The sequence below is a fragment of the Cibotium barometz genome, chromosome 39, assembly GCF_041138505.1.
Source record: "Cibotium barometz isolate CiBa-2024 chromosome 39, ASM4113850v1, whole genome shotgun sequence".
NCBI classification, from domain to species: domain Eukaryota; kingdom Viridiplantae; phylum Streptophyta; class Polypodiopsida; order Cyatheales; family Cibotiaceae; genus Cibotium; species Cibotium barometz.
Window position 1 is genome coordinate 22,131,700 of NC_141084.1, and position 72,089 is coordinate 22,203,788.

The 72,089-nt window shown below is 39.7% G+C and overlaps 1 protein-coding gene across 1 annotated transcript; it reads left to right on the forward strand.

Moving 5' to 3' along the window:
• Window positions 1-31,844: 31,844 nt before the first annotated feature.
• On the forward strand, window positions 31,845-34,587 carry LOC147615873 (metacaspase-6-like). Its single transcript, XM_086777992.1, has 2 exons — window positions 31,845-32,470; window positions 33,617-34,587. The coding sequence occupies exons 1-2, from the start codon at window positions 32,107-32,109 to the stop codon at window positions 34,450-34,452; spliced, it is 1,200 nt and encodes a 399-aa protein (XP_086634118.1). The 5' UTR covers window positions 31,845-32,106; the 3' UTR covers window positions 34,453-34,587.
• The last annotated feature ends 37,502 nt before the right edge of the window (window positions 34,588-72,089 follow it).

Genomic DNA, 72,089 nt, shown 5'->3' on the forward strand with positions numbered 1-72,089 from the left:
TATATGTACACACACCCTCCATAGTGCACAATAGCACATACTCAACCACTCATATGCACGCACCTGAGAGCACACATGGATAGAGAATACCATGCAAGGACTCGTGTCAAGTAGCATGCTCATGCGTGAACCATGTATGTTGGAACATGAAAGACATGTGTAAGCCATATCACATACTCCATAATGGTATATGCACTTTATGAAGCTTCCATGCATTACACATCCAAAAGCAAAAGCTATAGGATTGTTCAAACAATGATTTTCAAAAGTTTAAGTAACCCATAATCACCTTTTTTATGCACCAATTGACTCTTGAGAGGTAGCCGAAGGATAACCATCAAAAGCTTTGACCTCTCGGATCAAAAGGCAAACCAAGAGACCAGTGATCAAACCTCCTCAAGCACAAGTAGCCACCTGGATCAAAAGGATAGCTACTATAATCTTTAACCCATACAATGTGACTACCACATATTCTAGGGTCGAAAGGAAAGCATACCGGTACATCCATCAATCCAAAACATAAATCCAATACCCCATGTGTAGAAGGATCTCCATCATCCGCCGAGAGCAATACACCAAAGCCACGGCGTGTTGCATAGTCATGCACCATGCATCTCACATGACAATTGACACATCCAAAAGTGAATGCCCAATCTCATAAACCATAGAATCACTTTGGCATCCACAAAATCTAAAAGTGCACATGTCAAAATCCACTTGAAGATCTCCATTACAAATCATAGAACATGCATCTTGATAATGAATATCTTTGTCATCAAGGCTACCATCATATGCATCTTCATAGATATCCTTGTCCTTGTGATAAACGGTAGCACCATAATCATCAGCATCATTAACCACCAACATATTGTCCACATGAGTTACTAATGCACCATATGGAACATCCTCGCAAACATCACAATCATAAATTTTCCAATCCTTTGTGAACGGTTGCTCAAACAATGCATTGCAAATCTTCCATGTGCATGGGTCAGCATCTAAGATTGCATCCTTCACACATGACACCTCAATCAATGTGTCATCCAACACTTTATCATGTTAGTATATGTTCATTGCCCACCTCTCAGCATGTATCTCACATTGATGTATGGTGCACATTTGTACGATGTCATCCAACACTATATCATGTTAGTATATGTTCAATGCCCACCTCTCAGCATGTATCTCACATTGATGTATGGTGCACATTTGTACGGCCCCCATTATGAGGAGAAGCCATTGGTGCACATATTATTAGTGGAAACCGTTGCTTAGGTGGTGGAAGGGGTCGTACTTGTTGTGACCATTGATGGTTAGGAGATGATGAGCGGTACAAGCGGGGTCTAGGGATATAGGGAACATTCCATGAAATATTCCCTCAGATACAAATTTCATGAAATATTCCCTCAGATACAAATTTCATTAGTGGGCGATGGTCAGTTGGGATGCGTTATGGATACACGAGCAGTGAGCTGTGTCAATGTAGGGTAGCTGCCCACATCTTAGACGCGTGCACCACATTACCTATGCAGCACTATAAATGGACATAGTTGGCATAAGCTAAGGTATCCAATGCTTGTGAGTATATATACCCTATACTCTCAGTACGCCCTCCATCCAGAGTATGTCTAGATCACCATCTAAGCTCTACACTAGAGTGCACGGGTGAGCTGTGTCAATGTAGGGTAGCTGCCCACATCTTAGACGCGTGCACCACATTACCTATGCAGCACTATAAATGGACATAGTTGGCATAAGCTAAGGTATCCAATGCTTGTGAGTATATATACCCTATACTCTCAGTACGCCCTCCATCCAGAGTATGTCTAGATCACCATCTAAGCTCTACACTAGAGTGCACGGGTGGACAACACCATCATATTGTACCTATCTCTTGTTTGGTATAATCAAAAATTTAAAATTCTCTCCATTCTCTCTAAATTGTATTCTTCATAGCTTGAAATGTGTTTGGTGTATATGTATGTAAAATTGCTTCACCATAAGTTTTGTTGCCTTTTCCAAGTTCTTGACCAAGTCATTAGACTTATCCACCATGCATTGGAAATTTTGGTCCATTCTATCAAACATGTTTTACATGAATAACATTCATGGTATTTATGTTCATGTCCCCGTCAACCTTAGGAATTTGTAAAGCATTAGGTACATGTGGTACATTAGTCTCTTAATGCATCCCTTCATTGATATTGCCATTGATCTCTTCTTCATAGCTCCTTGGGTATCTTGCCTTATGTCTTGCCTTACATCCAATATGCCCACCTTGTGCTCAAGGGCTTCCTTGTAATTTCCTTTGGGTTTGGCCTTCAGCATTATCTTGAAATGTGAATTGACCTTTGATTTTAAGCTCCGTAACTCCAATTTGAGTGATCTTTAGCTCTATGGAGAGGTAACAGAGTCTACGATCCATGTATATGATCACCTTTGACTTGGTCAAAGTTGTAGTACTCTCAATTTTTGACTTTTCTATAGAAAGTCAATCAGTAGTAGATTGGCCTTTTGTCCCCCTTGAAGGATGTCCAATTTTGGAGTTTTTCGGCTCCATAGGATGGTCTAAGAGTGTACTATCCAACTACGAAGTCAATTTTTGTTCAGTCTAAGTGGATCTGTGAAAAATAGGGCAACCAGTTACCCATGTTTCTGAATGGGTATAAAATGAAATGAACGGAGAGAAGAAATAATACTTACGAAACGAGCAAGAAAGGAGGATTTCCCGCTGCTGGAGCCGAAGTGTGAAGCCCCTCACTTCCGTAGTCGGGAAGCACTCGCTCCGCCGTTTGTTGTTGAAAAACACTTGGGTACATTCTCACAAAACTACTGAGTGCCTCCACTCATCGGCAGTACACACGCTAGGCTTCTTCAAATTATTTTTCGCTGCTCTCTTGATATTTGCTCTCCTATTAGAGAGCAAAAGCTTTGTGCGCCGCTGCATCCACTCCTCGGAGAAGCACAAACCCACATGTGGCACGCGGAACTTCGACTTAAGCACATCGATAACATATTGCTTAGAAAATTCATCTTGTGCTTTCCACTTTTTGAAGGAGTTCACAAACTCCAAGTTCGCAAGTACATGCATACGATTCATGACTTGCTTTCCTCGTGCATCCATCTCATGAGGGCACCATCCGTATCCACGGTGCATGGTAGGAGGTGTGGATCGAATGGTGGAATGGGTGTCCTGGGGGTTGGCTCATAATGTGTAGATGATGAGCCTCCCTATTGGGAGGACACATCGGGAGACCTAGTGTTGTTTTGCCAAAGCAAAAGCAACCGGCTCTCCCCCCGTGTCACTAGCACGTCGACTACCCCCATACTCCCTACTATGTCGTGGTGGTGGTGGTGGTGAAGACGGGCGTGAGGAAGCAGGGGTGGACCTAGTAGAGGAAGGTGGTGTAGGCTCATCACAACCATATTGTGATGGGCCTACACCACTCGGCCCCATGCCTATCAAAGGCGTGGTTTGCCCTGACTGAGCAAGTGGGGTAGATTGCCCCCACGACGTCGACTGGCCAAGTGGGGTAGTCTGCCCCCATGGCGTCGACTGGCACACCTGCCTATAAGATTAAAATATAAGACAAATAGAATGCATAAAAATCAACTTTGTGTATGTGAAAAGGTTTGATGGAACCACCCGTGTCTGTGTAAACTGCGACCAAGCTTGCTGTCCATATCGTTCATTTATAATGGACAACAGATTAGCCACATCGGGATCTTGTGAGATGGGTCGATCGACATTGCTGCTACATACATGCATAGGCAACAAAACATGATTGCTCTAACCCAAGCCATACGTAAAGCTTAGACGAAGAATACAATATGTGATATTAGAACATTGTTAAGACCTCCTACAATACTGCTTAAGTAAGTAGGGTGGACAGTGCCCCTTTCAGATGATGAGGACTTTCCACACACTCCATACTATTAAAGCCAAAGCAACTCCTCTTTTGCAAGAGAAGGATAGTGAGAAGATCGAGGGCTCCCCCTCCACTATAACCACCTACTATTAAAGCCAAAGCAACTCCTCTTTTGCAAGAGAAGGATAGTGAGAAGATCGAGGGCTCCCCCTCCACTATAACCACCTACTCGTGGATAACCACTCCTAACCAGATATAAGCAGTATTCTAGATGGCATATAAAAATGCCCCATATCTCTATGTATAAGTCCATTTCCTAAACCCGGCACCCAAGGGTGCAATAAACACGAGGTTGAATGAATAAGACCACTTACCACGTATATGTCAAGCCAACCAAGAGAAAACAACAACACAATCTTAGACAAAAAAAATACAACCTGTGATATTAGGACATTGTTGACCTCCTACAATACTGCTTAGACAAGCAGGCTGGACAGTGCCCCTGTCAGATTATAGCTTCTGAGGACCTTCCACATGCTCCCCACTATTAAAGCCAAAGGCAACTCCTCTTTTGCAAGAGAAGGATAGTAAGAAGATCGAGGGCTCCCCCTCTATTATAACCACCTACTCGCGGATAACCACTCCTAGCCTAAAATAAACAGCATTCTAGATGGCATATAACAATGCCCCATATATCTATGCATAGGCCATATGCATAAGCCATATGTATAGGCCGTATGCATATATGGTCTATGCATAAGCTGTATGCATACGACATACGGCCTATGCATAAGCCGTATGTCATACGCATACGCATAGGCCGTATGTATACGGCCTATGCGTGTATGTACGGCCTATGCGTGTATGTACGGTCTATGCATAGACCGTATGCATAAGTCATATGCATAGGCCGTATGCCATATACATAGGCCGTATGCCATATGCATAGGTCGTATGTATAGGCTGTATGCATAAATCGTATGCATAGGTCTTATGCATACGCCGTATGTTGTATGCATAGGCCGTATACATAGACTGTATGCATAGGCCGTATACATAAGCCTTATGCATAGGCCATATGCATAAGCTGTATGTATACGACCTATGCATATGGCTTATGCATAAACTGTATGCATAGGCCGTATGCATAAGCTGTATGTATACGACCTATGCATATGGCTTATGCATAAACTGTATGCATAGGCCTTATGCTTAGGCCATAGCCGTATGCATAGTGAAAGATCCCTGCCCCCTCCGCGCAACGAATTCGGGGGTGCTAGCAGTGGAAGTAGCAGTTCTTGCACAGGGCAGAGCCTCTCACTCGAGGCCTCGCCCATGGATATCCAGACAAGAGACTAATCCCTCGGTTCTTCCAAAACCGAACCCGAAAAATCTTCCCTCGCCTAGAAAGCACGGGCGATTCCTCTAGCATATTTTTATTCTAACGTAGTCAAGAGCCTTAACTAACCAAACTGGTCCAACCACCGACGAACCCGTAAGTCACATGGTCAGATTAAGGAAGAAACTTGCACTTGGATCATAGAGACCAACGCTTTTTTCCTTATCGAGAGGCACAACCGTTGATTCTTTTCCATAGAACAAGACTCTAGGATTTGCTTCATCTATTGTACCATAATAGAATTGAGTCTCATTTTAGGGATCCATCAGTCCAGCCTCAGTCCCATAGCCAACCGCCCAACCACTGTAGTGATAGGATCCATTTAGGAATTTGGTTATGTTTGGTCTCGGGTACCAGGGAAAAGAGTTCCCAGGCCGCTTAGCCGACGCTTCATGCAAACTTCAAGATAGTCACACCACTTCACACCCGATATGAAATTGCTTGTTTCACAGATTCGGCTATCTTTAAAACAATCTTTTAATGAAACCATAGTATCACTGATCATAATCCTCCAAAATATCCGGTTGAATTCTAATTTCCGATCATTCTTTCATCGGTGTACCTATGGCATCGTTGGCAACCAGAACGCTCACCACTGGTCCACTCAGGGGCCTTTTCAATAGTTCCTAGCTCATAGTACCCGAAAATATATTCACTTATAAAAATCCATATGGACTCTCCGTTGAAGATCAGCAAGATCAACCAACAGATCCATATAAAAGAGCCATGGACTCATCCGTTGAGGACCAGCAAGGTCAATCAACCAGATCCATGCCCGAGTTCAGAAAACAACTCTAACACCTTGTTCCATTTTCTTCTTCGACGCACGTGTGGGTATCTTCGGCGACCCTGAGCCCGAGCACCATATGGTCAGTAACCTCTAGGATACTAACCTCTAGGATACTTTGCAGGTCACCTAGCGCTTCACTCATGGTCATAAATATAGTTTCTAATGAACTCTCATCTTTTCACATTGTTTCACATCATTTCTCGTTATTCCACATTCTTCTACATCAATTCACATTGCTTAATCCACATTCAATCATATTTATTCTCATCGTCCTTCATCCATTCTCATATTACATCCCATCACATCTATCCACATTCTTCTACATCAATTCACATTGCTTAATCCACATTCAATCATATGTATTCTCATCGTCCTTCATCCATTCTCATCCAATCACATTATATTACATCCCATCACATCTATCCACATCCATTTTCATCACATCTCATCCATTCTCATCTACTCATATCCACATCACATTACATCACCTCCATTCACATCACATCTCATCTATTCGCATCTATCCCGATTCACATCTCATTCATTTACATCTATCTCGATTCACATCACACCACATCACATCCATCTCACATCACATCACATCTATTTCACATCACATCATATCCATTCACATCACATCTCATCTATTCACATCTATTTACATCACATCCACATCTATCCACATCATATCTCATTCATTCCATCCACATTACATCACATCCACATCCATCCATATCTCTTCACATCCATTCACATTCCATCTCATTCATCCACATCCATCTAGTCATTCACATACACGTCTATCCACATCCATCCATACATTCACATTCACATCCATATATATTCACATCACATCACATTTCATCCACATCTCATTACATTCACATCCACATCCACATCTATCTACATCACATCACATCTTACACATCCACATTCATTTGCATCACACCACATCTTATCACATCCATATCCACATTCATTTACATCACACCACATCCATATCCACATTCATTTGCATCATACCACATCTTATCACATCCATATCCACATTCATTTACATCACATCACATCTTATCACATCCATATCCACATTCTTTTACATCACATCACATCCTATCACCTATCCTCACATCTCATTCTCATCTCTTCATTCACATCCACATCCACATCCATTTACATCACATCCATCTCACATATCCTCACATCTCATTCTCATCTCTTCATTCACATCTATTCACATTTAGTTAACATTTTTTATTTTTGATCTCGATGGAACTTTTTTAAATTTCTACCAATTGTTTGTCCTGGGTTGAAGGTATTTTTTCTCAACAGGTATTTTCATATTCTTTCTCAAATTCCTCAAGTGAAATATATCCAATATTCTTCTTTTGAGTAAAATATTCATGGGATTTACAAAAATCAATTCTACCCATATTTCCCAATAATGCTCCCTCATTAAGAATTGTCAGAGGGCCAAGTGTGCTAGTGTATGCATTGGGTACTCTTGAAAAAGCTGAGACCCAAACAGAGGATGAAAGTGAATGGGAATATGAAATAGAAAGAGGATCTGAATTGGTTCCTTTGGAAGATTCTATCATGGTATGGTTGGATTTCCCTACAAGCAATGATGCTCAACGTAAACGCGCATTGATTAGCCCTCTTGAGCAAGTCATAATATCATGACAATAGACACTTGGGTGTCATTGGACAACCTAAACTCATCCCTACAAGCAATAGTCTTGCAAGAGGAGCCAATGGAAAAAACATTGAAGTTCCAGGTTCCTTTAGATATACTACTCAAACAATTGATAGCGATATGGAATTTACATTCCATGTTACCCTAGAATCCCTTGAGTATGATGTTGTCTTTGGTGGACCTTGGATAAGTGAATCGTTGTATTCACTAGATGAATCCATGCAAATAGTCACCTTGAACACTCCTGTAGGCAATGTACAATTGCTATTGATGGTGGCAGAGGAAGAAACCTTGCAGGAGCTGGAACTTCCAACATACTGAAAAGATCCCTAGGATTTTGGTTGGATTGGAAATTGCAAATAAAATCACCACAGCTCAAGCACAGCTTTATCCAACACAAGAACACAATCTCATGACCCTCGAGCTATGGGATTTCTTAGGTGAACCAACACTCATGGCACATCCTGAAAGGATTACCTTTACACAAGACTTGAACATGCCATGTCTGGGGTACTTTGAACATACAATGTATATTGAAACTAATCCCCTCACTTGCAAGTTTTTTGTGGTTATGTGTTGGAAGCAGATTTGACCTTGGGGCATAAATGGACTGTTGCTGTCCACGCACCACTATGCTTTGCTAGCGATAGAATCATCATGATGGTCAACGACGACAAAAAATTGACAATACCATACTGCCAGGAAGAGGGTCCAACTTTAATGGATATCTATGATGCTGAACGCAAAAGGATACAAGCCTCTTCCACAAAAGCCCCTCTACACAATGACCTACCATCTGCGTCAACGTGACCAACTCCGATAAAGCATCTACTCCTTCAACCCCATCCTCACCTATGAAGTTTGATGCCTAAACCTCGCAATTAGTTGCTATTCTTGAAGTTCCCAGAGCCTAGCCATCTATCTCTAACAAAGGAACTCAAAGGAAAGACCCCAAAGCCTATGCATCTTCATCGACAAACCTCAACAAAAGAGATAACCATATGCTCAAAGGCCCCAAAGCCTATGCATCTTCATCGACAAACCTCAACAAAAGAGATAACCATATGCTCAAAGGCCTCGACATTGACAACCACTCCACGAAATACTCTAACCTCATCATTATCAATAATGCCCATGAGTCTCAAACCTGCAGCCTCAACCAAAGTCAAGGAGGGCCCCAAACCTTCCACATCAACCCTAAAGAAAACCCCACCAGCAAGACTCCCACAATCACGATATCTTAATAGTATCAAAATGTGGGTGGAAAAGCAGGTACTTGTAGCTCAAGGCTACTATGAAGGTGCCAATCAAATTTGGGTTCCTTGACAGTCAAAACCTCTTCTACAACGCAGCACTCGAAGGCCAAGGAAGAAGAATACTCCACAACACCGTCCACAAAATCATATACGAGTTCCTCAAATAAATCCACTAATGCAACAAGTGTGGGTACCAACTATTGCAAGCACAAGGGTACTATCAAAGAAATACCAAAGCTTGGGTTCCCAAGTGCATCACAAAGCCCCCTAAGCTTGCACAAACAAGAAAGCCTCAACACTAAGCACAACGGCCACCAAATTACAGTGTTCATCAAAGATGAGTGCCCGTGCATGTACTTCAATAACAAGGATACTATGATAGTAATTCCATCATATGGTTGCCAAAATCGAACAATGTGAAGAAAATCTCACCATCGACTTCAACCCCAACAACTTCACCTTCGACAAGAATGGAGGCCCAAGCAACAGCAAGCAAATCCCTCAACCACTCTCGTGCATCCAACACCAACACAAGAGCTTGTCTGTTTAAGTAAACAATCAATAGTCTTCCCTACTATCTCGACATCGTTTCAGCAACAAATTCAAGAAGTAATATGGAGACTTAGGAACACATCAAGAACAGAATAACAATGCTCTTGTCACCCCTCTGGAAGTAAGAAATGAATGCATAAGAAGCTATTGCTTTTGCAAATCATGACCTAGATGACCCATTTAAAAAAAAGGGATCAAAATCTATAAATTCACGGAATTCCATCTCCCAGAATTACAATTCAAGGAGTTCCATCTCACGGCTTAAGAATCTGCACTTTCACGATTTAAGCCTCATCTCACGGAATATGCCATATCACACAATAGCCACTATATATTTGTTAAGCTTATTGCTTACTATTCTTTTTGGCTAAATTAATATAGCAACTGCTCCATGAGTACATATCCATACTCATGTACTGGAGAACATTTGCATTAAAGCCTCACCATCAACAACTTCTAGGTATATCTCTGGATGGGGGGGCCATGGTGGGCGAAAGCCTGGTCAATGGTACAACCCATTGCCTGAAATTTTCCTTCAAATTACAAACCTCTCCAAACAATGTCACAATCTTCACAACTCAATGATTTTCAATCCCAAGTGAAGATCTCTATATTAGCCTCGCAAGCCGACGTAATTCTTTCGATTCTCACCAACAAGTGGCTGCTTCAACACACAGAGCAGTTCAATAAGAGTCTAAGTGACTCAATTCATGTTCTTCATGTAAATTTGCTTCTAAGAGCACTTAAATATGTATAAAACCATAAAAAGCACATGGGCAGAAGAAGACAGGATCAGATCCTACTCAACAACATTTGATAAGAATCCTGCCACACAAAGGGACATCATCACAAGCCAATTACTTCAAATGATGAATGTCACTTCAATGAATCAAATGAGGAACTGAGAATCACCATCTCGTTTTGATGATTAAGTCTATGTTCCTCCGGATCCTTCTCTCTCTTCTCTCCCATTATTAACATCTCTTAGTGTCCCCACTAATAAAAATAACATGTAACCTTGCCGATGATTGCCAAAAACAAAGTGAGCAAAAAAAAAGGGCTCACACAAAAACCTCCCACCCCGTTAGGAATTCCCAATACACAACTAACCTCTTCATTCATTAACTAGCTTTTCTTATTTCCTCTAGAGGAACAAAGAACATCATTCAACATCAAAGCCAACGACAAAAGCTTGTTCATTCTCCCCACACAAAGGTCTTCAATGCGATCACGCGGACGCGATTGTCATTAAGGAAGGGGGGAATGTTAATCCAATTCTAGGATTAACAAGAGCTACCGCCATTATCTTACATCAAGGAGTCACGGTAGATACACCAAAGGGTCATACATTCAAGATATGAAGTAATAGTGTCCAAAGCTACAACTTGGACGTGCGCCTGTAATGGTGTGACGGAGTATTTATGGCGATTCCCACTTCAAGAGCATGTGGTAGCAAGTTAGGATGAAGTCCTAAGTGATGTACTTCATGGATATATTATGAGAGTAGTCATTGTAATAGTATTAGGCCTCTTATGAGCCTAAAGTGCTCGGTCGGCCATAGTTTAAGTGAGTATGAACACTTATAGCCATGTATATAAGCTAATTTCTCTCATAAAACAACATACTCTCCCATTGTGCAAGCGAGTCTTGCTCTTGCTAATCTCTCTCCCTAATGCATGCTAGTGAGTGTGTGTGAGTGAAGTGAAGTGAGGAGGGACGAGAACTTGTAGTGCAACGCGAATGTATGACAACGCTCGCGGGAGGACGCGGTGGAATTTATTCTCAAGGAGTTGTAGAGCTTGGAGACCTCAAGGGTTATGAGCTCGGCCATTGGAAAGATCCTCATCACATGACAGTTGCGCGGTTCACCAGGTAATCTCTTTTTGGATGTGTTTCAAGGAGGGTTAGGGTAAGCCATAACAGAGAGGCTTAGGGTAAGCCATAACAGAGAGGGAAAAGGAGAGAAGCTCACATATAACTATTTCCAAGCTTTCCATGAAAGCTTGGAAAAAGACATAAAAGGATGAAAGAGGGAAGAACGCAAGAAGTGCTTATCTTGGAGAGGGAGACTTGATTGATTCAACACTCTTAAGGGATGAGTTGAGGTGGGAGGAAAACTCGAGCTATAAGCATAACTGTGCATATGCAACAATGGGGAAGTAGATAGGTATTGACACCCGTCGGCAGCGATTTAGGTAGGAGTCACAGTTTCGCAGGTCACTGCTAGTTTCATTTTGGTGAGCAATGGAATTTCACTACTGGGCAACGTATTTTCGCTGCTTGCGAGCAGCAAAAACCTGGGTAAATTTCTATTTAGAGTACTGGATGTTGTTGTGTGTTTTGTATGAACCCTAAATCAGTTTTGGCCATGTTAAAGATGTCTAACAATGATCATCAAACAAGGGCTGGAAGTTGGATCCAAGGCATGGTTGAGAGAAAAAATTTGATATGTGTGATCGATGCAAGGGCCAGTATATACGACAACGTCGTATAACAATTGAGCATGTCTGAACATATGGTCTTCATGAGGCAGTGGCACGACCAAGTGTGGATGATGACATAGAGGAGAACCATAGGAGAGTTCTAGGTAATATGCCACACCATTCGGTGACATCGGGTAGAGTGCAGAAGGTGGCAAAGCTTCATATGGAAAGCATGGCTGAGACTCATCTTCCCTAACCAATGAATGAGGTGCCTCCACCATGTGTCACAAGTCTTCTTCGGTAAGACTGCCTCATTCTATTGAAAACATTTCATGTTCTATATACGCTCCTTGCTAATATTTTGACATATGATTTCTTACCCTATGTTGTAGGCTTCTCAAGAAGATTCTTCCTCCCTCAAAATCTATTACCGAACTCACGAGATGGGTGTCGTAAAATGGTCTCTATGCTAGGTATGGATTACACAAAAATACATGCATGACCCAATGATTGCATGCTATTTAGAGGGGTTAATAAAGATGCAACATAATGTCTACAATGTGGGGAGAGCCGCTATAGGGATGATTTGCAAGGTGATAAAGTTCCCCGAAAGGTTTTGAGACACTCTCCTATCATTCCTCGCTTTCAACACATGTTTAAATGTAAGGGGATTGCAGAACTTATGATGTGGCATGCTACTCATCGCTTGACCGATGGCATCATGAGGATCGTGCTGATTCACCGGCATGGCAACATGTGGAGCATCAATGGCCAGAGTTTAAAGATGAGCCTTGTCACTTACATCTTGGCTTGGGCATGCATATGGTATTAACCCATCTGGCTTCAAGTCCACATTATGGTCTACTTGGCCTATTGTATTAGTGAACTACAACCTCCCTCCATGGGCGGCAATCAAGAAAGGTCATATCATGCTTGGCAAACATGGATGTGTACCTCATGCCTTTGATTGAGGAGCTTCAGACACTATGGCGAGGTATCAAAGTACATGACGTTTCAAGGCCAATAAATAGGCGTGAGGTGGAGGTGAAATGAGTTTTGCTTTGGACGATACATGACTATCCCGAGTTCTCAGAGTGCTCAGGTATCTACTTGAACCTTATATGTAGAAGAGTTTAGTCTTTAAACTTTAAGTTTATATCTCTATCTCAATCATCTCAATTAAAATAGGTTTGGCAACCTCCGGACATCATGCATGTCTGATTTGCCGACCATCACTTGTTTCGAAAAGCCCCTCTACACTTAAGAAGGTGGTGTATGACAAACATCATTGATTTCTCCCTCCACATCCCAAGTATTTGCCACATGATGTCTCACCACTTGTGAGATGAGAGGTAGAGATTGGTTTGAGGCATGGAGAAGCACTCCCAATCCACCACCAAATGGGATGTCTAGACACTCAATCTTCTTTCGACTTCCATATTGGTGTGACATGAAGATCAATCATCTCTTAGATCCCATGCATATCTTCAAGAATGTGGCAACAAATATTTGGGACCATTTAATTGGTAAAAGAGATACAAAGGGTACAAGGGATGACTTATAAAACATTGGACTCCTTCAAAGTGCATGGCCAATTGAAAGTGAGAGCGGCAAAATAGTCCTACCAAAGGCACCATGGGTATTAACCAAGAGGGAGCACAATAATGTGAAATAAGAGTAAATAGACGCTTGCCATTCTCACTCACCCTATCATATGTCTTCTCCAAATCTAGTTGCAGAAGAATACATTTCTGTTTAGTCTTCAAGGCCACATCTCTACCCAACATAGTAGCATAAATGTTGTCATAGATGGATCTCCCCTTGATAAAGCCATGCTTTTTCTCATAAATCATCTCTTGAAGAGCAAGGGTTATTCTAATAGCAATGACTTTGGCTAAGATTTTGTATATGACAGTCAATAAAGTGATAGGCCTCCAATGATTAAACTTGTCACAAGCATTCTGCTTAGGGATCAGTTTCACTAGCCCTTCCTTTAAATCTCTATCCAGACTGCCTGATTTAAAGGCTTCATTGCACATTCTCCACACAAACTCCTTAAGAGAGGGCTAGAAGGCAATGAAAAACTCCATAAACAACCCATCACAACCAGGAGAATTTTCTCTCCCCAGTCTTAGAAGAGCCTCCTAGCATTCCCCCATTTCAATATTTGGCTCTATCAGAATCCAGACTCCTATTAACCTATTCCAGAATCTTGGATTCAGCTTGGGCCCTTCTAGCTGACTAATCCTCCTTGAGACTAAGAGTGGCACATAGATACTCCACCCATTTCCTAGCTATTAGACTCATCCCTTTCAGTTCCTGCCCATTGTCATCCAATATCCTACCTATAACCTCTTTGCCTCTTAACTTTTTAGTTAGTTTAAACAGATACCCATCAAGTTTCCTTTTATTGGTAAAGGTTTTCCATTTGTACTTGGCCTCTTCCTTCTTAGAACACTTCTCATCAGGTCACTGTGCCTGGCACTTAAAATACCAATTAGTCTCTTCGGCAGTTAATTTTCCCACCTGCCTCTGCTTCTAAAGAGATTCCAAGAGATCACCCCATCTCTTTCTTTCCTATCTACCCTCCTCAGCCCTTAATTTCCCAACTCCCCTGATTATGCCTTGCATTTCATTAGCAAACAATCTCCAAGACCCTTGCACATATCCTCTTCCTTTGAGTCTCTCTATGGCTTCTTGAGTTTGATGGGGACAAACAACTCATCTTTTAAAAGCAGATTATTAACCCTTAGTTTCCTACAGGGAAACTTATTCAATTCAACTTCTTCTCCACCAAGCCCATGCCATCCCCACTTAAGGGGAATATGGTCAGAAAGAGCAGTGCTAGAGTTGATGCACATTTTAAGAGTGAGGAATCCAAGTGCCTTGTTGGTTGAAGAAAACCCTATCAATTCTAGAGTAAGAACCAAAGTATTGCAAACTAAAATAGGTATGTCCCGGGTCAGAGCTCTAATGTCCCATCTCCCAACCATCTCTTAGACCTAACTTACCTCTTAAACCTTCCCATTTTACCTCTCATGTCCCATCATCACAGTACTCCCCCGACACCTATCCCTTTGTTTCTGTACCATATTAAAGTCTCCCATGAGGATGTAGTGCCCCTGGCAATTCAAGCTGACTATCCATTCCCACATCCCACTCCTTACTTTATGGTTGTGAGCTCCATATAAATTAACTATCTAGATATTCTCTCCTTCCAAATCAAGTTCTACTACCAAAATCCTCCCATTAGGGTGATTAGCTATTATGATAATAGGGTATAAGCTATTTTTTACAATAGTCATGACACCACTAAGCCCACCTTTCACACCCCCATACAAAATAGTCCAGTCCCCAATATTTTTCCATTCAAACCACAACACATTTATTTGCCTTAGGGGTGTTTTGCACGCAGCCTATTCCATTGGGATTTTGTACACACTCGAGCACATTTTGGGAAATTTTTGTGAGTTCATACACACACCTTAGACTTATTCACATGCAATGTGAATTATGTGCTTTGTAGAATGTTCACGCTGTGGAGAGCTTTCACATGCTTCATGCTTTTACGAGCTTATGAGCTTGTTTCACACACTTGGGGATTTTCTAGCCCTTGTTCACATGCTTTTGTGCATTGTGGGTCTTATACACATGCCTTGAGCTTCCTTGGTGATTTCTCATGTGTGTGAGGTGTGATACACATGTTGATGCATTATTTGGGCTTTTTCACACACGGTATGAGTTTTATGCATTACTAGCTACATGCCTAGTGTATTGTGGGCACATTTGGGAATTTGGTGAGTTTTTTCACACGCGCCTCACACTTTGAGCATTTGGATGTTCATATGGCACCAAGGTGTAACATTGTGTATGTATGCCATGCAAGCGAGCTATATGCATATCATGATTATCAGATGTCTAGTTTGGATGAGCAAGCATCATTATCATGCTATTTTGATGAGTGCAGGGTTATGTACATTCATGCATCCTTATATTCCTTTGCAAACGATGTACATTTTGATGAGCGCAAGGCTATGTACATCGTTATCATGCTATGTACATGCATGCATCCTTATATCCCTTTGCATAGGATCAGACGAGGAGCTATGGTGTCTACTTAGATTTCATTGGTCGATTTGGGACCCTTTGCACATACCAGCACTTTTGGGAGGAGTATGGGTTTGATCCATATCATTCCACCGAGGATGATGATGATGTTTGTGATGCAACTATGGATGATGATGATATTGATAGTCATTCATGGGGAGCATTCATGGAGTCTTGTCTCATGACAGTATCAGATCCTTGTTTCTAGTTTTCTTACACTTTCGTCACTATCACAGTGGTGTTTTCATGGGCCTTGATAGCTTCTACAACTCACCCATGACATTGACTAACCATCATCTCATTGATTCTCATTACTTATACCAACTCATTCATTGTATTATCATGGAGATGATGATGTATTGTACACGCACACACACGATGATATTGATGTATTGCACACACATGCACACGATGATATTGATGTATTGCACACATGCACATGATCATAGTGATATACGTGCACATGATGCCACTAATACATATGCACATGATGATGATGTATGTGATAGTGATGTGTGTGAGCCAGATCATGTGGGCATGATCTTGAGGGCAGAGATGGTAGTGAGTATACTGAGAATTAACACTTCTATGCCTATCATCTTTCCTACGGATCATGAGGATACTCTAGAGTTGATTGTGGTGACATTCTTGAGGATAGTGATACTCTGCATATGAGTGACAGATACACCTATGCATAGACTTGAGTTCCTAGTGTTAGATGCATCATGCTATTCTTCTAGGATTTCTATTTGTGGAGATATCGCTGATACGACCACTACTCCTAGTATTCATAGCATTCCTGTGGATAGAGTTCATGTATTTGAGCAGTCAAGGATAGTGCATGTGAGTAGTGATGATTTTTTTCAGGTTAGACCTTGTAGGAAAGGTAGGATTATGCGTATGGGTCTAGAGAGCTTTGTATTTGATTTGGGCATTTTCCTAGATCCAGTGATTAGAGAGGTTGACCTATCTTGGGATATAGGTTATACATGGATTGCATTGATGGGGACACATACCATGATCATGATGATGATTGTAGAGATTGTGAGGATGACACAATCAGTGATTTGATGGATGATGATCATATCCATAGTAGATCGTATGGCATAGATCTTGATAGATTTGTGTCACATAGGCTGTAACGCCTGTGAGACTGACGGGCAGACCGGATGGCCAGACGGGGCTTTAGCGTCAACGCCTTGGCCGGAGCGCCGAGGACGTGGCCATCCCGGGGTTCAGTGGGAGAGGACGCCCATGTGGAGTCATGGGCGGCCAGGCTAGTGTGGACGGCAGGCCACACACTATATCGTCTGGGGGATGAGGCGCAATCCTCATTCTTCCTCTGTGGAGTGGCTAGGTGGTGAGCCAGTCCCCTCCTGTGGTAGCCCCCGTAGTGGTGCTATGGTGATCTAACATTGGTATCAGAGCGTTAGTTCCATTTGGTCAGGGTCTGTGCGTGACACTGGGGACCAGAGCCCACTCAATGGTTTTCAACCATTCAATAAAAATCTTATCATTATCTCTCTACAGAGCACAATTGACTGTGTGGAGGGAGGCGGCCATAGATGAGCAAAGAAAATCATTTGTAGGCATAGCAAGTTTTTGCTCTCTTGCTCTCCCTGGTATATCTCTCAACAGCATAGAGTGGGGAAGCCACTATCTTCATCCGCAGAGTCTGTGTGTGGGTGTGGGGAGAAGAAGACGAGAGCTGCCTCTCTCTCTCTCTCTCTCTCTCTCTCTCTCTCTCTCTCTCTCTCTCTCTCTCTCTCTCTCTCTCTCTCTCGACGGCTGCTGCAGCGAACACTAACTAGCAGACGGGTGCACAGGCGAGGAGAGGAAAACTAAGCACAGCTCTCTTGCGTTGACAGCAGTAACATCATACGCTCGCGCTGGTCGACTGGGTAATAGCCCACTGTGTGTGGGGGGGAATACGACCAGCCAGGGGGAGCTCTCTAGCTGGAGAATAGTCGCACCCAGCCGCGCAGCCAGTTGCCCAGTGTGACAGGCGGTCTACCTGGTGCAGCCGCGCCGATGGCCAGCCCACAGGCGGCCAGCCAGGCCAGCGCCGGTGGCCAGCATAGCCGACGGCAAGCCCATAGGTGGCCAGCCAGGCTAGTGCCGGCGGCCCAGCTCATAAGCGGGGCCAGCCCACAGGCAGCCAGCCTCTCTCGGCAGTGGAGGGATAATCCAGGGTGGTTCAGGCATAGGTTCCCGCGGGGAATATTTTTTTTAATGAGTTGCAGGCACCTTTCTCTCGGATTTGAGCATCCTGGATAGCGACGCTTGTAGAGGCTCACAGCGCAACACAAATTGGCAGTCGACGATAGTCGCAGGTGACCGTAAGGGGGGTGACTATTCTCTCTCCCCACTACTCATTTTATTAGTGTTTTTTTTAATAATTTTCGAGTTCTCGCATTTTTATTTGTGCAAGAATTAAAATATGTCTACTAGGCGTAGTGTGTCTCCACCGCTTTCTACTTCTCTAGGGTTTTCAGGTCTCTTATCCTCGGTCGGTCGTAGGTTTTTGACCCCGATCGAATTGTCAGGCTGTATTCGCCTGACCATTGTCCGGTCCGGAGGAGTGCGGTTGTCGATCACGCGTGATCCACCCCAGTGCCCTCCTCGTCTCTGTTGACCCCGCCTTAGAACCCTGTGAGCCCGCAGTGGTCGCAGTAGCAGATGACCCCTTTCTGGTCGATGAGCCAGATGACATGAAAACCGACGTCACCGAGGGGACCGAGGACGAGACCTCTTGGAATATGACGACGACAATTATGACCTATTGGACCCTGTCGAGGTCCTGATAGAGACGGAGCTCTCTAGTGGACTTTTTAAATATCTTAATGCAAAACTGAACAATATGGGTAAAGTCCAAGCTGACTTAGTCACGATGCTACAGAGCATCTCCACACACGGTTAGACGCACTGACAGCCGCCTCGGCTAGTACTTCGACTCCTCGTGGTACACGAGCTCCTGCGGCATGGGTGAGCGTAGCCTCGCCCAGTGGTTGCAGGAGTACAGGCCGATTTGCCCGCAAGGCCATTCGTAGAGACAGCTTCGTCTCGTTATTGAAAGACTTGAAGCCACCTAGTTTTGGTGGCGAGGAGAAGGAGAGAAACAAGGACTCGGTCAACATGTTTCTAGCGAAGTGGTCAGACTTGCACGCACTGCGAAGCAGCCTAACCAGGTGCAACCCGTAGAGGCTAGCCTCTCATTAACCGACAAAGCGTACAAGTGGTGGATGAGTTTGACAACTCGTCCTACCACTTGGACGGAGTTTGAAATGATTTTTCGAAAAGAGTTTTTTCCTGTTAATGAGGTGGAGAGAAGCTGGGAGTTATGGGACAAGTGCTCGATGGAGAACAAATCCCTGACTCAGTACATCTCAGACTATAGGGAGATAGTACTCAAGCTAAAGGGGATCGATGCATTCCAGACATTGCGAGGCTTTAAAAGAGACCTCAAAGATGATTACCTTGAGTACGAGCATGGAGGTAGAGTCATTACCCTACAGGGCGACCGTACAGTCCCCACCACACCACTTATTTCCTCCATGGAGCTGTGCACAGCGGTTTGCAGAGGCCAGATAGCAGAGGTATATGCTTGTTACCCTCTTTTAAATTTTGTTTTTGTAGATGAAACTATAGATGATGTTTGCGTAGACAAATAAGGAAAACAAAATAGCATTGGATGAGACCCACTGTTTGAAAACCTTGTTTGGCATGCATGCGATTCAAACAAGAAAAAATCCAAGGCGAAAGAGACATTAAAGAAAAAGTACATAGATACTTTAATGAATTTATTAGAGGAATTTTAGGATGTTTTTCCCGATGATTTGCCAGATGGCTTACCACCATCTAAAGAAGTAGACCATGGCATCGAAGTTATGCCAGGATTAAAACCTATAAGCAAACCTGCTTATAGATTAAGCCACTCCGAGGCACAGGAGGTGGAAAAACAATTGATGGAATATTTGAACAAAGGCTTCATTCGGCCTAGTTCAAGTCCGTGGGAATCGCCTATTCTTCTAGTAAAGAAGAAAGACGGATCTATGCGGATGTGCATAGACTATAGGGCTCTTAATTAGATAACGATTAAGAACAAGTATCCGATGCCACGCATGGATGAGTTGTTTGATCAACTCTATGGATCGAGATACTTTACAAAAGTAGACCTGAGATCAGGGTATCATCAGGTTAGAATTAAAGCAGAAGATGTTGCGAAGACATCATTTAGGACTCGTTTCGGGCATTTTGAATTTTTGGTTATGCCATTTGGGCTAACCAATGCTCCAGCGACGTTTATGACGCTGATGGACAGCATTTTACGTCCATATCTGGGAAAATTCATAGTAGTTTTCCTAGATGATATTCTTGTGTACAGTAAGACACAGAAAGAATACATAGAGCATTTGCATCTAGTGTTCGAGTTGTTGTCGCGAGAGCACAAAATATTTGCAAAGAAGAGCAAATGTGAATTTTTTGAAATAGAAATTCACTACCTTGGCCACATTATATCCGCCGATGGTACGCGGATGGAGTCAGAAAAAGTAGAGGCTATTCTTAAATGGCCAGTGCCAAAGAATCTTAAGGAACTGTAGATTTTTCTTGGCATGTCGGGGTTCTACCGACAATATGTGGACTACGCGAAGATCGTAGTCCCGTTGACTAACCAGTTACGGTCAAAAACAAAAAACATTAGTTGGGGGGAAGCCCAACAAAAGAGCTTTGATAAGCTCAAGGTGACCATAGCAGCTGCACCTGTTTTGACTATTGTCGATCCAAACGAGCCATTTGTCTACAGAGGCTAGTAATGAGGCCATTGGGGCCGTACTTATGCAAAGGGGACGCCCAATTGTATTTGAGAGTAAAAAGTTAAATCGTGCGCAGCGTAACTATCCGGCTTACGAGCGAGAGTTACTAGCGATAGTTCATGCACTGAAAAAGTGGAGACACTATTTATATGGTGCTCCTTTTGAGGTCCGGACGGACCATGAAAGTCTGAAATGGCTTTCAAGTCAAAGTGAACTGAAGGGTAGAAAAGCTCGGTGGGCGGAGATTCTACAGGAGTTTGACCTTCAGATACATTACCAGAAAGATGCACTTAGTCGCATGCCACAGATTAATGAACTTAGTTTCATAGTCTTCAAGAATGATTTCTTGGAGTCACTACGTGGTTTATGTGAGCACGATCCATCTTTTACAGAGGTCTGGCACGCTGTATGCGTACGCACTTCTTCTTCACATACGCGACCACCTCCCTCATTGTTGGCACGGATTGCTAGTTCGGAGAGACTGGCCGAAGATGCAACGGGAAGGGAAGCAAGAGTTAGTTCGGAGAGACTAGCCGTGTCTTCTGGGTATAGTTTGGAGCCGGAGAGCTCTGACGTAGGCCCTTCATCACCTTTGACTACCACGGCTTCAAAGGGGGGTGATAAACTTTGTCGCTCGGGGGGAGAAATATGCTAATTACTCCATTGATGACGGGTACTTACTCTACAAGGGCAGAGTATGTGTACCAACTATTGGTGACTTTCGGGCCCAAATTCTTAAAGAAAGTCATGATAGTCCAAGTGCCGATCGTCCTGGGATTCAGAAGACCTATGCACTAGTAAAAAGATAGTTTTATTAGCCTAGTTTGTTTAAGGACGTCCAGACTTATGTGCTGAAATGCAATAAGTGCCAGGTCAATAAACACGAACGTCTTAAGGTTGGAGGACTACTCCATCCGCTGGAGATTCCTCAGGAGAAATGGGAAAGCATTTCCATGGATTTCATTATCGGTTTACCCAAGACGAGTCGAGGGAATGACTCGGTGTGGATGGTAGTGGACAAGTTAACTAAAATGGCAAAGTTTATCACCACGAAGAAAACTGTTAAAACACCAAAGTTGGCAAAACTCTTTATTGAACATCTCTACAAGTTATATGGCCTACCTGCAGATATAGTGTCGGATAGAGATAGAAAGTTCAACAGTCATTTTTGGAGGAAAGTCTTCAAAAAGTTGGATACTACTCTGAGTATGAGTACGGCAGATCATCCGGAGTCTGATGGTCAAACTGAAAGAGTTAACCAAATTCTAGAGGATACGTTGTGTTCTTATGTTAGTAAGAAGCAATCTAATTGGGAAGAGTACTTGCCCTTATTGGAGTTTGCCTATAACAGCTCCAAACACTCAGCGAGACTGGATTTACACCATTCATGTTAATGTATGGATTCCAGTCGAGATCTCCGATGGCTGTAGGCCTAGAAAAGGAGAAGATTCAATCTGTCAAGGATTTCCTTGAAGATATGAATGGTATGCTCAGAGCCGCACGTGAGAGCATTCGTAGCACTCAGATCGCGCTAAAACTTATGCGGATAAAGGACGTAGAAAGGTGACCTTTGCAGAAGGTGACTTTGTATTCCTCAAGGTTCCTGCGAGGTCAGAAACCATGAAAACGGGAAAGTGTGATAAACTTTCTTCGAGATATTGTAGTCCTTTTAAAATCCTTAAGAAGATTGGGGACGTAGCATATAAACTTGAGTTACCGGAGAGTTCTCAAGTCCATCCTATCTTCCATGTCAGTAAACTGAAGAAATCAGTTCACGGGTTAGAGAGAACGCAGTTTCTCCAGAGATTTTGGTGGACTTGATCGAGCCACCAAAGATACCACATGAACCTGAAAAGATTCTAGGGTATCGTGACAAACAAACCCGACATAAAGTGTACCAGGAAGTACATGTTAAATGGACAGACAGGGATGAGGAGTTAGCTACTTGGGAACGCCGTAATGCAATTTCCAAGAGGTTTCCCCAGTTTGTTTTTGAGGATGAAAACTCTTCTTAAGGAGGGGGTAATGTCACGTAGGCTGTAACGCCTGTGACCGACGGCAGATTGGATGGCCAGACGAGGCTTTAGCGTCAACGCCTCGACCGGAGCACCGAGGATGTGGCCATCCGGGGTTCAGTGGGAGAGGACGCCCATGCGGAGTCATGGGCGGCTAGGCTAGTGTGGACGGCAGGCCACACACTATATAGCTTGGGGGATGAGGGGCAATCCTCATTCTTCCTCTGTGGCTGGGTGGTGAGCCATGGTGCTACAGTGATCTAACAATTTGCATTTGATCTAGACATCTCCTTAGATCCTATACTATTTGGAGATAGATTTGTCATGGGATGTAGGTCACATAGGGGCATCATTGATGGAGATAGACCATGATTATGAGGATGACTTTGGAGGCCTTGGGGATGCCACAGATGATGATTTAGGAGATGATACCATTTATCTTTCATGTGAGGATACCTCTTCATTTTTTAGTGATGGACTATGATGATGCTGATGATTCTATTGATATCTTGGATTATCGTATACACATAGAGGGTCTTGTACATGAGGATATAGTTCATGGGTCGGATCACACTCATGCACATATAGATGCAATGGATCATGCCTTCCACTTTTCGAGTGGAGCTATGTGGGGTGATGATGGCATGTGTTCCCATTTGATCTTATATGAGACCGACCTTGAGATGAGTCTATTTGGCTCCCATGGGTGTCTACATGATCCTATATTCTTTGGACATGAGATATTAATCTTTGGGTGCATTCTATGCCACTTGAGATATGCCACTTGAGATATGCCACTTGAGATGTATGGTGGATGATTATGTGGCACAACATTCAAAATGCACTTGTGACACACCTTTGTCTTGGCCTACATAATGATTCTTTTGCGCCAGGACCATTCCACATTCCGACCATGAGTGATGGTTACATTTGGTGGACAGCACGGATGTCAGATTTGCATTATGGTCATGAGGATGGACTTACGAGTTTTCCCTTCAACCCACGAGCTACTATATCGACATCGAAGGTCCGTGATGTGCAACATATCTATACGTTTGACCTAGGAGGATTGACTAGCCATGACATTGACATTGGCTCTCTACATTTTCCATTCAATCTAGGTGGTTCGAGGCCATTGCTTTGGAGTCTACATGGCTTGGATTTCTCTTTTATCCAGGTAGATGTAGTTGTATGGATTACTTCATCTTTAGGGTGACATTCCTATCTTTTCCATTTGATTTTGGAGGATACCCAACTAGCCTCATCATCGATGACGATAGGAGTCCTTTATCTTTTCCATTTGACCTCGGGGGTCATGAGATTCATGTATTAGTATTGGTGCTCTGTGATGGTGACACTTGGTCATGTATTTGGATTTTTATATAGCCATTGTATTTGTTTTGTGCACGACTGATTTCGAGGACGAAATCAGCGTAGGAGGGGATGGTTTGTAATGAAGTAGATTTGGTATGCACATACACATGGGGGATGGGGCCTAGGCACTTGGGCTTAGGGTCATTTACATGTGTATTTTTTGGGGGCCTTGGGCTATATTAGGCATAGGGCTCATGGACATTATACCTTTTGATACCCTTTTACCCTTTTATGATGAAATGACACCTTGTCTTCTTGGAGCTTATGCCTAAGCTTGCATGATTGATTCATGGTAGTCCTTCTATGATTAGGTGCTGCTCCTGATGGATGAGTGGGACGTGTGTACTCCATGATGAGTGCAACCCTCTATGCCCACTTCATTGCAAAAAGACACAAGTACACTCTTTATATCCCATTGTATATGGAGCTCTCCGGTGTGATAAAGGAGTGAGGATTATGTAGATGATTGACTAGCCACCCACCACAAGAGGAAGTTGCAGATTACCACCACCTGCGGCTCTCTTCGACAAAGTTGTTAAATTTGCAGCAATGTGATGAGCTATGGTGGATCAAATGCTAGAATCAACATCATTAACAAAGAGATTAGATGATAATTAAGATGTGATTAGTGAGCAATTAACTGATAGCTTAATGTAGGCATGGATAATAAAAAACCAGCAAATTCTCATTAGGCCAATGCCTCAATTTATAGGGTTTACATCCAAGCATCTATACTTCTCACCTTTTCACTGGTTCTCTCACATTTACAGATTCTCTTTTACAGCCTCTTGCCAAGGGCTTGTTCCCGCACACACCCTATTCACTTGTATATTTCAACAAGAGCTGCCTATGATAAGTTAATCGATGGAAGACAAGGTGAGTGCTTCTAATTAATACATTTGGTACGTTGTCGAGGAGGAGCAGCCTTAGGACTTAGCCTCAATTCTGTCCATTCCAAGCATTGGGTACACCCAATATTGCCCATTGTTGATTAGGAGGTCACACTCCAAAAAACAATGGTATTGGAGAATCAGAAGTGATTTTGAAGGATTTTGATTGTATTTTGATATTGTTTACATGCTATTTTACACGTGATTTTCTTGATTTGGGTTAATTTGCATTTCATTAGAGTAGAGAATTTGCAAGAAAAAGAGCATTTAGGAAGAGGGTTTATATTTTAAGAGATAGAGAAATCTCTCATTTTTTGCATTAATCCATAAATCGCTTAATTTTTGCCAATTAGTTCTTAATTTTTGGTTTTTTGATTAGTACATAATTAGTAAACTTGAAAAAATCCAAAAAACACATAATTGAACTCAATTTGTTAGATGGGGATTGAATAGAAGTGATTAGAGTGTAAAAGGGGCAAGTCATAGTCTATATATCATCAAATCATCACTTTAAATTCCAATCTATGCACATTAGGCATAAATCAATCTCTTGAAGCCCCAATTTCCCTCTTCAAATTAGGGGAATTAGAGACCAAAAAAGAGCGATGATTTTGACTAATCACACATAGGCTTTAGCAGTCTAGTTTTTGCTTAGCTACCTAATTAATCTCCCATCCCAAAGAATTATCTAATTGGGAGTAAATTGAACTGCTTAATTTTGGTGATTAACATGCTAATTAGTTCATGGATTAAGCCAAGCTTAAATTGTGGCCACAGTTAGTAGGAGTTCCCAAAGTTGATAAATTTTGAAAACCCCCCCACAATTAGTAGAGGTTCCCCAAAGTTGATAAATTTTGAAAAATCTCCCCCAAAAAAGCTTATCTCAAATTTTGTTTTAAATTTTTTAAATTTTCTTGTATTTTTTATTTTTATTTTTGTTATTTTTATTGCGTATTTCTTCTCTTTCCTAATTTCTTAATTTTCCTTTTCCTTTACAATATATATATATATATATATATATATATATATATATATATATATATATATATATATATATATATATATAAACAAAAAACAAAAACGTCCACCCGCAGCTCCGCCCGGGCCGCCTTCTGCGCACTACAGTCAGCAGGCCCCGCCCTGTGCGCCGCCTCGTTGCACCCGACCCGGCTGGCCCACCTCGCTGTAACTGACGGGCACGGCGGCACGGCCCCGCCTTTGCCTCCACGCCGTGTCCTGACGGCCCGCGCCGCGCCTCCCGCCTCCTGCGCCACCTCTCCTACAGCTGCACAGGTCTCCCCTGCGCACCCAGCAATGGACTTCGCGAATCGCCTCCTTTCCTCCACTCTTCCACGCCCCCTCCGCGCTCGCTTTTTTTATTTTTTATTTTTATTTATTTATTTTTTGTAGTATTATTTTATTAGTTTGAATTTTTTTATTACTACTACTATTATTAGTATTTCCTATCTCATTTATATTTGATTACTATTATTATTTTTAAGAAATAATAAGTAGTAATTTAAATATAAAAAATAGTTATAGTTATAGTTATAGTTATAGTTTTAATATTAGTTTAATTTTTTTTCATAGTGAGTTTATTTTATTAAAATTTTAAAAAGAAGAAGAAGAAATTAATTAGTTTATTTAATAAAATAATTCGTAGATAGATATATATATGTATAAAACCTTTTTAAGAAATCTATATTTATATTTATATCTATATATAATAATATTAAAAAATAATAAATAGAAAACATTATATATATAATAAGTACTTATAATTAACCAAAAGGAAAAAAACAAAAAATAAAATTTGAAATCAAAACTAAAAAACGTAAAAAGTAAAAAAATGCATTTGCATCATTTGTAGTTTATTTTATTATTGTTACTTTTTATTTTTTTCTTTTTCTCCTAATTCTTTTTCTTCTCTTTTTCTTTTCTACACACACACACACACGCACACACACGCACACACACACACACAAAACAAAACGCCATACAAAATAAAAAACGAGAGAAAACACAAAAACACAACACAGAGAGAGAGAGAGAGAGAGAGAGAGAGAGAGAGAGAGAGAGAGAGAGAGAGAGAGAGAGAAACCGCCAAACAAAATAAAAACAAGAGAAAACACAAAAACACCTTTGCCTGCTATCAAAAATTTTCGAAGAAGGCATCACAGGGGCACCTCAAGAGAGGAAAACAAGAGAGCAAAGCCGAGCAACACCCCAGGCCGCACGCGAAGAGGCTGATACTCCACGGACCACCAAATCTAGGGCAAAAAGTGAGGAGCACTTCTTGATGCACCTCCGATCAGGGAAAGTCCTAGACTACGATAAACAAGACTGTAGTGCCTCAAATCCTACTGCCTCCAATTCCCAGAGCATCAAGTCCCACCAAACAACGAGTACCCAAAAAAGTGCCTTTCTTTTGAAACAGCAACCATCAATGGAGTCTACTTCCAGTGAAGAATCTTTGTACAGCATGAGTCAACCAAACTCAGATCTAGAAGGAGGATCGGTGGACAATTTGAAATGGAAAGTGTGAGGGTCCAACAGGCACCAAATTCACCCACACCAACTTTGTTAATAGTGGTGTGAATTTCATAAAAAGAGATTTTACTTGCCCTATCTTTGGGAGAAGTTCTAGTGTGGACATAGGTGCAAGAACCTCTAGGTTCACTTAAAACGAAACATTACCTACACTATCCCAAACCACGACTTTCAAAGAACTTGGTAGAGGGATGGTACAAAATCTAGTAGAGGCATTGCCCACAAGTAACCTAGCCCAATCAACCCCACATTGACCTCGTTAGGTCACCCAAATCTCACACCACCGATAGCAACAGTTGCTGTAGTCAACGATTGTCAAACAATGATTGTAGGAAGCCTTGAAACTGAGTTTGTTATTGGGACTAAACATGCATTTTGTAAATTTTATGTGACCCCTACAGAAACAATTGAAAAAACATCATATTAGGGAGAACGTGGATAATTGCCACGGATTGTATGGTCAATTGGACACAAAGAATGGTAATCCTTAAATTGCAAAGTGACTGTACCATTGGAGCACGATACTAACTATAACCATGAAATCTCTCAAACTTCCACCTCCAATAACAATAACACAAGTCGGATAGGTTTTAATCATGACAAAAATACAAAAGTTATTGTGCCGACAAAAACCATAAACCATAATGAAAAACCAAAACCTCCCCACAAGAACAAAAATTAGAACCTAGGCAACCAACAAAACAATTGCCTAAACAAGTCTTGAAAAAAGTACGGATACCAAAGAAAACCTTGGATCATCACAATAGATACAACGCCATACCTAAACCATGGCGACCAAACACCTCATCCAAAGGTAGTTGTGCATGGAGGTTAACCATTATTTATAGCTAGCACATGGCTTCTAGAAACTTCATGTCTACAATTGATGGTTGCTAGTTATACATACTAATATTTGTTCCAAAAATAGTTTGGACTTCACTCTATCATAACCTACTATGCCATATTCACCTATGATTGATTAATAGGCACCTTGATTGTTAATTCCCACTATTGTTGAGACTGGCATTATCTAATATCTCCTACCTTTGCTACTTATATTTATCATCATTGATGTGTTGCTTTTGGCAAGTAACTTCTCCAAATACTTATGGTAAGGAGACTCCTTTACCAACGCTTGCAATTGTATGCTTTAATTTGAGAAGAACCTCCTTTGATAGTGTTTGATAAGGTGAAGGAAAAGGTACACTTTAAAGCCAATTTCCCCTCCTCATTTAGAAATAGTGAGGTCCTAGCTATGGAACCAAAAGATGTGCAATCTTATCAAGATAGATGTTAGGATTCCTTATTTGTAGCCTTTCTAGGGTGTCCAAGTATTAAAGGGCACGGAGAAGAGAATCTTGAAAATGTTTAATTAACCACATCCTTTGCAATGACCAATTGTAGAAGCATTCAACCTCAGTCTGCATAAGCCCACATGTCCTTATCATATATCCTTCTTGGCTACTTTTGAAATGTGTCGCTTTGATTTATTTAATAAAATAATAATTGACTTGGGGGACAGGAGCTAACTCCATCTTGATCCCATACAGAAGCCCCTTATGTATGCATCCTTCCACACTCCTCTACATGCCATCCACGAGCTGAGCCACAAGCTTGGCATGTGTTTGTATGCATAACTTGGCCTAGTCCTATTTTATGACTCATCACTAATTTTATAAATCATTAGTACTATTTCCCATACCAATGTATTTATCATCCAATAATACAAATGGTATTTACAATGTAAATATTCAAACAAATGGTATTTAGAATGTAAATATTTATACAAATCTTCGTTTGGAACATTAAATAAAAATCTTTAAAATCCTTCATTTGAAACAAAATATTTGGACTTGAATAAACATCAAGTCCTTAAAGGTATGCCATGAAGCCACCGCTAGGTAGCTATCTTCACATACAAGCATCCCATGTTGCTATGAACCAAATGAGAAATCATATTTATAAGCATTAACTTCTCATACAAGACCCTTTTTGGTGAGTTACTACTAGTATACCAAAGGTTGGGTCCCACATGGATTAACACCACACATATATCATATATCATACATCATAATACATAAGCTATAAATAAAAGGAAGTTTTTAGTATGGTCACCCTTTAGGAGCATGCCCCTAAGATAAAGAACACCTAAAATTTGAATGTTATGGTACCCTTCTAAGGGAGGTTTACCCTTCAAAAGAAGGGCATAATTATTGAGGAAAAAATATAGTATGCCCTTCCAATTCCTTCACAAAGAAATAACATGAACCCTTCAAATAAAATTTTGAGGTTGCCCTTCAAATTCAAGTGTTGATATAGAGTAGCAAGTGGTCTATCGTATTAGTAAGTGATTACAATGATGGAGAAGGCATCATTGAATAAATTTCTTGAACGGTTGACCAAACATGTATATTGTGTACATTTAATGATAGGTTAAAGGAAAGTTTGAAATTTTGGGAAGAGTAACGGACACCATGAAGTATGCCTTGAAACTTCTATTAAAAGAGACATTATCAATTAAGTAAGGATAACATGACAAAGAGGGTGGAGTGTTGTAGGAGGACACGCTTAAGGGAAGGCTTGATCTAGAGAACACATGGCTTTGTAGAGACAAGGACACGATGTGAGCTCTTGTGAGGTAATCATGGTCCTTGATTGACATTGGGAGGAGTGTATTTATAATATGTTGATGGAGTTCGTGAGGGATTTTTTAAAAGCCTTGATGATGATCTTTTCATTGGGAATACTCAACTAATGCATCATGCCTTCAAACCAACAACATTAAACCTCTATATTCCATGCATTTCAATATGCACATTGCTAGAATGAAATGAAGCATAAATTTGGGGCATCCCAATTTCTTGAGGGTTAGTAACCGAAGCCTTGAGTCCTTAAATCATCTTATGCAAATTTTATAAATGAAGTAGTTTACGAGAGGTATGCGAGTAACCATATAGCCTAAGGTTATAGTAAAACTACACCCAAAGGAAGGAGGGGGGTAGGGAATTACTTTATGGTATGTATCACAAACTTTAAGGGTCGGTTGAGTCGTAGGTGTACTTGATAATGGGTTAATGTTATGTGTGTTTCAATGCATTTAATCCTTCAATCCATTAAAAAGATTGTGAAATTGTAAAAGTCAAGGTCTAAATCTATATAACACAAACTAGAAAACGATAGTGTGAAACTGTGAAAGTCAAGGTATAAAGCTAAAAATACAAACTAGAAAAAGCGAGCATAAAGTGAGAAAAAGCAAGCATAAAAGCAAGCATGTCATCCATCATATTTAAGAATCATATTTAAGAAGCAAGCATGTCATCCATCATATTTAAGAAGCATCATTGTTCAGATACCCATCAGATTTGTGTTTAATCTTCTAGAACTATATGTTCATCAACCACCATCAAAATCCACTCATCATCTACCATCTATGACCATGTCTTTATTGGCATCACCAAGCTACAACGTAATAATATGACACTCATGCTCTTTGTGTTCATCTTTTGAGGTGCCAAGCCTCCTACTGTTAGTCCTCCTTGTTTTATATCTAGTCCAAGTCTTATCCATGTCTATCGAAATCTAATTCTATAGGATTTTTTTAATGGTTCTCTCTCTCTCTCTCTCTCTCTCTCTCTCTCTCTCTCTCTCTCTTCGAAATAATTATCTTGGAATGGGAGCTTCATGAAGAATTTTTGAAGGATTAAAGGACCCATTTCAAGCATGCCCTCTACTTGCTTCTACTTTATGTAGCATGATTAAGTGTTTACAGTGATGATTAAGTGTTTACTTTATGTAGCATGAGGAAGTGTTTACAATGATTATGTAGCATGATTAAGTGTTTGCAATGATGGAGATGGAGAAGGTTTCAAATTGTTAAAAGAACACGTGTGTGCTCGCACGTGCGTGCACACGCTGCTTAACATTAAATAGAATTTTGAATTTTCCGGGTAAAGTAACGGACAACACCGTGAAGTATGCCTTGAACCTTCTATTCAAAGAGACATTATCTTTTACGTGACACTAACGTGGCGAAGAGGGTGGAGTGCCGTAGGAGGAGGACATGCGGGAAGGCTTGTATATAAGCTGCGTGTGACCTTGCAAACGAGATTAAGCATAGCTTGGCCAACTTAGCTAATTAAGATCAAGACATCATTAGGGTTGTGTATTATCAGCCAGCTTACTGTCAAGATTAATAACTTAAGACTGCGATTGGGTGCCAAAGCTTGTCATTAGATCAAAATTTGGCGAGGAGGGTTAGCTTGGCCAGATTGAGCATAGCTTGCCGCCAGGCGCCGGCGGCTTAAGTCATTAAGACCAAGATTAAGGACAGATTACGACCAAGATTAACACTTAGGTATCAACGATATTGAAATGGAAGGAGGGAAGAGAGCAGCGGTGTTGGTGGGCTGCAATTACGAGGGCACCGTGGCGGAGCTGCATGGATGCGTGAACGATGTGTGGAGCATGCACACGATCCTCTGCCAGCGTTTCCAGTTCAGGAAAGACGACATCCAAGTGCTTGTGGACAACGACGGCCGTTTCACACTACCCACTGGGGCCAATATCAGGCGGGCTCTCGTCACCATGGCCGCCTCCGCCCGCCCGGGCGACTCTCTCTTCTTCCACTACAGCGGCCACGGCACACGCTTGCCTGCTGATGAAACCGCTGCCCGAAGTACGGCGCCGCCAACGTACGACGAATGCATAGTTCCGTGCGACATGAACCTTCTCACAGGTAACACGTAACAATTCAAAAAACCTTCGACCCCTCAAAAATTTCTATTGAGCTTTTCCTATAAATCTTTAAGGTTTTTAGTAAAATTATAACTAAAATCCCTTAAAATTTGAAGGTTTTTGTGAATTGTTATTTTGAAATTTGAAGGTTGTTTTTCAAAATTTGCCATTCACCTCACACTAAACCTCCATAGTTTTTCTTAAACATTGAGCACATGTTTTTTTTGTACAATGAAAAAGATGATTTAAACCCTCATCCCGTACAGATCCCTTTACACCAACTAGCGGGTAAGGTACCTGTATGCTTTGCACATTTATAATTTTCAGCTTGATATTTTTCAAATTCCTAAAGTAATAGGAGGCTACCCCTCCTCCAACCTCCAAATTGCTTCTCGAACCTCCAAAGTCTTGCCATGTGGCATCATCATGAAACTCTTCCAATAGCTTGGCTGCTACCCACAATGCTTACACTAGTATGATCCCTTTATCATGGCTTCATTTCCGAGTACAGTAAAATTTTATCATGGTAGAGTTCTAGCACTTACATCTAGTGATTAAATGACTACACATGTTCTACTTTATATCCTAATCTTTTTCTTTATGGTGGCTTTGTTGCATTGATCTTATCATCCCCATCATCACTCATCACATGCCCATAGAAGTTATCGCATGTCCCATGCCCACAATAGTGCTCAAGTGCTTTATTATGGCTTTGTTGCATTTTGGTTTGTGTAAATGCCAAGTCAAATTCTCTAAATTGCCACATTGTTGGCAAATTGAATTGAAGGCAATTTATAATTATTAGTAAATTGTTGAAGTGATATGAGGGAAAACATTCTTTCACACTCTAAGGAATGTGACCAAAATATTGGTGTCAAGAAAGAAGATCACTCACACATGTCCAAATGAATTGAGAGGATTTTGAACCTCTACGGGAGCAAATTTGTAACACTATAAGTTATGGGCTCAATTAGTGTGAACTCTTTTAACTCATTATTTTTACCCTAGTACTTTGTCATGGCTTTTTTTTAAATGATTCCACCAGTGAGTATTCATGGCATTGTCTCCATAGTGATTAATCTAATTACCTTATCATGGCATTGTCTCCATAGTGATTAATCTAATTACCTTATCATGGCATTGATAGATGAGGACTTTCGAGAAATTATAAACCTTCTACCACAAGGAGTAACATTCACCATCGTAGCGGACTCTTGTCATAGTGGTGGTCTCATCAGATATGAAAAAGAGCAAATTGGAGATAGTTTTCCACACATGGCTTCAATGTGGAAACACTATGCAGGAACCAATAGTAATCATGGCCACCTGCCAAGCCTTGAGGAGGAAGAAGATTCAAGCAATGATATGGACCACTGTATTGAACCCAATGTCAAATCAACTCGATCATTACCTCCCTTCAAGCTAGTAGAAATTCTTAAACAAATGGGTGGTCAAAAGGATATAATCACAAGCAACATCAAGTCCACAATATTCAACATGTTCAAGGACGAATCTAGCATCAAAATAAAGAAGTTCATCACTTCTTTAACACATAGAGAAGAGATGATCACCCATCTAGCCCATGGAAAAAAGAATAATGTCCCTTTATCTTATTATAGAAAAGAGTTTAAGCCTAACATTGGTGCTCATAATCCACAATTCCATCCACATGGCCATGCACAAGTGGCTCAATCACATGATGAGAAAGGAGACATGGCCATTCTATTAAGTGCATGCCAAGCATATGAGACTGCCCAAGACATTATGCCTTATAGTGGAAATCCTAAAAGAGCCTTTGGGGCCATGAGCCATGCAATCCATGATGTTCTTGCCCAACTAGAAACCCACACTCCCATCACCAACTATGACCTTGTTTTAAGTGTGAGAAAGCAACTTGCACAACAAGGCTTCTCCCATCAGCACCCAGGCTTATATTGCAGTGATGATTATGTCAATGCTACCTTCATCTCTGGACAATTCTAAAATTGTCCCACCTAGTTACATATTGTGAATTTGGAAGTTTATCATATTTTATTTGTGGAACTCACACATGGATGACCTAAACTTTCATGAGCTTTCAAGGTTTCAACTCAAGTTTATGGACTCATTAAACATAAAGAATTACTACGACGACGTTCATGTTAGAAAACTTTTCACTCCAAGTTTTAAATATTACTTATGTAATATGAAAAGTTTTTAACTATAATGTTGAGTTTTAAAAACTACTTGTATAATTTTTACAATCATTTCATGATACATATATTGAGTTCTAATAACTTTATATATAATTTTCAAAAAAAAAAGTCGTGTAATATAATGTCTCAAAAAAAATCAAGGAAGTCTCATACTCAAGCAACCTCCCACTAAGAATGTTTAAGATGTTGTAGTAATTTGGAAAAGCAACCCAAAAATTAAGTTGTTAACTTTATCAAAAAACAAAATTAAGCTAAATTTGTTGCACAAAACAAAATCTTAAGATATTAGTGCACTACAGCACATTAGCATGATAACACTAAATTTATTTAGCACTTTTTGAAAGAGAAATAAAATTTTAGCCTTAAATGAGTAGTAATGTTATAAGTATTGGTATGTTTTCCACTTATTGTTGTGGGTTCATACAAATTCTTCTCTTCAATGATAGTGTGAATTGTTGACTCCAAGTCTTATTAAAATATTTTTGCAAAAATAGGTAAAAGATAAATTAAACACAAAAGTCATTTGATTTGAACCTTATTGAAAGATTAAAATAAGTAAAAGATATATTAAACATGAAAGTCATTTGAGCCTTGTTGAAAGAAAAACTTAATGGTTAGAGTGCACCAATGCTTGCTATTTTTATTTTCTTGAAACTATTTTTTATTTTTCATTGAGTGGTTTTCTTACCTTTTTAACTCTTAAATTAATAAACTTAATTTTATTTTTCATCAAGTGGTTTAATTACCTTTTCAACTGTTGAATTAATAAACTTTTCATTGTTTTGTTCCTATGACTTCTTTCCCTAACCTTAACACTCATGTTCTTTTTAATAAACCATATTTTATAGCTTGGAGTCTTTTGGTAGAAAACCCATTTGTTTTTAGATAGAAGGCTTTAAAGGTGCTTTAAATATGTTCAAGATTTCTAAGTACATACTCACAACATGAGAAATTGAAATAAAAATAAAAAGTACTTTGAAAGGTTTGAAATTGATTTTTACTTGGTTATCATTTAGGAACTTTTCATGGTAAAGTCCTAAATTTTAACGTTAACATGAAAACACTCAAAATTATATATTAATAAGAACACTAAATTCTAAAGGTACATAAATTTTAAAAGTATCTTTAAGGAGTTTTACGTGTTAATGGTGAGTGTTCATATGCAATATTTTGCATCTTCTTTCTTGTGACCTAAAATTCATCACCAAAATACACTATGCTTAGAGTCAATTCTCAAGAAGAAAATCATAAAAAACTCAAAACCTACATTCTTGATTTTAAAAATAAGGCCCTAGAGAGAGAATGTAGTGACACCTTAGAGAAAGGAGTGTAGAGGGCCAAAATTTTTTCTCAAAATTTTGAGCTCTTGGACCAAAATAAAACTGATATGATCTAAGGAATATAATTCACCCTAAATTTTGGAAGATTTGGTGATGTAGCAAGTTGCATAGCCCCAACTTTCTTCATGTGTTGATGTTTTGATGGTAGAATAAAGATCTCCATTCTAAGACATTTTTCTTCCTAATAGCGGCTTCAGTCCAAGTTATATTTACATGAATGGTTTTATCTCTTCTCGTTGAGGGTGGTAGTAGTTTTTTTTCAAATTCTTAGTTGGCTAAATGCGGAGGTTTGAGTAGTGTTCTTTGGATGTACCTAGGTGGAACAAGAGCATGGATAATTCTGTAAAATTGTATAGATACACAGCAATGGTAGGACATAAAGAGATAAAGGTGGCCGCCAGCTTGATGGTAGAGATGAAGAGATAAAGGTGCCCACAAACTTGAGGGTAGAGGTGCTGCATGATGGCACCTCCAAACAATAACAAGAAATGAAGAGATAAGGGTGGAAACCAACTTAGGGTAGAGGTGCATTATGGCATGTTGCATTTATTTGCCCGAACTATTTAAAAAGTTAAATTTTTGTCTAAAATATATGAATTTCTTGAATTAAATTTGTAAAGCAAATTGACCCTAAATTCTATACAAAGAAATCTTCATACAAAGGAAATATTTAATATCAAAAAAAGTTTCTTTTGTACGAAAATATCTTTAATTTAGAAATTTATTTCCTATGAAAGATATTTATAGCTCTAAAAAGTTTGGGGATGTTGCTTTCTTTGATGGAAAATTTTCCTTTACCAACAGCAAACCCCTCCCTCACCCCATAAAGGCCCTTCCTTCTCCCATTTATACCTCTTCTTTTCTTTACTTATCTTTCTAGTAAACCTAAATTTGGAGTTTCTTTTTAACATAAATTTAATTTTCTTAAGTTTATAATAATATTTAGGTTATTTTTACATTTATATTTTTTATTTACTTACTTAAATAGCTTAATAAATAGTTAATTATCTTATCTTTATTTTTTAAAACAAACTATTATTAAAATATGATTTATAATGTAATCACATTATTATTTTTATAAAAACATTAATGACACATCCCATCTTCTTAGGTTTCAGTTTGTGTTGAAACATCTTGAGCTCTTGTGAGTTTGTTTGCAAAAAACTAATAAATTAATTAAAATATATAATACACTTTGATCTCTTCTGGACCATTTTATGTATATCCTAATTTCTTAAAGTTCTATGTGTAAACACATTCAGGCTCTTATGACCTAGTTTGCATAAAATAATTAATTAATTAATAGATAATACATTTTTGTGTACATATTTATACTCTCTTGTGGTGTATAGTAAAAAACCAATTGACAAATTTTGATCTTGTGGATCATTTTGTGTGCACATTTTTATCTCCTATATGGATCATCTTATGTGGATATTTTGATTTCGGGTGCAAATTTTGATTTATTATGGATTACTTTGTATGCCCATTTTGGTTTCTTGGGGACCACTTTGTGTTACCTTAACTAAATACATGCTAGAAAAACATTCATAAAATAAATATTATCTCTCAAAAATACTATAAATCATTTCTAAGTGATAATATTTCCAAACTCTAGAATAAAATTTGACATTTATATTTTAAATAGATGTCTTGTATGTTTATATTTTCAGACTCTAGAATAACATTTAACATTTATAAACTACATCTATATTTTAAGTATATGTCTTGTATGTTTATATTTTTAAACTCTAGAATAACATATATATATTTTTGTTATATTTTTTTGGTTCTAGAACAACATTTATAAATTACATCTATATTTTAGATAGATGGCATGTATGTTTCTTTTATTAATCCTTCCAAATTTTGAATTAAAACTTTACGTTATAGATACCCATCTTAGATTAACATATTTTATATCATATTCAAATAATCTTAGATTAGTTAGATCCTAAGTCATCTTATCTTATATAACTACACATCTATAATTTTCATCTAAGTAAAATAAAAATAAATAATTTATCAACTACTATATTTTAAATTTTCATATGCAACTTATTTTCTTCTTAGAGTTGTTAAAAAGAAAAATAGTATGAATATCAAATTGCTAATAACTCAAGTGCATTCAATTGCTTTAGAAGTCGAATTGCTAGTTTATTTCACTATAGAGGCTTTTTTTCTATACAATACTCTATTCTTTTTGGAGGATAACGACCTATAAATAAATTACAAAATAAGAATTAACATGTCATACAGTAAAAATTGCACATCCGAATTGTAAAATAAATCGCAAAATAAGAATTAACATGACATAGTGTAAAAATCTACACATAATACAAGATTGGGTCCAATTTTCCCCCACACAAGAGTGAGCCCATGCTTCCTCTTGGTGTATTTTTATCATATTACTTGAAATAACTTGTGGGGATCAAAATAATTTCCACTTTTACAAAGATATCAACTTCAACAAAAATAGCTTACTTTATTGAACATTCAAGCCAAACTATTGAAAATAAATATTAGCCTCAAACTATATAAGTGTAATGTAGTGGTTTAGGTCTAGATTCACATGGAGAATGAGCCTAGGCAATTTGGGCTTAGGGTTATTTACATTTGAGGATTTATGGGACCTTGGGAGATAAAAGGCCTAGGACACATGGATATTGTAACCTTTTGGATCTTTTGACATATCACTTTACATGTTTTTCGAAATCTCATGCCCAAGCTTCCACCATGGAATGAGCCTAGGCAATTTGGGCTTAGGGTTATTTACATATGAGGATTTATGGGGCCCTGGGAGATAAAAGGCCTAGGGCACATGGATATTATAACCTTTTGGACCTTTTGACATATCACTTTACATGTTCTTTGAGATCTCATGCCCAAGCTTCCATGGTGGTACTCCCTCATGAGTGCACAAGGTGGTACTCCCAAGCTTCCATGGTGGTACTCCCCTATCAGAGCTATGGCTTCCTTCATTATACAATTGGTATCAGAGCTATGTCTTCCTTCATTACATTGGTATTAGAGCCAAGCCTTTGATCCATCTTTTTCTTTCACTTCTTGTAATTTTTAAAAATGTATGATTCTTGATTTTCTTGTTCTTCTTGATTCCTTGATTTTTTGGTCTTTCACAACATTTTCTTGAAAATTTTGGTGCAAGCATGGAAAATACTTCAAGTTTGATGCTAAAAACCATGGCAATTTTGATCTTGAGTGGTGGCCATGGAATTAGGACATGATTTGGTCTCATTTTGGAGCAAATAAGACTAATTTTTGAGAGCCAGACAAGGTGTGGCCAAATTTTGGTGTGCAATGGATAAGGTTTGAGAGGTGTGGACATGCATCTTCTTCCCCTTCATCCCTCTCACATTTTTGCAACCACAGTGGATAAGGTTTGAGAGGTGTGGACATGCATCTTCCTCCCCTTCATCCCTCTCTCACATTTTTGCAACCACAGTGGATTTAGAGCATATTTGGTCACCATTGAGGCATGGGAAGGCATCAGGGAGATGATTTGCAAGTTCTTGAGGCTTCCATGAGCAAAAATGGCACCGATTATTTCTACATCCTGACTGGTTTCTTTCAAAATTTGCCACCTTCTTCTTGGTGCTCTTTTCAAACCCTAATCACTATAGCCTTTTTACTTTGACTCCTTATGCTTTCTTTTCATGTTATAAAGTATATATTGCCTACTATGCTTGGGTTTAGTGCTAGTTCTTGCTTAAAAGGGGGGAAACGGGCCATGCCAATTTGTGTTAGGGTTTCATGATGAGATGTATGCATATTGAAGCTTCTCTTGCCATAATTTCTGTTGGAATTAGGGTTGCAGGAATGCACACACAACTTCAAGAAGATGAGGAAGCTTGAGCACAACACAGTAGTGTATTATGAGTGCCAAAAATGAAAGATAACAAGCCCTAGAAGATAATGGGCGTATATACAATGCACGGGGGAAAAAACCTCCTAGTGAGGGAAAAAGTGCCCCGGCGGTCCTAAGTGTGTTCACACACATCACTACTATAATATGGTAACAAATCCCCCCTGGAGTGATGCGGTGAACAAGAGCTAGCACTCATGTATAGGGAAGTGTCTAGCTATGTGGACGAATCCACAAAAGGGAGTAAGCCCAAAGCTTTGCGAAAAGCTTCGAACTTCTCACGAGGCAGAGCCTTTGTGAAAAGGTCTGCAAGGTTATCCTGTGTTGGCACATAAGCCAAACTGATCTCTCCTGCAGAGAGTCTCTCCCTGACATAATGGTAGTGCACCTCAATGTGCTTCGTACGAGCATGGAACACTGGGTTCCGCGCAACTGCCAATGCGCTCTGACTGTCAGTGAAGATGGTGGTGGCAGATGGCTGCCCAACACCCAAATCAGCCATAAGGCGTCTGAGCCACACACACTCAACCGTAGCTGTGAAAGCTGCCCTGTACTCAGCTTCACAACTAGAAGTGGCCACAGTAGGCTGCTTCTTGCTCAACCATGATATGCATGAGCTTCCAAGCATGAAGCAAAAACCACTCGTGGACACGCGTGTGTCATAACAACCAGCCCAGTCAGAATCTGAAAAAGCATGTAAATCTGGCGACAATGATCCCCCCTTGGGATAAAACAACCCAAGATGCCGAGTACCACTCAAATAGCGAAAGATACGCTTCACTGCCTGCCAATGCTTAATGCCTGGGCTATGCATAAATCTGCTCACCTGTGAGACTGCAAACTGAATGTCTGGCCTCGTTATGCATACATAAATGAGGCAACCAACAGCTGTCTGATAGAGTGTGACATCAAAGTGATCTCCAGCATCATGAAGACTCAACTTCAAACCTGTCTCCATTGGAGTAGCAATAGGCTTGCAGTCTTCAAGGCCAAATCTCCGCAACAATGTTTCAATATACTTTGTCTGACACAAAGCAATACCTCCATCACACTGCTTAAATTGTATCCCCAAATAATGATGCAAATGCCCCAAATCTGACATCTCAAAAGAGGCATTCAAATCAGCCTTAAAATCAGCAATATGACTCTCATTTGGTCCTGTGAGCAGCATGTCATCGACATAGAGAGCAATGATTAGATGTACACCATCCACACGTTTAGCATACAAAGTGCTTTCTGTTGGACTATTCTGAAACCCATGTGCAGTCAAATATGCATGTATTTTTTCATACCAAGCTCGTGGAGCTTGCTTTAAACCATATAAAGCCTTTTTTAACCTGCACACTTTGTTTTCCTGCCCTCTTTGAACAAAACCACGAGGCTGCGATACATACACCTCCTCATGCAAATCTCCATTTAAGAACGCAGTCTTTATGTCCAGCTGATGTACATTCCAACCATTATGAGCTGCTAATGCACAGATGCTACGAACAGTGGTCATACGACATGTGGGAGCAAAAGTCTCATCAAAATCAATGCCCTTCTCTTGAGCATAACCTTTTGCAACAAGCCTAGCCTTATGGCGATCCACTGTGCCATCAGGCTTACGCTTCAATTTGTATACCCACTTAGTGCCAATGGCCTTCTTGCCAGGGGGCAAGTCACATAAAGACCATGTACCATTCTTCATAATAGCATCGTATTCTGCTTGCATAGCAGCCATCCAATTTTCTGAACTTTGTGCCTCATCAAATGAAACAGGCTCACTTTCATCGCACATACTAGAAACAGCCAATGCATAACAATCTGACGCATAAGAGGCACCATGAGAGCCAGAACGAGTGCGACTAGACAAAGGGGCATCCAACTTGCTGTCACGCAAAGTCTGCACCAGCCATCTAGGCATGTTTTTAGAGCCCTCAATCTCTTGTCTCTCATCCTCAAGTGCATCATGCACATCTACATCAGATATAGGCTGATCTGTGCCATCATTTAAAACCTGCATAGGCTGAAAAACTGCCTCATGAGGTATTGCACTTGACTGTGCACCACTGAAAAGAGGCAACAATGTATCATAGACATCACGTGAGCTGATATCTGTCTCCTTAGTACATGAAACCAAGGGCTGAACTGCATCTTCCACAAATACAACATCACGGCTAACCAAAATGCGCTTTGTCTGTGGATGATACAAACGATAGCCTTTGCTCTCAGCACTATATCCAACAAAAATACATTTGACAGCTTTGTCATCCAATTTTCTGCGATGTTGCACAGGCACTAATGCATATGCCAGGCAACCAAAAACACGTAAATGGCCAACAGATGGCTTGCGGCCATGCCAAGCCTCATATGGAGTGACAACCTGTAATGCTTTGGTGGGACACCTGTTTAGTACATAAGTGGCACACATGACAGCCTCAAGCCAAAAACCATGTGGTAGACTTTGACTCTTAACCATACATCTTGCCATTTCCATGAGAGACCTGTTTTTTCTCTCAGCCACACCATTTTGCTGTGGTGTATACGGCACTGTACATTGGTGTTTTATCCCACGCTCAGCCAGAAATGCATTAAATTCTGAAGACATATACTCCCCCCCTCGATCTGAACGGAGGGTGCCCATCTTACTTTGTGACACATTTTCAGCCATAACCAAAAACTGTTTGAAGCACAAAAACACTTCGGACTTTGCCTTCAAAGGATATACCCATGCATGCCTGGTAAAATCATCAATGAAAGTCACGAAGTAAAGGTAGTTTCCAAATGATGGAGTTTGCATGGGACCACAAACATCACTGTGAACAAGCTGCAATCTGCGTTCAGCTCTCACTGATCCATCTTTGGGAAAGGAAGCACGCTGCATTTTACCCAATATGCAGCCCTCACAAACATGCTTGACAGGTGCCTCAAGCTTAGGCAAAGAAGACACCATTTCAGATTTCTGCAGGCGCAGCAAACTTGCAAAATTCAGATGACCAAAACGTGCATGCCACAGTTTTGCATTTGAAATAGCCTGCGTATCCATAATAGCACATGCTGAATCCTTTACACATTTGCCATCCATATTGAGCTTATACAGCCCTCGACATAGTGAACCAGATGCTACAATGATGTCACCACAAGAGAGATCATGAACAGTACATCTGTCATCCACAAATTTTATAACCAAACCTGTTTTGGCAAATGCGGAGACTGACAGCAGATTCTTTTTGATCCCTGGCACATACAATGCATCAAAAAGTGTAAAGGTGTTGCCATTTGCAACATTCAGCACAATCTGTCCAACTCCTTCAACGGGATAAGAGGAGTTATTGGCACAAGTGACAGTATTCCCTGTGGGAGCAGACTCAAGGAAGGTGAATAAACTGCGCTGCGAGGTGATATGCTTAGTGGCACCACTGTCAAAGTACCATACATCTGAATCTACTGCAGACATGCATGTGTCATGCAAAGATGGGTCATAACTGCACTGCGCATTGAATGCCCATTCTGTATCTAGCACAACATTAGCAGATTCATTGTTAGAAGGAGAGGCATCTGCAACAACAGCCATACCAGCCTCTTTCTTCTTAGCCTCTTTCGCAGCCAGCTTAGGACACGCTTTGATGACATGATCATTTCCCTTACAGTACTTGCAAAATGTCTTCTGTTTGTCACCCTTCTTCTCATCTTTGTCTTCCTTCTTTGGTTGCGCAGCATTTGCAGATTTCTGCTTACTAGAAGAAAAGCCAGCTTTACCTTTCCCGCTTCTCTGACTAGCAACAAAAGCTTGATCTGCGACACGCATAATATTCCTGTTTTGCCTTGACTGGTCTTCTTGCAGCAAAACAGAAACTAACTCCTCAAATGATAAGGCATTGGGATTGCCTTTCATCATCAAGCGAAGAGTGGAAGCAAAACCCTGATAAGAATCTGGTAAACCATTCAAAACAGTCTGCACAAGTGAACTGTCTGACAGGATTTCATCTGCAGAAATGAGCTGCTCTTTGAAATCCTTGATCTTTGTCAAAAAGCTATCCATAGAATCACCTTCGTTCATATGCTCACTCTCCAACTGTTTTCGGAGGTAAGCAACACGAGCCTCATTTCTTGCCTGATACAATGTGGCAAGTACATCCCAAGCATCCTTAGAAGTCCTGCAGGAGCGAATATGTGGGATAATGGTACGTTTGACAGACAGCGCAATCAAGGCATGAGCCTGCGCATCTCTACCATCCCAACGAATCTGCTCTGCTGAAAGTGGTGGTTCTCGAACAGCTGCTACAGCACTTGTGCCTGCACCATCATCAACAGTACCTGTTTCTGATGTGTTTGCAGCATTCCCAGCCACAATAGGACGTGCATCAATACCCTGCACAATGTTCCATAACCCCTTTGCTACCAATACATGTCGCATCATATATGCCCACAATGGATAGTTGGTGCCATCCAACTTATCCTCAGCAGCCAACATGCGGAATACATCATTGTTGTCAGCCATGGCCAATGACTGTACTACTAGATGTAAATGCTGTCTGTAAGAGGTAAACCTGTATAAAATCGACCTGTGCTATGTAGCACAGCCCAAAACAGACGAATGGGCACCTGTCCTGCAGATTTTAATCTTGACAAAAAATCTGCACAGTAGGACGATTTTGCCTGCGCAGTACTTGGAATGCAAAAACGGAGGGCGAAATGACCTCAGATCAAAATTCTGAAATGACCAAGCCCTATGGGCTCCCCCTCGGCATATACTAACCTGCAGACGCTCGTGAAACCTCGTCGCAATCGGAGGAGATGAAGCGGCAGGTGCCGGTGATGCTGCCCGGGAGGAGGAAGCTTGCTCTGATACCAATTGTTGGAATTAGGGTTGCAGGAATGCACACACAACTTCAAGAAGATGAGGAAGCTTGAGCACAACACAGTAGTGTATTATGAGTGCCAAAAATGAAAGATAACAAGCCCTAGAAGATAATGGGCGTATATACAATGCACGGGGGAAAAAACCTCCTAGTGAGGGAAAAAGTGCCCCGGCGGTCCTAAGTGTGTTCACACACATCACTACTATAATATGGTAACAATTTCTTCTAATTGATGCTTCCATACACCAATCTCATTATGTTTAGCAAAAAAATCATCATAATGCTCAAGAATGAGGGATTTTCATCAAGATGAAGTACTATTAACATCTTTATCTTAGATTATCTGCATTAATTATCCTTCGAATCAAAATTTTTGAGCATTGTTGATCATATCCTCTATTTTTGAGCATTGTTGATCATATCCTCTATTTTGGAGCATTGTTGATCATATCCTCTATTTTGGAGATAATGTTGCATTTCTTTGAAGAATTTCAAAGCATCGAATCAAGTTTTGGGGATTTCTTCTTGACATTAGGGTTTTCATGAGTCTAATGATCAACATGTGAGTGCTATTACCTCTATATATTTGCATATGATGCTTCCTCTACCACATTTTCACCATTTTCCTCTTATAACATGAATATTATTTATGAGGAATTGGATTTTTCATGAAATTAGGGTTTCTTGACTTCTTCCATACTTGAATAGAGTTCTTCTACATTGCCTTCCTCTGCTTCACATGTCATCATTCAAGCTTCATTACATACATATAGCTCATTTTTACATCTTCAGTAGATTGGGGTATTTCCATGAAGGTTTAAGTTTCTTGGCATTCCTTTTCTCATATCTACATGCCTCTAATCATTTCCATAAGCAGCTTTCATCAATCTTTACACCACATGTGAGTATCACTCGACTTTTTGGATTGATGGGAGAAGGGATTATGCAAGTGGATGTGGTTGGGCTTTTCTTATGCCGTGGTGAGAGCATATGTTGCTTCCATGTTGGTGATGATCATTAAAGACTATGGAACAATGGAACTACGTGGTGATGATCATTGAAGACTATTAAAGACATGGAGCTTCATATAATGCAAGTGTGATGCAGAAGCATGAGGATCATTGAAGACTATTAAAGACATGGAGTTTCATATGATACAAGTGTTTGATGCAGAAGCATGAGGATTATGATTATATGAGATTTACAGCAATCTATGATTTGCATTGATATATGCAATTGAACTTTTTATGCTCATACACATTTACATGGATGCATTGGATGCCCATGCGTATGATATGCTTATGTAAGGGGCATACTTATGTTGCTGGTTGATGTGATTTGGGATGACTTTGGAGCTAAGTGGTGATGGAGAAGAGCATGAGTCCACGCTAAGTGTTATATGCCATAAGGTTGTAAACGCATGAGTTATGCTCAAATTGTAAGTGGCTTCATTCCATCTTTGTGAAGCATCACACTTACCACTCCACATTGTATCCCACATTTTCTATTTATAGAATCTAGAGATGTATGTGAGGGTACCCTTGGCGTTGGTGGAGAGGCCAAGGGGGAGAGAAACTTGAACCCTTCGTGATGTGATTGCTTGGAAAAGTGGTATACGGAGGGGGATTAGGAACCCGGAGTGAAGAATAGGCCCCAACTCTCCTTGGGCATAAGAGGGTGGGAAGGCTTGGCCAGAAGATCAGCAAGTGCAAAGCTCTTCTCTGACATCATTCTTCTTCGACAAACAACCAATCACAAATCAACAACAAGTGTGATGGCAAAGTGATGCATACATGGATTAGGTTGGTTTTTTCACATGGATATTGAATTTTGTTGTCATTTGTGAATGCTACATTGGGAGTGATTTGAGATTTGCATCAAATTGTGGGGAGACTATGCCAAACTTTGGGCAGTTTTTCCCTATGCTGTGTGGTGCACAAAAAGCCCATTCAGTCTGGAATGGTGCAAGATGTTTGCAAAGGTGTTTTGGGGGCTAGAAGCACTTCCTAAGTTGCCCCTATCAAGCCATCAAGATCTTGATTCGATCGCCATTTGAGGGGTCAAAAATGGATCTTCAAACATAGTCATAATATTATCACTTTCTCATTACATTATTCACGTGCTCCCAGGCAACCCTCACACCAACATGGGCGACATGGTTCCTACAGTAGCAATTATTCATGAAGGGGTCTAGAACTCCAAACATCACTCACTCGCTTGGTGAGGACTACTAAGGTGGGTCCCTAGTTCCCTCATCCTCGGCATGGTAGTGACGTTTAAAACTCAGAGCCTCCACTGAGCCCCACCTGCCCCCTTGAGGGGTGTGCCCCTTACCTAGCTTTTATTTCCACCACTTGCCCCTCGCACCCAGAAGCAACAAGCAGCTCATCCACCTAGATGGGTCCAACTCCGAGCATGTAGTGGGTTGTTCCCCCAAATCGACGAGAGGATAGCTTTAGGGTGGACCGACGATAACCGATTGATTGGTGACACCCAATCAAACCTCATAAGATCAGTGACAACGGATCGATTGGTAACAACTAATCAAACAAGATAAAATACAATTCCATCACATTCACAGTAAATAAGAGAAAACAGTCTTTTCAACTTGAGATTGCGAGCGATAAGACATTCTTTATTAAAGCATATGCCATTGTTATATGCCCTTCTTGTTCTTTTTTTGGCAAGTTTTTGTGTAGGAATTCCTAATCTTACTAGGTCACGTAATGCAATCGTCTATGCAAAACTTAAAGAGCGTTTCTAACCTGGACGATATTGATAGCGGTGACAATGCTTGCACGGTGGTGTTACTTGGTCCGAACAGAGATGTTGCTTGGCTCGACGAAGACTTTGCTTGGTCCCACGATACTACTCGCATCCTTAACTCCACGTAATTACAACTACTCTTTGCTAAAAATGATGTGTGTGAGGACTCCACCAGCGTCTAAGCATATGCACAAGTGAGAATGAAGATATATATATATACATCTCAAGGTCTAGAATCACCTTGAGGCTACTTGCCTACTCCTTACAGTTTCCCTTTGTCAAGACCCTGACAGAACCAGCGAATTGTTTCAGCCATAACTCTTTGATAAAAACTCAGAATATGGTCATGTAGCCAGTCAAAAAGAACTGGAAGGCATATGGTCTACAAGATATCGTGGGTAGAATAGACAAAAACGTCTGTATATAGTCGCAAACACACCAGTTTCCCTTTATCAAGACCCTGACGGAACCATTGAATTGTTTCAGCCATAACTCTCTGATAAAAACTCAGAATAAGGTCATGTAGCCAGTCATAAGAACTGGAAGGCATATGGTCTACAAGATATCGTGGGTAGAATAGACAAAAACATTTGTATATAGCCGCAAACACACCATCTTTAGAAACGCACTGCTTTTTCATATTTTTAGTATTCATGGACTCTAAATATGTAAAAGTACTCTAAATATGACCTCCTATCACCTAGATTCTAAATTCTATTTTTGGAGATATTCAAAAGATCTATTCGTATCTTCTTATTTCTTTTTAGATTTTTGGAACTAATATTTTTACTCTATCACTTTCTTAACATTTCTAGCCATATAGTCTCTCTCAAAGTGCACTCTCTTTCTTCTTGAAACCTATATTAAAAGAGAATCGTTACATGGAGGAATATTACACAACTGGCACAGTTACCTTGTCATATACACAGGTAGAGTACATGGGTGCTGTGATGGCAGCATGTGAGATATCTTGGTTACATAAGCTACTTGGAGATTTAGGGCTACATGTAGATAGGCAGATTTTCATCTATTATGATAACCTTAGTAGCATATAGTTGGCCAAGAACCTAGCGTTTCATATGTGGAATAAACACATGAAATAGGCAGGTTGTCATCTATTATGATAACCTTAGTAGCATATAGTTGGCCAAGAACCTAGTGTTTCATGTGTGGAATAAACACATAGAGATCCATTATCACTTCATCATAGAGATATTAATATTGTGTATGTCAACATAGAGGAGAAGGTAGCTAACATTTTCACCAAGGCCTTGGGAGCAGAGAAGTGTCACATATTCTACAATATGCTTGGAGTCTTGGAGATGGAGTTAAGCTTAAGGGGGAGTGTTGAGATGTCAAGCTCAACACAAATTGACACTCATGATGCACCTAGGTGACCATTCTATATTTACATCACTTGTGTGTTTGTGTAGCTGATACGACAGATCTTCATTAGTGATTCTACATCTAGACTATGTAGACCTACCTAGTCTAATCGCGTTATGGCATACTTATCTCACCAGCTCACCTACTTAGCATGTTCACATTATGGACCACTTGTACATAGTGACTATAGTACTTATGTTTGGTTTTTTTTACTTATCTTTTGTAGCCGTGTGTGTGTGTTATCCATTGTTGTTGTTGTTGTTGTTGTTGTGTGTGTGTGTGTGTGTGTGTGTGTGTGCTTACAAGAGCTGATGCTCTCTCTTCTCCCCCATCTTTTCAAAAATATGGCTCTTCTTATTAGTGGTCTTCCATGGTGGTATATATTATAGTTTACTACCATGAGCCAAGTGCTCCATGTGGTGAGCTCACACATGGCCCTTCTTATTAGTAGTCTTCCATGGCGGTATATATTATAGTTTACTACCACCACAAGCCAAGTGCTCCATGATGTTGTGAGCTCACACCAAAAGGATTCAGCCCATCTGTACCAATGCCAAGTCGTAAGTGTCATGGCTCTAAAGAGCTAACATGTTAACACAAAGAATAGGAGGAGGACAATCAACTCCATAAAGACTAAGTTCCTGCAAAGCATCGTTTCTTCATATGATGTTGAGGTGTTTAAAGCATTATAGTCAGCCTCTATAGAGGAAAGGCTGACTATATTGTCTGTCTTAGAACACCATGAAATGGCTCTTACACCAAGAAAGGATGCATTTCCAATAATGCTTCTTCTATCCATCAGACAAATTGCATAGTCAGAATCACTAAACCCATGTAGACTTAGTGTGTCCCCTGCATATAACATACCCCAATGCTGAGTGCCTTACAAGTATCTAAGAACTCTTTTGGCTGTAGTCTAATGAAAAAATTTGGGGTGCTGCATAAACTAAGCAAGACTATTTACTATTGCAAAACAAAGGTTAGGCCTAGTGATATAAATGAGAGAAACAATGAGTTGCCTCTACAAAGTAGTATCAAAAAGATATCTTGTATCATCCTTTGTCAGCTACTACAAAGTGGATTTTATTGGTGTAGACATTGGCTTTTGAAAGGTCTATATACTAAACTTCTTGAGAATAGTTTGCAGGTACTTTTGCTTAGAGATGAAGATACCACTTATTGTGGTCCTAGCTATTTCAATCCCAAGAATATAGTTTAGGTATCCAAGATCTTTCATTTCAAACACAACTAAGAGTTTGGATTTGACAGGCTACAACCATGGCTTCATTTCTTTTGGTCAAAATCAGATCATCAACATGTAAAAGAACCAGAACAATGTTTGTTTGTAGATTTTTGGTTGTTGTAAGTAAAGATGTCTGACAATGTCAACCAAATTGTCTCAGGCAAGAACAACTTCTATGCATGGAAGTTCAAAATGATCACTTTCCCAATAGGAAAAGGATTTTGGGATGACTAATGTTGAAGGAGACAATAAGGAGCCTCCAGAATTGCTTGAAGAGAATGCAACTCCAACAAAGATAAAGGCGTTTAAAGACTAGAACTAGCGTGCAAGGAAAGTTATGTATTGGCCTTCATTCAATGTTACAGACATTATGATAAAGCATATAAAGGATGCCAACACTCCAACAATTGCATGGAAAAAACTTGGTGAAGATGTTCCAAAAAAACACAAATGTTGGCATATATAGGATGCTGTAAGATTCCTCCCTCATGATGTCCAGTATCTTCCCTTATAATTCATTTCCCTCTTCAGAAATATAAAAGATCTTGTCTCTGCCTATTTTGACATAGAGAGAGAAAATATTCTAGAGAGAGAATATTCAGATTTTGAATATTTTTAGATAGAAAAATTTCTCATATTATTAAAATAAGTTCCCTTGAAATAGAAGTTCAAAAAGATTTTCAGAAGGTGCATTAGAAATTAAGTATAATCGGTTCAAGAGTCATTATCCTAGGGGTGAAGATTTTTTTGAAATTTTAAATTAAGGTTCCTATGGACCAATAAGATTCATCCAAATGTGTGGAGGAGATAAATGGAAGAAATAAAAAAAATCTTCCCAAAAATGAGTAAATACTCACACAAGATGAAGAGTTGACTAAGGACAAGGCTAATAGTTAAAAAGGGGAGATATTTAGAAGTAATGATGCATTTTTGACACCTCTGCATGGGGATTTCCCTCATGAATGAGGCGCCTACTTCACATGTGCAATGATGCATTTTTGACACCTCTGCATGGGGATTTCCCTCATGAATGAGGCGCCTACTTCACATGTGCAATTGACTTTTTAATCTTCAAAAATTGAGATATTTCATCTCTCCTCTCTCCTAATTCAAGTCTAGTTCCAAAAAGTTAGCTTAACTGACGTAAAAATGCTCAAAAAGTTAGCTTAACTGACCTAAAAATGGTCAAAAAGTGACCAAACTGAGTTGAAAAATTCTAGAATCAGTTTGTTTGGTTAGGAGCTCAATTTTTCCTATAAATAGAAGCCCTCCCCTTTGTTGAAAACTCAATAGTGTTTATGCACTGTTACTCTACTCCTCCCAAGCCAAGAACTGTGAATTTATTAATAATTCACTAGTTTTTGACAATTCCCTCTTCCAAAGATTGGTGGCCACTCTTGTTACAAACAAGAGTTGAACCCTCAAACCATCAAGCCAAAGGAAAGCTCCAAGAAATTATGTAAGTAGAGATTCTTGTATTTTTCTTTATTGATTTTATGTTTTTCTAATGTTTATGATTGTTTGAAGTGATAAATGGATGTTATGCCTTGATCGAAAGGCTTTTCCCCTCTCTCTTCTTAGAATCAACCCTTCTTTATCCTAGTTAAGTGAAAATTATTAGAATTAAACTTTTTATAATGTTTTCTCTTTTATAAGTGAATTTTGATTAGTATAGATTACTCTAAATCAATTAGAGTTAAATTTTAAGACAAAATTAAGTAGGAAAATTTGAAAAATGGTCAGCCATACAAAGGAGGTTATGGCAAAATTTTTGGAAATAAGAATTAACTTTTATTATGCTAAAAGAGTAATTCCTATCAATTCTATACTCTAAAAGTGTCATTTTCATGCATATTGATTATTATTATTCTTATGCATAAAGGAATAATTTTCTTTTATTATGAAAGTGTTACTTTCATTAAAATAGATTTTTATACATAAAGGAATAATTTTCTTTTATTATGAAAGTGTTACTTTCATTAAAATAGATTTTATGCATAAAGGAATAATTTTCTTTATTATGAAAGTGTTACTTTCATCAAAATGGATTTTTAGGCATAAAAGATTATGTTTTTATTGTAAAAGTGTTACTTTTATCATAATCGATTTTCATGCATAGAGGTATGCATAAAAGATTATTATTTTATTGTAAAAGTGTTACTTTTATCATATTTGATTTTCATGCATAAAGGTATGCATAATAGATTATTATTTTATTATAAAAGTGTTACTTTTATCATATTTGATTTTCATGCATAGAGGTATGCATAAAAGATTATTATTTTATTGTAAAAGTGTTACTTTTATCATATTTGATTTTCATGCATAAAGGTATGCATAAAAGATTATTATTTTATTATAAAAGTGTTACTTTTATCATATTTTATTTTCATGCATAGAAGTATGCATAAAAGATTATTATTATTTATATAAAAGTGTTGCATAAAAGATTATTATTTTTTATATAAAAGTGTTACTTTCATCATAAATGATTTTATGCATAAATTAGATGCATTAAAAAAAATCTTTTATATTAAAAGAGTGATTTTCATCATAAATGATTGTATGCATAATCATATGCATAAAAGATATTTTTATATTAAAAGAGTGATTTTCATCATAAATGATTTTATGCATAAATAGGATGCATAAGAAAAATTCTTTTATTCTAAAAGTGTAATTCCTACTAAATTGGATTTATGCATGGAAAGATGCATAAAGAAATCTATTTTTAGTTCAAAAGAGTTATTTTCGTCAATTTTGATCTTATGCATAGGAAGATGCATTAAAGATTGATTTTTAATTCAAAAATGTCATTCTCATTTAAAATGAATTAATGCATAGGAAGATGCATAAAAGAATGATTTTTATTTCGAAAGTGTTAGTCTCCTTAAAATGGAATTTATGCATAAATAGATGCGTAAAGAAATCTTATTTCAAAAATAAGAATTCTTTTGTATTCTATAAATAGATATGAGGATGTGAAACAAATCAAATAGATGAAAATGAACGAGGAATAGATGGAGATGTATGTATGTGAATGTGGATGTATGAATGTAGATGTGGATATGGATGTATGAATGTGGAATGTGGATATGGATGTATGGATGTGAATGTGAAGGATGTGAATGTGAATGTGGATATGGATGTATGGATATGAATGTGGATATGGATGTATGAATGTGGAATGTGGATATGGATGTATGGATGTGAATGTGAATGTGGATATGGATGTATGGATGTGAATGTGAATGTGGATGTATGAATTGGAATGTGGATATGGATGTATGAATGTGAAATGTGGATATGGATGTATGGATGTGAATGTGAATGTGGATATGGATGTATGGATGTGAATGTGAATGTGGATGTATGAATTGGAATGTGGATATGGATGTATGAAAGTGGAATGTGGGTATGGATGTATGGATGTGAATGTGAATGTGGATGTGGATGTATGAATGTGGATGTGAAAATAGATGTATGGATGTGAAAATGGATGTATGGATGTGGATGTGAAAATGGATGTATGGATGTAGATGTGAATGTGGATGTACGAATGTGGATGTGTGTGTGGAATAAGGAATACAAATATGAATGTGAATGGATATGAAGTCGTCGATATGAGCGAATGGATGAGATGAGATGTCATGTGAATCAGAATGTGAATGAATAATATAAGATCTAAACAAATGAGATATAATGAGAAATGGATGTGATGAGACGTAATGTAAATTAAGAAAGACAAGAATGGATGTTATGTGAAGTGAATGAATCTGATGTGATGGGATGGAAAATGATGTATCTGGTCAAGAATGGATACACATAGGATTTTGAATTGGATTAAGTAATATGGATACACATAGGATTTTGAATTGGATTAAGTAATATGGATTGATATGGAACAATCTAGAAAGATGTGAGTTCATTATAGAAACTGTATTTGTGAAGTGTTTGTAAATGACTGTTTTATGTCAAGAATGCTGGGGAAGCATTTTGACTATCTTGAGAATGTGGTCGTGAAGACCTACCTGATAAAGTTGCAACTGCTGACGGCGGAGAGTCAATGGAGGATGTCTCGCATAGCAAGGTCGACCGAGGTCTTGACCAGCCTCGGTTCGATTTAAATGGTGAGCTTCTGGTACGGTTGGATGAGGGACCAAGGAAGCGGCCTATGAGTGAAGCGCTAGGTGACCTGCGAAGGATCCTAGAGGGTGCTGACCATACGGTGCTCAGGCTCTGGGTCGTCGAAGATACCCACACGTGTGTCGTGGAAGATATTGGAATAAGGAGTAAGAGTTGTTTTTTGAAACCGAGCATGGATCTGGTTGATTGACCTTGCTGGTCCTCAATGGATGAGTCCATGGCTCTTTTATATGGATCTATTGGTTGATCTTGCTGATCTTCCACGGAGATTCCATTTTGTTATGTGAATATATTGCTGGTTACTATGAGCTAGGAACTATCGAAAAGGCCCCTGAGTGAATAGGTGGTGAGCGTTCTGGTTGCCAATGATGCCATAAGTACACCGATGAATGAATGATTGGAAATATGGATTCAACCAGAGATTTCGAGGATTGTCATCAGTGACATAATGGTTCCATTAAAGGATTGTTTTAAAGTTAGTTGATGCTGAGAAAAAGGCAATTTCATATTGGGTGTGTAAGTGGTGTGACTAGTTTTATGTTTGCATGAACTTCCGGCTAGGGGGCCTGGGAACTCTTTTCCCTGGCACCCAGGACAAAACCTAACCAAATTCCTAATTGGATCCCATCACTACAGTGGTTGGGTGGTTGGCTAACCCATGGGACTGGATGGGGTTAGGCTGGACTGATGGATCCGTAAATCGAGACTCAATTTCTGTTTAGTTCGATAGATGAAGTAAATCCCGGACAAAAATTGTTCTATGGATAGGAATCAACGCGGCTGTGCCTCTTGATGGGGAAAAAAGTGTTGATCCCAATGATCCAAGTGTAAGTTTCTTCCTTGATCTAACCGAGTATCTTTATAGGTGCAGTCGGATTAGCTTGATCAGTAATGGTCTTGACTACGTTAGAGTAAAAAGTTATCCTGGTGGAATCGCCCGTGCTTTCCGAGTAAAGGAAGTTTTTTTCGGATTCGGTTTTGGAAAAACCGACGGATTAGTCTCTTGTCCGGATATCCGTGGTGGACGAGGCCCCGAGTGTGGGACCCTGCCCCATGCAAGAAGTGCTACTTCCGCTGCTAGCACCCCAAATCCATTGCATGGTAGGGACAGGGATCTCATAGATGCCAACACTTCAATAGTTTCATAGAAAAACTTGGTGAAGATGTTCCAGAAAAACACAAAGGTAAGGAAGTTTCAAGTAAAACAAGAGTTACATACAATGGAGAATAAAAATAGGTCTATCAATGAGTATGCATTGAAGATCAAGGGAATTACTGAATCCCTTGGATTTATTAATGTCTCAGTGGAAGACGATGACTTGGTGAGTGTTTTGGTTCATGGTAGTAAACTATAATATATACCACCATGGAAGACCACTAATAAGAAGAGCCATATTTTTGAAAAGATGGGGGAGGAGAGAGAGCATGAGCTCTTGCAAGCACACACACACACACACACATACACACACACACACACACACACAACAACAACAACAACAACAACAACAACAACAACAACAACAACAACAACAACAATAACAACAACAACAACAACAACAATGGATAACACACACACACGACTACAAAAGATAAGTTAAAAAACCCAACATAAGTACTATAGTCACTATGTACAAGTGGTCCATAATGTGAACATGCTAAGTAGGTGAGCTAGTGAGATAAGTATGCCATAACTCGATTAGACTAGGTAGGTCTACATAGTCTAGATGTAGAATCACTAATGAAGATCCGTTGTATCAGCTACACAAACACACAAGTGATGTAAATGTAGAATGGTCACCTAGGTGCATCCTGAGTGTCAATTTGTGTTAAGCTTGACATCTCAACACTCCCCCTTAAGTTTCACTCCATCTCCAAGACTCCAAGCATAGTGTAGAATATGTGACACTTCTCTGCTCCCAAGGCCTTGGTGAAAATGTTAGCTACCTTCTCCTCTATGTTGACGTACACAATATTAATATCTCTATGATGAAGTGATAATGGATCTCTATGTGTTTATTCCACACATGAAATGCCAGGTTCTTGGCCAACTATATGCTACTAAGGTTATCATAATAGATGACAACCTGCCTGTTTCATGTGTTTATTCCACACATGAAACGCTAGGTTCTTGGCCAACTATATGCTACTAAGGTTATCATAATAGATGAAAATCTGCCTGTCTACATGTAGCCCTAAATCTCCAAGTAGCTTATGTAACCAAGATATCTCACATGCTGCCATCACAACACCCATGTACTCTACCTGTGTATATGACAAGGCAATTGCCAGTTGTGTAATATCCCTCCCAAGCCATGTAACGATTCTCTTTTAATATAGGTTTCAAGAAGAAAGAGAGTGCACTTCGAGAGAGGCTATATGGCTAGAAATGTTAAGAAAGTGATAGAGTAAAAATATTAGTTCAAAAATCTAAAAAGAAATAAGAAGATAAGAATAGATCTTTTGAATATCTCCAAAAATAGAATTTAGAATTTAGGTGATAAGAGGTCATATTTAGAGTACTTTTACATATTTAGAGTCCATGCATACTAAAAATATGAAAAAGCAGTGCGTTTCTAAAGATGGTATGTGTTTGCGGCTATATACAGACGTTTTTGTCTATTCTACCCACGATATCTTGTAAACCATATGCCTTCCAGTTCTTTTGACTGACTACATGACCATATTCTGAGTTTTTATCAGAGAGTTATGGCTGAAACAATTCATTGGTTTTGTCAGGGTCTTGACAAAGGGAAACTGTAAGAAGTAGGAAAGTAGCCTCAAGGTGATTCTAGACCTATATATATATATCTTCATTCTCACTTGTGCATATGCTTAGATGCTGGTGGAGTCCTCACACACATCATTTTTAGCAAAGAGTAGTTGTAATTACGTGGAGTTAAGGATGCGAGTAATATCGTGAGACCAAGCAAAGTCTCCGTCGAGCCAAGCAACATCTCTGTTCGGACCAAGTAACGCCACCGTGCAAGCACTGTCGCCGCCATCAATATCGTGAGGTTAGAAATGCTCTTTAAGTTTTGCATAGACGATTGCATTACGTGACCTAGTAAGTTTTGCATAGACGATTGCATTACGTGACCTAGTAAGATTAGGAATTCCTACACAAAAACTTGCCAAAAAAAAGAACAAGAAGGGCATATAACAATGGCAAATGCTTTAATAAAGAATGTCTTATCGCAATCTCAAGTTGAAAAGACTGTTTTCTCTTATTTACTGTGAATGTGATGGAATTGTATTTTATCTTGTTTGATTGGTTGTTACCAATCGATCCGTTGTCTCGCTGATCTTATGAGGTTTGATTAGTTGTCACCAATCAATCGGTTATCGTCGATCCACCCTAAAGCTATCCTGAGGGAACAACCCACTACATGCTTGGAGTTGGACCCATCTAGGTGGATGAGCTGCTTGCTTCTGGGTGCGAGGAGCAAGTGGTGGAAATAAAAGCCAACTAAGGGGCACACCCCTCGAGGGGGCAGGTGGGGCTCAGTGGAGGCTCTGAGTTTTAAACGTCACTGCCGCACCGAGGATGAGGGAACTAGGGACCCACCTTAGTAGTTCTCACCAAGCGAGTGAGTGATGTTTTGAGTTCTGGACCCCTTCATGAATAATTGCTACTGTAGGAACCATGTCACCCATGTTGGTGTGAGGGTTGCTTGGGAGCACGTGAATAATGTAATGAGAAAGTGATAATATTATGACTATGTTTGAAGATCCATTTGTTTTCAATTGTTTTGGAAGAACTGTCTTAATGAATCAGTGAGTGATGGGAAATAATTAAAGAACCTATTTTTATATGTTTCACAATATGGTAGGACCTAATTAGATAATAAAAATGATTGGGTGAGTAGGTGGATGGATGCCCCGATGGCATCATCCTATGGATGGGTGGACCCGATGAGTCGGGTAACTTTCCAACATAATTATTATTTAGGATCCGCAATAGAATAGCACCCAAACAAGTCCGTTTTAGGAGAACGACCTAGTGGCCGTGCCTCATAAAGAAGAGAGGAAAAAGGCATTGGTTTCCATGTACCAAGTGTGGACTTGTTCCATCCTCAATCACAGACATTGAGTGCCGATTGATTAGAGGAATAGATTCCTATTAGAATAATTACGTTACCCCTAAGAGATAGAGTTAGGTCCCTTTGTTTGCTCAACAGGTTTGAATATATCTCATTAATTTGTATATTGTAAATTATTAAGATAACAACTATGTGTGGTACTAATATAGGTTTGAATAGTTGACGTGTGAATGCCATCACTGGATGCTTTACACTAGGATGGTCATCCGGTTCTTGACCCCATCTCGAACAAACGTGGGTCTAACTTCGGATGTTACAAAAAAAATGAAACTCTCATGTGTATTAATCTTGAGTTCCTTCAGATGTGATGCCATGATAAATATTTGATAGTTTTGAACTTTTCATGGATGATAGCTTTATGGTAGATGGTAAGGGAAGATTAAATTTTGAATTGTTTTCTTGATGACACTTAGTCCTTTTTTGAAGTTTGTATGATTTTCTTTTTATCTTTATTATCTGACAAGAATAGGAGGCTCAATGACCAAAAAAATAAAATAAAATAATAGTCGAACAAAAATCTCTAGTATTACCAAGGGAAACTTGAAAGTTTACCCTTTCATGATTTTATTGTGATGGAAATTCTAGATTAACATGCCTATGACCAAGGATATAAGTAAAGTTAGTCAGGTATCATTGACAATAATGAATAATTATTACTTCAACCTATTAGAGCAATCTAAGGAGAGTATTACTCTTCCTATAATACATGAGGTCACATTTTATGGAGGAGTCGATTTAAATGAATAGACTTATCAGTGGATGGAGAGTATCCCAGTAGTTAACCATGTTAAGTGTTGTACTTATTATATCATATAGGAAATATCATGAAGTTTATATAGGCGAACTAAGTAAAGACCTTTCCCTAATAAAGAGAGTTTGAGTCTGAGATACGTCTTAGATATTTTTTAGGCAAGAGAAAGTTTCTCGCCAAGAAAGCTTGAATAATGGCATTAAAGAAGTCCTTCATGGAGCCCAATCGGAACCATTCAAAGGTGAACGAAGGAATTTGGGAGAAGAAGTAGAGGCTTGGATAGAATCCATGGACGAGTATTTTGATGTAGCTAGATACAATGAAAGAAGCAAGTTTGCCCTTTCTTGTTTAAAAATCATAGAAATGATCGGATTAGTTGGAAGAACTATTATCAATCTAACCACTAGAACTAGAATCAGTTGTCATGGGATGCCATGAAGGTACATCTTCGTGAAAGGTTTTGTCCTTCTAGGATTTTGGGAGGATAAAATGAATGAATTTTTGGAGCTAACCCAAGAAAGGAAGACCCTAAAAGAATACCACCAATATTTTTTTAAACTTCTCCGATTTGCTCCAGAGATGGATGAGGTAACTCTTCCCCATGGATTCATTTGGAAGCTTAATCCGCCTTTGAATAACCTAGTCATTACCTAGCCATCCTCCATTTCAGAAGCAATAATTATGACCAGAGACTATGATAAAGTTATTTATATGAAAAGTGTCCAGAAGGACGTGAGTCCTTCCATGTTAATCACGAAGAGGTCCCCTAATTAAAGAGGTACATCAAGCCCACCTTTGGCTAAGAGGAATTGTGAGCTATTCCTATAATGGATGATGCCCGACCAGTAAAGGCATCTCATCCTATGAATCCAAATTATGAAAAATTAGTTCAAGAGGAACTTGACAAGCTCATCAAGGCTAAGCTCATTTATGAAATTGAACACACTGAATGGGTTTCACCAATAGTGGTTGTGCTGCCAAAGAAGAATGGAAAACTCAGAGTGTGTTGACCTAAATAAAGTCAATGCCGCCACAATTAAGGACCATTATCCTTTGTCATTCATTGAACATGTATTAGAACGGGTAGCTGGAAAGGAGGCTTATAGTTTTCTGGACGGTTTCTCAAGCTACAATCAAGTTCAAATTGATCCTGTTAATCAACATAAGACAGTTTTCATTACTGAATGGGGCACTTTTGCTTATAAGGTTATGCCTTTTGGTTTGACCAATGCTCTAGCAACCTTCCAAAGGCTAATGTGTACATCTTTTCGGGACTATCTACTAAGAGAATTTCTAGCCTCCTTTGGAATGAACACTTAAGCTGCTTAAGGAAGGTGTTTCTCAGATGTAGACTCTATAGAATCTCTATGAATTTAGAGAAATGCCAATTCATGGTAAAGCATGGAGTAATCTTGGGACACATAGTCTCTAAAAATGGTATTTCCATGGATGTTGCGGTAACAAATCTTAAGGAAGTGCAAAGGTTTATAGGTCATTTTGGCTATTATAGGAGATTTATATTCATGTATGCAAAAATTGCAAGACCTTTGTATAAACTTTGGATTATATTTGTATGGATAGAGGAATGTTAAGAATCTTATGATAAAATCAAAAAGGCATTGGCATCAGCTCCCATACTAAGAACACCAAAATGGGATGTCATCTTCCATGTGCACATTGATGCCTCTGCATTTGTTGGATGTATACTAGCTCAATCCGGAGAACATGATATGGAATTTCCTATCAGCTTTGCTAGTAGACAGCAGCTCAATGATGCTGAGCAAAATTACACAACTACTGAGAGGGAAGGACTGGCCATGGTCTATGTAGTAAAAAAGTTATAACACTATTTATTGGCAAACAAATTTGTGTTCCTTGTTGACCACCAATTTCTTGTTTACTTGGTAAATAAACCATGTGCTACTGGATGCATTAACAAGCTGGTTACTCATCTTGATGGAGTTTGACTTTACGGTTACAGTATGTAAGGGATCTACCCATGTGCATCTAATCATATATCCAGAATTACAAATGGAGAACTCCTACAGGGGTAGATGATGATCTCCCTGATGCTACCTTGTTCCAAGTGGACATAATGCCAAAGTAGAGCATTGATATAGTAAACTTCTTGACCAACAGATTGCCTGTAGAAAAGGCTATGCCCCCCAAAGATAGAGTCAAGAAATTGATATGATTAGTAGCACCTTTCTAACTTATTTGTGGACAACTTTATCAGATTATATTCTTCGACAATGTGTACCAGAGGCTGAATATGTTTCTATTTTAGAGGAAGCTCATTGTAGCTTAGCTGGGGGCATTTCAAAGCTGAAGTCACAACTAAGAAAGTCCTTCAGGCTAGGTTATGGTGGCCCTGCCACTATTTGGAGATGTTACAAAATTTGTTAAAATATGTGATGAATGCTAATAGTTTGAGATCATTCATAACAAAGATAGAATGCCATTGACTGCTATTATGCCATTGACTGTGATTATGTCACTTGTTTTATTCTAAAAATGGGGTTTAGAATTTGTTGGTTCTATAAGTCTAGCAGCAGAATCCACAAGGGCTAGATATATCATCGTGGCCCACAGACTATTGTTCAAAATGGGCAGAAGCCAAAGCCACAGTAAAAGCTGATGCTCATAGTACAACAAAGTTTATCTATGAGTATATTATTACTCGCTATGGCTTCCCATTGGAAATAGTGAGTGATAGGGGAACATATTTCATAAATGAAGTTGTAAATCTCCTTTTGGGGGAATTCATGATTGTACATCAAAAATCTTCTCCATATTATCCTCAAGCTAATGGACAGACAGAGAACACAAACAAAATTCTTTGTACCATTATGACTAAAATAGTCAATGAAAAGCGAAATGATTGGGAATAGAAACTTCTGATTGTACTTTGGGCTTATCAAAAAGCTTACAAAACAGCTATTGGCATGACACCATTTCACTTGGTATATATGGTTTGGAAGCAATTATACCTATGGAGTTCATAATTCCATCTTCAAGGATATCACTTGCTGAAAAGCTTGAAGGGCATGAATTTCAAAATAGGCTATTCCAATTAGAGCAACTAGATGAAACTAGGCTAAGAGCAACATATGGCCTCTATGTTGAGAAATTACGTCGTAAGACCTGGTTTGACAAACAGTTGGTTAAACGTGAATTTAAGGAAAGTGATCTTGTACTTATGTATGCAATAAAAAAGAATAAACAAAAATTAAAACTGATGGGTATGTGACCTTTCTGAATTTTTGAATTTACAAACTCTAGTTAAGCGAGGTTGAAAACCTTAGATGGAATCCCTTGTGATTCCTTTATAAATGAAAGCAAATTGCATAAATTCTATGGACCTCTAACTGAATCCATGTTGGAAATGCATAAAGCCCAACAAAGGAACCAACTAGAAAAAGAAAATAGAAGACTGGCCTAGCTCTAGAAGGCAAGGCCCGAGGTGAAAAAGCTAAACAATTAAGAAACACAAAATATATATATAAATAAAGTTGAGTCCTTGATGCACACTCCTAAATGATGATGAGGAGTATGTTGCTCCTGGCCGCCTTTGGTTGGGTTTTCCAATGCAAAGTAAGTTTTTCCTAGCCTTGGGTCTTTTAGATTCAGGAGATGATAAAAACCTTCTGTCCTATGAAACATGGGAAAGAATGGGAAAACCAAAACTCAAAGAAACAAATTTTGTTTTGAGTTCATTTAATGGCTATGATTCCAAATGCCTCGGCGTATTAACCACTTTCTATCATGTTGAAAATGATCTTTGGAAGGTATTTTTTATGTTATGAATGCACGTGAAATATTAGAAGAGATCATACTAAGCCGGAACTAGATGGCTAAGTTAAAATGAAACCCTAACTGGAAAGATCATACCATGAGCATGATGCTCCTCACCTCTGGAATAAACAATATATATCTAACTAATGATATGCCAACAGTATGGTCCAGCTCAGTAAGGGAACCTAAGAACTACACGTTAGATACAGAAGGGACGATTACCCTGTTAGATATAGTATAGCAGAACCAGACCTAGATTTGACGACATTGTTGCCCCTTGAACCTGAAGCCTTTTTGGAATATGACCAAGTTTTTGCTAATGAATCTCCTGCAGTTTCAATTGTTCTAAATGCAGATATGCCCAATGCAATGGTAAATGGACACCAATCGGTGTGGCACAAAAACATTTAGTGAATCTAGCTTTGCATACGCATAAAACTTATTTTTGGGTTCCTAAAAAGAAGGTACATCACTTGTCAGCAAACAGGATGAATGGAGTCCTCTCTAGCAATGAAACCTCAAAGAAATCAAAAGAGGTAGCAAAGTAACTATGTTCTTCGCTATACTAAAAATACACATATCACTAATAATAACAAGAGCTATTGGAAGACAGCGTTAAAGTGGATGCCTATTGGGAAGTTAGCTCCAGCTACATAGAAACCCATAGATGTAGACTTATATGCAGTCAGCTAAAGTGGAATCACACTAGAAGTGAGAAAGGAAGTGGTTGTAGAAAAGGCTACAGGCTGAACGGGAGAAGAATACTTGATCTTGCAAAATGGAGATCCACTGGGAGGATGTGTGAACCACATGGATTTCAGCTAACGAATACAAAACTATAGCCACAGTTCAAAAAGACAAAGGCAAAAGAGCTTTGGATAACTTTCAATGGTAGATTTACAAGTCATTGAAGAGATGATAAAAGCCTTAAAGCTCTACACCATCTTCTAGTATAACCAACCATCCTATGAGTCTAATATGTGTAATACCAATAACTCGTGCACCATAAATGTAGATACAATGTTTAAAATCAGAGAAACAATAAAAAATGTACTTGCTATTTAACTAGATATATAGACAAAACTTGCACTTTCCCCTAAATAGCTGTAACTTTTGATAGAGAACCCAGTTTTACAAATTGATTGGCAAAAACGGATAGCTTGTTTTTTGTAGATAATGTTTGACTATAAGAACACCTCAATTAGATTTGTGAGTCAAAAGCTGTGATCCGAGCAAGCTAGGTATGTCTTGGTCGAGTTTTCTCACAAACTGCAATTAGAGCCAAACTGATGTCCATGCTTGGTTGTTTAAATAGCTAGATGAGGTTAGTATCATATGAGGCTAAGCATGCGTGTTAAAAATATAATGTACTTCAATCATAAACAAACCCTATGGTCATCAAACACACTGGCAACTATATTTTCAAAGCACTCCAAATCCCCTCTTGAGACAAATGTTGCATACTGGGCCCTAAATTTCCCTGAATAGTAATAACTTTTGAAAAGGTGCCCAATTTTATAATTTGATTACATCAACGAAAATCTTGGAATCAGTAGGATAAATTTACACTACAAGAACACCCCAATCGGAGCTGTACAACTCAAGTTACGATCTCGGCAAGTTGGGGCTGTTTCTAGAGCAATCAGGTGTTTAGGACCAAACATATGTACACGCCTCGTTTAAAAAGGGACCTAGCAATGTCAGATGCAGCCAAGGAGTTACATGTGGAAAGAAAAATGTCTAAGCTTGATGCATACCAAACCTTGGCTCATTTTGGATATGTTTGCTATATTTTCAAAGCACTCCAAAACCCTCCTGAGACAAATGTTGCATAAATTCTTGGATAAATTTCCCTGAACAAAAATGAATTTTGCAAAAGTGCCTAGTTTTATAAATTGATTACATCAATGGAAATCTTGGAATCAGCGGATTGTTGGGGGTAAAGGCCCATTTATGCCTAGACCCCTATGACACCCTTATGTGTGTACATACTTGTACTTAGGGTTTTGTACCTTTCTAATATAGAACATGAGGGGTTGTGGTGTGCCCCTCACCACTCTCATTTAACACACCCACCATTGTCTGTTCTTGCTCTCACTCTATCTCGCGCTCGCTCCCTTCGACTCACACATGTGGTATCAGAGCTTTTGTTGCGGTGCTCCTTCTCTCTCGGCACTTCTCTCTCGGCATTTCTCTTTTCCCAGTGAGCTTCACATTTGCTACATTGGCAACCGATTGAAGCTCGAAGCTTCAATGGCTAAGGAGGCATTGTGAGCTCGGCACATAGAGCTCACTCATCAAGGTTACAAGGGGCTTGACCTTCACAATCCACAAGGTAAGAGATATTGAGCTTTGTGTGAGCTGAGAGAAAGAAAGAAGCAGGTCGCTCAGTTCAGGGCAGATTGACAGCAGGTCACTGTTTTCATAACTTGAGCTAGCGAGCTCCGATTTCAAAAGTTTTTTTATCGAAACGTAGCTCGCTTTGAGATCTACGACTTTGTAGAAAAAATCGTGAGTTGATCTGGAGTTCAGGTGGGTCGAAAATCCAAAACACAGAGACTGTTTTTTTTCAGGACAGTTTTCCGTACACTTGCTTGGAGAGTGACAGGAGAAAGAGAGAAAGAGAATGTGTGGTGGCGATTTGCATACGGATGTAATGCTTCAGAATTGGAACATCCCCGTGTATACACACACACACACATTCTACATGGCATGTATGTCATTGTAGTTTACAAGTTGCACTCCGGATGCGAGTAGCATTGCTTTGCTGTGAGACCACATACAGGTGTTTGATTTCGAGCAGGATATAGTGTCACAGGTTTCTGGCATCGATTGCATTGGTTGCCATTTGGTTTGGCATTGTGTTGAGTGGTTTATGCCCATTGTTTGCAGATTGTCACATTGGGCGGTTATGCCTTGAAATTGAGGTACATCGTCACTTTGGACTTTGTTCACATGCTCTTGGCGCACTTGACATGCTGTAATTGGTGCCCGGGAATGCATTTGGAGTGACATTGCAGTCACAAATCAAAGGGTTTTTTGGAAATTTTGCTTCAGAAGCTTTGGTGGAGTTTATGCTTGCTGGAATCTTCCCAAATCCCTCTATTTTTTAGGTGAAATCAAAGGGCTTTTGGTCAATTTCGTTTCAAAACTGTGTAACTCAGTTGGGGGGAAGATATACAGTCTTGGAAGCTCTGTTGAGCTTGGAAAAATTTGGGGAAAGTGCCAAAAATCAGGCCCGATCTGTTCATTACTGTTTTAGGACAGTTTTGGGACAGTTTTGACATCTCTTTGTTGAGGAAAAGTGAAGAAAAACAGTCAAATACAGAGCTGGACAAAAATTCCAGCAAGGTGTTTTGTGGATGCAAAGTGGTCTTTGACAGATCACGTTAAGTGGGGAGTGCTTCCGCTCAGGGAGTACTATTTTGCGATATTTTTTTTTTTGCAAAAGTCTTCTTTCAACTAAAGCAATGGCTTCATCCTCCTCCCAAGTTGAGACTTCTCAAGGCGGGAGCTACACCATTGAAAAGTTGGAGGGCCAAGTGAACTTCAACTATTAGAAGGAGCAAATATATGGTGTGCTGGTCATCAAAAAGCTTATCAAGCCAATCAGGCTATAAGGCATTCAACCCAATGATATGGATGATATGATGCATGGCTGGAACTTGATGATCTTGCCAAGTATACAATTTTGTTGTCCGTGTCAAAGAATGTCTACTTCAATGTGGCAAATGAGACTACCGCGTGGGGAGTTTAGCAAAAGCTGAGCAGTCTTTATGCAAAGGAAAGTGTAAGCAGCAGGGTGTACTTGTTGATGAAAAAGATCTTTGAAATGAAGATGAAAGAGGGTACACCAATGGGAACTCATCTCAATGAGTTCAACGGCCTTTGGAGCAAACTTATTGCTCAAAAGATGAACATTGATGAGGATATGAAGGCTGTTCTATTGCTTTGCACACTCCTTGAAAGTTGGGATACTTTCAGGACAGCAGTGAGTAACACTGCTCCTGCTTTTACAGGTTTGTCATACACTGATGTGGAGAGTTCTCTTCTCACTGAAGAGATGAACCGCAGGAACAATCAAAGTGGCAAAGCCTCTAGTGCTTTGAATGCAGGTGCTCCATGGGTCAAAAAATCTACTCGACCAACTCGTCCTCCAGACAGGTTTGTTCCTGGGGTTGACTTTGTATTGCTTACAGATTGTGGAGAGCTCTCATGCTTTAAGGAGAGCCCTCATGCTTTAAGGAGGCTATGTAGAGGGATGATCATTTGAAGTGGGAGAGAGCCATGCAATCTGAAATGGCCTCTCTGAAAAAGAATGCAACATGGGACTTGGTGTCTTTGCCTGCAGGGATGAAAGTATTGCCATGCAAATGGGTTTACAAGCTTAAGGTAGCACCTGTAGACTCATCACCTAAGTATAAGGCACGTTTGGTTGCAAAGGGTTTCAAGCAAGAGAAGGGGATTGATTTTGATGAAATCTTCTCACCTGTGGTCAAAATGACTACATTGAGGGCTGTTCTTGCTTTGGTTGCACATGATGATATGGACTTATTCTAGATGGACGTGAAGACAGCTTTTCTTCACGGGGATCTCCATGAGGAGATTTATATGCAGCAGCCAGAGGGTTTTGCAGTCAAAGGGAAAGAGGGTCTTGTCTATAAGCTCCAAAAGAGTCTCTATGGCTTGAAGCAGGCACCCAGGGAATGGTATCATAAATTTGATGCTTTCATGAATTCTCAGGGGTACAAAAGAAGTGAGGAGGATTACTGCCTATACACCAAGAAGGCTTCAACTGGGAGTCTTCTCATCCTCATTTTGTATGTGGATGACATGCTTATTGCAGGGAGTTGCACTTAGGAATTGGTTGCACTAAAGAAGGAGCTGCATAAGACTTTTGAGATGACAGATCTTGGTAATGCCAATCATATACTTGGCATGCGTATTCTTAGGGACAGGGGTAAGAGAACTCTCTACTTGTCTCAGAAAGAGTACATTGGGAAGGTGTTGAAACGTTTCAGCATGGATGAGGGGAAGAGTCTCTCTACTCCTTTACCTCCATATGTGAAACTTTCAAAGGATGACAGCCCTAAGTCAGATGACGAGCAGGCTGCCATGGCCAAGATCCCTTATGCTTCCGCAGTTGGTAGTCTTATGTATGCTATGGTTGCTACACGACCAGATATTGCATTTGCAGTGGGAGTTGTTAGCAGGTTTATGGCCAACCCTGGCAAAAAGCATTGGGATGGAGTGAAGGGTGTAATGAGGTACTTGAAGGGTACTCAAGATGTGTGCATATGCTATGGTAAGTCAGGTGCATCTATCCAAGGATTTGTGGATGCAGACTATGCAGGTTGTGCAGACAGCAGACGGTCTACCATGGGTTATGTTTTTACATTCACTGGTGGTGCAATCTCTTGGATTTCTCGTATGGAGAAATGCATTGCCTTTTCTACCACTGAGGCAGAGTATGTTGCAGCCGTCGCTAAGGCATGCAAGGAAGCTTTATGGCTTTCTCGTCTAGTGGAAGCTTTGGGTATTTCAGGAGGGATTCCAGTGTTGCACTGTGACAGTCAAAGTGCTATCATGTTGGCTAGGATCCCTCTGTTTCATGCCAAGACTAAGCACATTGATGTGAGGTACCATTTTATCCGTGAGGTGCTTGATGGTAAGCTACTTGAGCTTGTCAAAGTGCACACAGATGATAACTCTGTCGATGTTTTGACAAAGAGTCTGCCCTCAGAGAAGCATGCACATTGTATCAAACTCATGGGTGTCGGATAGGCCATTTGTCTTTTTCTTTTGGCCTGTACATATATATCACTTTTAGGCACATTGGCCTTTAAGTGGGAGATTGTTGGGGGTAAAGGCCTATTTATGCCTAGACCCCTATGACACCCTTATGTGTGTATATACTTGTACTTAGGGTTTTGTACCTTTCTAATATAAAACATGAGGGGTTGTGGTGTGCCCCTCACCACTCTCATTTAACACACCCACCATTGTGTGTTCTTGCTCTCACTCTATCTCGCGCTCACTCCCTTCGACTCACACACAGATAAATTTAGACTACAAGAACACCCCGATCGGAGCTGTACAGCTCAAGTTATGATCTCGACAAGTTGGGACTGTTTCTGGAGCAATCAAGTGTCTAGGACCAAATAGAGGTCCACGCCTGGTTCAAAAAGGGGCCTAGCAATGTCAGATGCAGTCAAGGAGTACATGTGAAAATAACAATGTCTAATATTGATGCATACCAAACCTCATCTCATTTTGGATATGTTTGCTATATTTTTGAAGCACTCCAAAAGACCACCCGATAAAGATTTGGCAGATCGAAGGGTAAAAATTTGTTTACACCTAGACAAAAAGTGGACCAAATCATTTCAAAACGAAACAAGACCTGGTATGGTAGTTTATCTCATCAAGGAGCTTAGGCATACCAAGTATCATGACATTTAGACAACTCCAGCTAGGGGCTACCCTTGGTAGGTAAGGCTGAAATTGCTTTATTTTGGGAGTCTACTACTTTTAGATGATCCCATGCTCAGATGGAGTTAAGATTTAATACATGCATTATTTAGCACAAAATAAGCACACAAAACAAGGATGTCAAGTTTCGGGCGCAGAAAAAGTTTATTTTTGGTCGAGTCATTCACACCTGGTCATATCAAGGGCAAGATAAGCTCAATACTAATCAAAATCTTGCGTATAAACCTTGAAATGATGTGTACTAACCATGGTTCAAGTAGTTTCTTGATTGGGTAATGACAGGTCACTAATCTGTCTATAGGCCAATTTTAGCCACTTCAGGGTAAAGGTCCAGTCTATCACTTCCAAAAATAGATCATCTGATGCTCCAAATCTGATCCCGTCTGGTACAATACCTTATCTCAGTATAAAGCTTAGGCACATACATTTTCACAATGATTTGGTGCCTACATCATACGTCTACACTAATAGGTCACATGTGGGACTTAAAATAGGTATTAAAAAAAAAAGCAAAAAGTTGTTTCACACCTAGACATATGATGGGCATGAATTATTCAAATTTTAGCACACTTTTGTAGAATCCTCAATCTAATCATATTTCACAAGTAGATGAAGTTTTAAACCATTTCGACTGAGGTAGGCAAGGCAACTAGGCACTGGCTGAACATCAGTAGCCACCAAGCCCCATTAGATGTCCACGCCTGATAAAAATTCAACCTTTCACTACCTTGTCTGATGCACAAACTAGTATGTCAATTGTCAAATATCTGTTGTTCTAGGTGCATATCAAACCCCGTTCCAATCTGGATAAATTTAGCATGTTTTTAGGGCAATCAAACTGGGAGCCGGACACCTGGTGAGCTGAATCTGGACATCAGCAACCCCACACCAAGTCCCATTAGATATCCATGCCTGATGAAAATTCAGCCTTCCACTACCTTGTCTGATGCACAAATTGGTATGTCAACTGTCAAATATCTATTCTAGGTGCATACCAAACACTTCTCAGAGCATATTGTGGACGGGAACCAAGAAGGTGGATTGAATACCTTTCTTTGGTAGAATTTGCCTACAATACATCTTATCATCAGAGCATAGGAATGTCACCATTCAAAGAACTCTATGGGCAAGAATGCTTGTCTCCTCTAAATTTCTCTGATCCGACCATAAAATTTGAGGCATCCAGGAAAATGCTCGAAGAGATGGAGGAACAAACCAAGGCAATCCAAAAGGTTATTAAAGCTACTGAAGATCGACAAAAGCATTATGCTGACACTAATAAGAGGTCTAAAAGGATCTTCAAGGAAGGAGACAAAGTTCTTCTACGAGTGCAACCCAAACGAAGTTCTCTATCACTTGGGAAATATAAGAAGCTCAGCCCTAGGTATTGTGGTCCCTATACATTTATCAAGTGTCTAGGTAAAAGTGCCTATAAACTCCAGCTCCCAGCCCATATCAAAGTCCACAATGTATTTCATGTAAGTTTGTTAAAACCTTATGTACCCAGTCTCGGAACAAGTTGTAATCCCTACTCAAGGAGTCCTTGAATTACAGCCTAGTAGGATCATAGATTCCAGGAAAAGGCAACTCTGAAATAGAGCTCTTGTAGAACATCTAGTACAGTGGAAAGATTACCCTGAAGAGGATGCAACTTGGGAAGATGAAGCTACACTCTTAAAGGATTATCCCCAATTCATGAGGACGAGATGAGGACATCTCGATTTCTTTAAGGGAGGAAGGATGTAACATACCCATCTTCACTAATAAAGAAATGTCCATGTAATAGATGAATTTATGAGTTTTTATGGATGGTATAAAAATCAACGATTTTATTAAATGAGCCATTTCTTCTTAGAATCTTTCAAAATCCGAGCCCAAATTTGGAATATGCATGCGATTTTACCCTAATATAGGATTTTACAGCATCTAAAACAAACATCGGATCAAGCTTATACGCATATTTTGGTTATTTTTAGTTAAAAGCGACGACCTTTAAACCTTAATAAATGCACGACCGGGCATCCGATCAACGAACGGTCTGCACCCCAACAACCAGGGAAACATCTCGACAAAAAAAATTCCCCCTCGAGCGGTCCGGCACGCAAATTGAGGTCGACGCCCCAAATTTGGAGACCTTGCCCTAAAAAAGGAACCGTACACACTCACCAGGCTACCCGTATGATGGTCGCACTACAAGAACCAAAGGTTGGCCGCCTACTGTGTGGTCCACATGCACTGCTACTGGACACCCATGCTGCCTCTGACCAGATAAGGTACATGCGTATCACTCCTTTCCTGTTAACCACCACCGTACTTTTCCCCCAGAGCCATGCAGGCCACTAATCTACAGCCTTTGCCGGCACACCATCCTTTCGACCTTGCTTTGCGTAGCACCCACACCCATACCCCACAGCTATATAAACCCCTAGGGTGCTCCATGGGCGCAGCACACATTTTTGCATAGCGTATGCTCTGTCGTGTCGCCATCCGTACCGCCATCTGTCTCTACGCAGTGTACTTGCTGCAGTGCAGCCGCCCTTGTTGTCATCCCTCTCCACACCCCCTCATTTGCCACTTTTCAGATAAGGCAACTTTCCTCTACTCGCCCCTTGTTAGAAGGCAGTGTCCTCTCCCCCCCCTATGTGAAAATTTCTACTTCTGTTGTTGTTGGCGGTGTGT

Excerpts from the sequence above, each read along its gene's own strand:
- LOC147615873 (XM_086777992.1), top strand. The coding sequence starts at position 32,107 with ATGGAAGGAGGGAAGAGAGCAGCGGTGTTGGTGGGCTGCAATTACGAG. Across the intron at positions 32,471-33,616 it reads CGACATGAACCTTCTCACAG|ATGAGGACTTTCGAGAAATT; the intron begins GTAACACGTAAC and ends TGGCATTGATAG.